Source organism: Rattus norvegicus, chromosome 20 (assembly GCF_036323735.1).
Source record: "Rattus norvegicus strain BN/NHsdMcwi chromosome 20, GRCr8, whole genome shotgun sequence".
In the NCBI taxonomy this organism is placed as follows: Eukaryota; Metazoa; Chordata; class Mammalia; order Rodentia; family Muridae; genus Rattus; species Rattus norvegicus.
This window is the reverse complement of record NC_086038.1, coordinates 32,328,437-32,400,525: the sequence shown is the minus strand read 5'-3', so window position 1 is coordinate 32,400,525 and position 72,089 is coordinate 32,328,437. Positions and strand designations below refer to the sequence as shown.

Sequence of the window (72,089 nt, the reverse complement as noted above, 5' to 3'; positions counted from 1 at the left end):
CAACCAAGTAGAAACAAAAAGAACTATACAAAGAATCAAAAGAACCAGGAGCTGGTTCATTGAGAAAAATCAACAAAATACATAAACCCTTAGCCAGACCAACCAGAGGGCACAGAGACAGTATCCAAATTAACAAAATCAAAAATGAAAAGGGAGATATAACAACAGAATCTGAGAAAATCAAAAAATCATCACATCCTATTACAAAAGCCTATGTTCAACAAAACTGGAAATCTGGAGGAAATGGACAATTTTCTGGACAGATACCAGGTACCAAAGCTAAATTATTATCAGATAAACCATCTAAACAGTACTATAACTCCTAAAATATATAAGCAATTATTAAAAGTCTTCCACCAAAAGAAAATCCAGGACAAGATGGGTTTAGTGCAGAATTCTCTCACTTTCCAAACTATTCCACAAAATAAAAACAGAAGGAACACTACCCAATTCCCTCTAATAAGCCACAATTATACTTATGCCTAAACCACACAAAGAACCAGCAAAGAAAGAACTTCAGACCAATTTCCCTTATGAATATTGATGCAAAGATAATCAATAAAATTCTCTCAAACTGAATACAAGAACACTTCAAAACCATCATCGATCATGATCAAGGAGACTTCAACCCAGGGGTTCAGGGATGGTTCAATATAATCCACTATATAAACAAACTCAAAGAAAAAAAAAACACATGATCATCTCATTAGATGCTGAGAAAGCATTTGACAAAATTCAACACTCCTTCATGTTAAAAGTCTTTGAAAGATCAGGAATTCAAGGCTCATATCTAAACATAGTAAAAGCCATATACAGCAAACCAGTATCAAATAATATCAATAAAAATGGATCAATCAATATCAAATCAATCAATATCAATCAAATATCAATCAAATCAATATCAAACAAAATGGAGAGAAACTTGAAGCAATCCCACTAAAATAAGGGACTAGACAAGGCTGGCCACTCTCTCCTTACTTATTCAATATAGTACTCGAAGTCCTAGACAGAGCAATTAGACAACAAAAGGAGGACAAAGGGATACAAATTGGAAAGGAAGAAGTCAAAATATCACTATTTGCAGACGATATGATAGTATACTTAAGTGACCCCAAAAGTTCCAATAGAGAACTACTAAGCCTGATAAACAACTTCAGCAAAGTGGCTAGAAATAAAATTAACTCAAACGAATGAGTAGGCTTCCTCTACTCAAATGATAAACAGGTTGAGAATGAAATTAGGGAAATGACACCCTTCACAATAATCACAAATAACATGAATTACCTTGGTGTGATTCTAACCAAGCAAGTGAGAGATCTGTATGACAAGAACTTTAAGTCTCTGAAGAAAGAAATTGAAGATCTCAGAAGATGGGAATTTTTACCATGCTCACGGATTGGCAGGATTAATATTGTAAAAATGACCATCTTGTCAAAAGCAATCTCCAGATTCAATACAATCCCCATCAAAATTCCTACTCAATTCTTCATACAGTTAGAAATAGCAATTTGCAAATTCATCTGGAATAACAAAACAAAACAACAACAAAAAAAAAAAAACAGGATAGGAAAAGCTATCCTCAACTATAAAAGAACTTCTGTGGGAATCACTATCCCTGACTTCAAGCAGTACTACAGAGCAATAGTGATAAAAACTGTATGGTATTGGTACAGAGACAGGCAGGCAGACCAATGGAATAGAATTGAAGACCCAGAAATGAACCTACACACCTTGACAAAGGAGCTTGATCTTTGACAAAGGAGCTAAAACCATTCCGTGGGAAAAAAAGATAGCATTTTCAACAAATGGTGCTGGTTCAACTGGAGGTCAGTATGTAGAAGAATGCAAATCGATCCATTCTTCTTGACCTGTACAAAGCTCAAGTCCAAGAGGATCAAGGACCTACACATAAAACCAGATACACTCAAACTAATAGAAGAAAATGTAGGGAAGAGCCTCAAACACATGGGCACTGGGGAAATCTTCCTGAATAGAACACCAATGGATTTATGCTCTAAGATCAAGAATCAACAAGTGGCACCTCATAAAAGTGCAAAGTTTCTGTAAGGCAAAGGACACTGTCATTAGGTCAAAACAACAACCAACAGACTGGGAAAAGATCTTTACCAATCCTACATCCAACAGAGGGCTAATATCCAATATATACAAAGAACTCAAGAAGTTAGACTGGAGAGAGCCAAATAACCCTGTTAAAAATTTGGGTACAGAGCTAAACAAAGAATTCTCAGCTAAGGATTATCGAATGGCTGAGAAGAACCTAAAAAAATGTTCAACATCCTTAGTCATCAGGCAAATGCAAATCAACACAACCCTGAGATTCCACCTCACACCAGTCAGAATGGCTAAGATTAAAACCTCAGGTAACAACAGATGCTGGTGAGGATATGGAGAAATAGGAACACTTCTCTATTGTTGGTTTGATTGCAAGCTGGTACAACCATTCTGGAAGTCAGTCTAGAGATTCCTCAGAAAATTGGACATAGTACTACCTGAGGACCCAGCTATAATATCTTGGGCATATACCCAAATGATGCTCCAACATATAACAAGGACACATGCTCTACTATGTTCATAGCAGCCTTATTTATAATAGCCAGAAGCTGGAAAGAACCCAGATGCCCTTCAACAGAGGAATGGACACAGAAAATGTGGTACATCTACACAATGGAATATTACTCAGCTATCAAAAACAATGACTTTATGAAATTCATAGGCAAATGGATGGAACTGGAAAATATCATCCTGAGTGAGGTAACCCAATCACAGAAAAACACACATGGTATGCACTCATTGATAAATGGATATTAGCCCAAAAGCTTGAATTACCCAAGATAAAATCCACAGGCCACATGAACCTCAAGAAGAAGGACAACCAAAGTGTGGATTCTTCAGTCTTTCTTAAAAGAGGGAACCAAAATATTCATAGGATGGGATATGGAGACAAAGTTTGGAGCAGAGGCTGAAGGAAAGGCCATTCAGAGCCTGCCCCACCTGGGGATCCAGCCCATATACATACAGCCACCAAACCTAGACAATATTGCTGATGCCAAGAAGTGCATGATGGCAGGAGCCTGATATAGCTGTCTCCTGAGAGGCTCTGCCAGAGCATGACAAATACAGAGGTGAATGCTAGCTGTCAACCATTGACTGAGAACGGGGTCCCCATTGGAGGAGTTAGAGAAAGGATTGAAGGAGCTGAAGGGGCTTGCAATCCCATAAGAACAACAATACCAACCAACCAGAGCTCCCAGGGACTAAACCACCATCCAAAGAGTACACATGGACAGACCCATGGCTCCAGCTGCATATGTAGCACAGGATGGCCTTGCTGGGCACCAATGGGAGAAGCCCTTGGTCCTGCCAAGGCTGCACCCCCACCCCCCAGTATAGGAGATTGTCAGGGCTGGGAGGCAGGAAGGAGTGGGTAGTTGGGGAAGGGGAAACACCCTCATAGAAGAAGGGGGAGGGGCATGGAATAGGGAGTTTATGAAGGGGAAACTGGGAATGGGGATAACATTTGAAATGTAAATTTTTAAAAAAATCCAATTTAAAAAAAACAAATATAATAAGCAAAGGTAGAAGTAATTATATAAAAACAAAAATAATGTGAATGAAAATTTTGGCTCAAAAACATTAAGCAAGAAGAAGAAATGATTCACCAACCAGCCAATGAGTGACAGGCGGGGGGGAAGGGAGAACCAACCAGCCAATGAGTGACAGGCCGGGGAGAAGAGAGAACACAAACATTCAGAACACGAAACAAGAAGGAAATGGATGCCAATAATAAGTACTTTTTGATCTTTCAGATTAAAAAAACAAAAGAGTACCTACTTTGTCTCTTTGCAAACAAATTTTAAGTTAGGTAAAATAGGTCATTACCAGAAAAAAATCACACTTACCAGGTTTGACACTGGACAAATTACGATCAAAATTTTGAAACTCGCCAAAGGCCTAACCTAAACAAGCCAGGGCTATACAATTCCACCAGTCTTCAAGGATCGAATCATGCTAGGCTCCTTAAATAGTACAAGGAGAAAAACATTCACTTACTGTTATAAAAAAATGACATTAATTCACACACTCGAACTATATTTAAGAACAAAACTTTTCAAATGTAACTCATTTAAGAGCAAAATTCTAAAAAAAAAAAAAAAATCAAACCAGAACCTAGTGGCATATTGTAAAGTAATAAACATTAATAATGATAATATACCTACTGTCTGTGAATGTTTTTTAAGATTTATTTATTATATATAAGTACACTGCAGCTGTCTTCAGACACACCACAAGAGGGCATCAGATCCCATTACAGATGGTTGTGAGCCACCATGTGGTTGCTGTTATTTATTTATTTTTTAATCTTTTTTTTTTTCCAGAGCTGGGGACTGAACCCAGGGCCTTGCACTTGCTAGGCAAGTGCTCTACCACTGAGCTAAATCCCCAATCCTGTTATTTATTTATTATATATGAGTACACCACAGCTGTCCTCAGACACACCAGAAGAGGGCATCGGATCCCATTACAGATGGTTGTGAGCCACCATGTGGTTGCTGGGATTTGAACTCAGGACCTCTGGAACAGCAGTCGGTGCTCTTAACCGCTGAGCCATCTCTCCAGCCCCTGTCTGTGAATTCTTACGTAAATATAAAAAATGATCATTAAGAAATCCATGAATTCATATTAAAAGAACTGAGAAAAATCATATTCATGGCTGCATTGTCTTAGTGCGTGTGTGTGTGTGTGTGTGTGTGTGTGTGTGTGTGTGCGCGCGCGCGCGCGTGCGCAGAGGAATGTAGAGGGCAAAGGTCAACATCAGGTGTCTCCTCGATCATACTCCACTCTTCAATTAAGAATTTCTTCATGGGGGCTGGGGATTTAGCTCAGTGGTAGAGCGCTTGCCTAGGAAGCGCAAGGCCCTGGGTTCAGTCCCCAGCTCCGGAAAAAAGAACCAAAAAAAAAAAAAAGAATTTCTTCATGGAATCCACTTTTTTGTTTTCTCTCTTCTAACTCCTCTCAGATTCTTCCCCACCCACCTAACTACATATTCTTTTTCCCCACCCCCAACAAAACAACTACAACAACAAAACTGGAAGTCAAAAGAAAAAAGACAAAAAGTAATGCAAAAATGAAACAAAAAGCCCAAACACACACAAGCAAAGCAAACAAACAACAATGGAGCTCATTTTGTGTTGGCATGAGGCTTACCCTGAGTGTGTGATTGAAACACCCAAGTGACACTCCACAGAACTGATTCTTCCTCTGACAGCAAGTGTCCTTTACAAACAGCTTCTTGGTTGGGGTGGGTCTGAATGTTGACTAACCCCTCTCTCTGCTGGGACGCCGCCGTCTGGTTTGACGCTCTATCAGGCTTTGAGTGGGCGGCCACCGTTTCTGTGAGTTCCTCTGTGCCTTGGCCCTGTTATGGTTTGGAGAACACTTTCTCTGCAGTCAGTCATCGCCCCAGTCTTGCAGTCTTTCCGTTCTTCTTCTGAGCCCTGTGAGTTCAGTGTGCCTGGACTTAAGCAATAGGACCTTGAATGTACAGTTTAAGAATTTGCCTTGCTATAATGAAATAGAGGAAAAACTCCATAGGAAAGTGACACGAACAGACTTTTACAAAGCATTATATTATGCAAACAGGCACGAGTTTAATTTAAACATATTTCCCACACCATGTAAAATATTGTAAGAGTTAGAAACACCAAATTTCCTAGATAGATAGATAGATAGATAGATAGATAAATCCATAACGTGTAACTACTTAATTTTTTCAAAACCTCTTTTTAATGATGGTTCTTAAACACTTTAACCTCCCTTATAGCCCACCACCCATCAGAGGTAGTGGGAAAGAAAGGATACGGGGGAAGAGGACCTGTTTAGAAGGATTCTTTGGAGCCACTCCCATTGGTGTTTTCTGGGAATCGGCAGTTCAGCTCACAGGTCAGCAATGGCAGCTTGATCCACTAAAGAACAGTTCACGGATACAGCAGCAGTCCAGTTCAGCAGAATCGGGATAGAAAACATGGATGAGCGGCAGTGGCACTACCTAGCAGAGACAACCAGGCTTCAGGCTCTGCTTGAGTCAGCAGGAGGAACGTCAGAAGTCCTCGGCTGTGTCTCTCTCAGCGAAGCGAAGATCAGCAAAAAATTGAGATCCACAAGCATTGCGCAGCGAGCTGTACCAGCTCACCAGGCTCAGACTCCTGCGTTATCCATCCAGTCCTATTTATACCCCCAAACATCACGTGTCCACAGCACGTGTACCTGTCTCAGATGACATCACTCTGCCAATTGGCCTGAGTCCGCTGAAGTAGCAAAAAGGCTGTGGCTAACCACCAGAAGGTGAGAGAGTCTGACAGGCAGAAACGAAAGCACATCCCTAGGAAAGCACATCCAACAATTTGCACAAAGTTGCAGTATACCATAAACAAGAGCAAATGGTGCGTGACTACAGAAAAGCGAGGGCTATTTTGTGGGTGTTGTGTTGCTTTTGAGACAGGGTCCCTGGTAGCACGGGTTGCCTTTGAATTCTTGACCCTCCCAAGGGCTAGGATTACATACAGGTCAGAGACAACAAACCCAGCTACAAGTGAATGTTTTTAATAGGAAATATATTGGATGTGGAGGCTACAGTTACATAGAGTTCTTTCTTGCGTTACAGAGGCTGAACCTGCACCACAGAAGTTGGGAAGCTTTACATCAGGAATGAAGAGGGCGAAGCTGTGTTGTGGGCCATTTTTCTGCAATAGCTTGTAGAACATACAGAAGAGACGCAGGCGGTGTAGAGGTTACAGTGAGAATGTCCCCACATAGGCTCACATATCTGAATGTTTCTGGTTAGTGGATTGTTTAGGAAGAATTGGTGTGGCCTTGTTGGAGGAGGTGTGCCACTAGGAGTGCACTTTGGGGTTTCAAAAGCCTGTGCCACGCCCAGTCTCTCTCTCCCTCCCTCCCTCCCTCCCTCCCTCCCTCCCTCCCTCCCCTTTCCCTCCTTCCTTCCATTCTTCCTCCCACTGTCTCCAAGCTGTGGCTAAGGTGTAAGCTCTCATCTGCTGCTCCAGCACCCTGCCTGCCTGCCCACCTACCGCCATACTCCCCACTATGGTGGTCATAGACTCATCCTCCAAAACTATAAGGAAGACCTCAATTAAATGCTTTCTTCTATAAGCTTCCTTGGTCGTGGTGTCTCTTCACAACAATAGAACGGTTACTAAGCTGGCAGGATAAATGTTGAGGGGTGTATTAATCTCCTTGGGCTGCCACAACAAAATGCCATACATAAAGTGTATAAAAGAAAAAAATCAGGTTTCCTTTTCTGGAAACTGGGGCTCTCAGATCAAAGCAGCATCCGGCTGAGGGCCCTCTTCTTGATGTGCATCAGAGGGCTACCATCTTCAGTTCTGACTTACCTTCCCCTTCAGAGGATAGCAATTCGGTTGGACTTGAACCCCACCCTTTTAACCTACTTAACTTTCATTACCTCCCTACAGGCACTATTTCCACATAACACTCCTCAAGGAAGCCGGGGTGGAGGAACTGCTTCAGGATATGAGTTGGGAGAGAATCAATACAATGAACTAATTTAGTAATGCAGATAAAAAGTAGAAAAGGACAGCTCTGGAAATGAGAAATGTATTACAATCCAGCAACAAGGTACATCTGTGGGCCAGGGCATGTATAGTTCTAATAAAACTTAGACTTTTAAAGGCAGAAAGACTGGAGAATAAAAATAAAATTACGCTTCCTGGTTGCTGCCGCTGCAGAGAGCCCCTGGGCAGCACCCCACGAGCAAACCTGAGCCTCGGGACCACAGGTAAGACCAAATTTTCTGCTGCAAGAAAGCTGCCTGGTGAGCTTGGGACACACGGAAGCAGAATTTCTCTAGGACCGGGCACGTTCTGTGTTTACCGGAAGTCCCACACCCGCGGATCCCGGCCCGCAGCAGCTCTCTGCTCCCAGACCCGGTGAGAGAGAGACCCAACCGCCTGGTCAGGTGGGCACTCCTGAGGCTGCAGAGCAGAAGAGACCACCAACACTGCTCACCCCTGCCCACATCCCTGGCCCAAGAGGAAACTGTATAAGGCCTCTGGGCTCCCGTGGGGGAGGGCCCAGGAGTGGCAGGACCCCTGCCAGAGACACCGCCGGACCCTGAAGGAAACAGACCAGATAAACAGTTCTCTGCACCCAAATCCCGTGGGAGGGAGAGCTAAACCTTCAGAGAGGCAGACAAGCCTGGGAAACCAGAAGAGACTGCTCCCTGCACACACATCTCGGACGCCAGAGGAAAAAGCCAAAGACCATCTGGAACCCTGGTGCACTGAAGCTCCCGGAAGGGGCGGCACAGGTCTTCCTGGTTGCTGCCGCTGCGGAGAGCCCCTGGGCAGCACCCCACGAGCAAACCTGAGCCTCGGGACCACAGGTAAGACCAAATTTTCTGCTGCAAGAAAGCTGCCTGGTGAACTCAAGACACAGGCCCACAGGAACAGCTGAAGACCTGTAGAGAGGAAAAACTACACGCCCGAAAGCAGAACACTCTGTCCCCATAAATGACTGAAAGAGAGGAAAACAGGTCTACAGCACTCCTGACACACAGGCTTATAGGACAGTCTAGCCACTGTCAGAAATAGCAGAACAAAGTAACACTAGAGATAATCTGATGGCGAGAGGCAAGCGCAGGAACCCAAGCAACAGAAACCAAGACTACATGCCATCATCGGAGCCCAATTCTCCCACCAAAACAAACATGGAATATCCAAACACACCAGAAAAGCAAGATCTAGTTTCAAAATCATATTTGATCATGATGCTGGAGGACTTCAAGAAAGACATGAACACACTTAGGGAAGCACAGGAAAACATTAATAAACAAGTAAAAGCCTACAGAGAGGAATCGCAAAAATCCCTGAAAGAATTCCAGGAAAACACAATCAAACAGTTGAAGGAATTAAAAATGGAAATAGAAGCAATCAAGAAAGAACACATGGAAACAACCCTGGATATAGAAAACCAAAAGAAGAGACAAGGAGCTGTAGATACAAGCTTCACCAACAGAATACAAGAGATGGAAGAGAGAATCTCAGGAGCAGAAGATTCCATAGAAATCATTGACTCAACTGTCAAAGATAATGTAAAGCGGAAAAAGCTACTGGTCCAAAACATACAGGAAATCCAGGACTCAATGAGAAGATCAAACCTAAGGATAATAGGTATAGAAGAGAGTGAAGATTCCCAGCTCAAAGGACCAGTAAATATCTTCAACAAAATCATAGAAGAAAACTTCCCTAACCTAAAAAAAGAGATACCCATAGATATACAAGAAGCCTACAGAACTCCAAATAGATTGGACCAGAAAAGAAACACCTCCCGTCACATAATTGTCAAAACACCAAACGCACAAAATAAAGAAAGAATATTAAAAGCAGTAAGGGAAAAAGGTCAAGTAACATATAAAGGCAGACCTATCAGAATCACACCAGACTTCTCGCCAGAAACTATGAAGGCCAGAAGATCCTGGACTGATGTTATACAGACCCTAAGAGAACACAAATGCCAGCCCAGGTTACTGTATCCAGCAAAACTCTCAATTAACATTGATGGAGAAACCAAGATATTCCATGACAAAACCAAATTTACACAATATCTTTCTACAAATCCAGCACTACAAAGGATAATAAATGGTAAAGCCCAACATAAGGAGGCAAGCTATACCCTAGAAGAAGCAAGAAATTAATCGTCTTGGCAACAAAACAAAGAGAATGAAAGCACACAAACATAACCTCACATCCAAATATGAATATAACGGGAAGCAATAATCACTATTCCTTAATACCTCTCAATATCAATGGCCTCAACTCCCCAATAAAAAGACATAGATTAACAAACTGGATACGCAACGAGGACCCTGCTTTCTGCTGCCTACATGAAACACACCTCAGAGACAAAGACAGACACTACCTCAGAGTGAAAGGCTGGAAAACAACTTTCCAAGCAAATGGTCAGAAGAAGCAAGCTGGAGTAGCCATTCTAATATCAAATAAAATCAATTTCCAACTAAAAGTCATCAAAAAAGATAAGGAAGGACACTTCATATTCATCAAAGGAAAAATCAACCAAGATGAACTCTCAATCCTAAATATCTATGCCCCAAATACAAGGGCACCTACATACGTAAAAGAAACCTTACTAAAGCTCAAAACACACATTGCACCTCACACAATAATAGTGGGAGATTTCAACACCCCACTTTCATCAATGGACAGATCATGGAAACAGAAATTAAACAGTGATGTCGACAGACTAAGAGAAGTCATGAGCCAAATGGACTTAACGGATATTTATAGAACATTCTATCCTAAAGCAAAAGGATATACCTTCTTCTCAGCTCCTCATGGTACTTTCTCCAAAATTGACCATATAATTGGTCAAAAAACGGGCCTCAACAGGTACAGAAAGATAGAAATAATCCCATGCGTGCTATCGGACCACCACGGCCTAAAACTGGTCTTCAATAACAATAAGGGAAGAATGCCCACATATACGTGGAAATTGAACAATGCTCTACTCAATGATAACCTGGTCAAGGAAGAAATAAAGAAAGAAATTAAAAACTTTTTAGAATTTAATGAAAATGAAGATACAACATACTCAAACTTATGGGACACAATGAAAGCTGTGCTAAGAGGAAAACTCATAGCGCTGAGTGCCTGCAGAAAGAAACAGGAAAGAGCATATGTCAGCAGCTTGACAGCACACCTAAAAGCTCTAGAACAAAAAGAAGCAAATACACCCAGGAGGAGTAGAAGGCAGGAAATAATCACACTCAGAGCTGAAATCAACCAAGTAGAAACAAAAAGGGCCATAGAAAGAATCAACAGAACCAAAAGTTGGTTCTTTGAGAAAATCAACAAGATAGATAAACCCTTAGCCAGACTAACGAGAGGACACAGAGAGTGTGTCCAAATTAACAAAATCAGAAATGAAAAGGGAGACATAACTATAGATTCGGAGGAAATTCAAAAAATCATCAGATCTTACTATAAAAACCTATATTCAACAAAATTTGAAAATCTTCAGGAAATGGACAATTTCCTAGACAGATACCAGGTATCGAAGTTAAATCAGGAACAGATAAACCAGTTAAACAACCCCATAACTCCTAAGGAAATAGAAGCAGTCATTAAAGGTCTCCCAACCAAAAAGAGCCCAGGTCCAGACGGGTTTAGTGCAGAATTCTATCAAACCTTCATAGAAGACCTCATACCAATATTATCCAAACTATTCCACAAAATTGAAACAGATGGAGCACTACCGAATTCCTTCTACGAAGCCACAATTACTCTTATACCTAAACCACACAAAGACACAACAAAGAAAGAGAACTTCAGACCAATTTCCCTTATGAATATCGACGCAAAAATACTCAATAAAATTCTGGCAAACCGAATTCAAGAGCACATCAAAACAATCATCCACCATGATCAAGTAGGCTTCATCCCAGGCATGCAGGGATGGTTTAATATATGGAAAACCATAAACGTGATCCATTATATAAACAAACTGAAAGAACAGAACCACATGATCATTTCATTAGATGCTGAGAAAGCATTTGACAAAATTCAACACCCCTTCATGATAAAAGTCCTGGAAAGAATAGGAATTCAAGGCCCATACCTAAACATAGTAAAAGCCATATACAGCAAACCAGTTGCTAACATTAAACTAAATGGAGAGAAACTTGAAGCAATCCCACTAAAATCAGGGACTAGACAAGGCTGCCCACTCTCTCCCTACTTATTCAATATAGTTCTTGAAGTTCTAGCCAGAGCAATCAGACAACAAAAGGAGATCAAAGGGATACAGATTGGAAAAGAAGAGGTCAAAATATCACTATTTGCAGATGACATGATAGTATATTTAAGTGATCCTAAAAGTTCCACCAGAGAACTACTAAAGCTGATAAACAACTTCAGCAAAGTGGCTGGGTATAAAATTAACTCAAATAAATCAGTTGCCTTCCTCTATACAAAAGAGAAACAAGCTGAGAAAGAAATTAGGGAAACAACACCCTTCATAATAGACCCAAATAATATAAAGTACCTCGGTGTGACTTTAACCAAGCAAGTAAAAGATCTGTACAATAAGAACTTCAAGACACTGAGGAAAGAAATTGAAGAAGACCTCAGAAGATGGAAAGATCTCCCATGCTCATGGATTGGCAGGATTAATATAGTAAAAATGGCCATTTTACCAAAAGCAATCTACAGATTCAATGCAATCCCCATCAAAATACCAATCCAATTCTTCAAAGAGTTAGACAGAACAATTTGCAAATTCATCTGGAATAACAAAAAACCCAGGATAGCTAAAGCTATCCTCAACAATAAAAGGACTTCAGGGGGAATCACTATCCCTGAACTCAAGCAGTATTACAGAGCAATAGTGATAAAAACTGCATGGTATTGGTACAGAGACAGACAGATAGACCAATGGAATAGAATTGAAGACCCAGAAATGAACCCACACACCTATGGTCACTTGATTTTTGACAAAGGAGCCAAAACCATCCAATGGAAAAAAGATAGCATTTTCAGCAAATGGTGCTGGTTCAACTGGAGGGCAACATGTAGAAGAATGCAGATCGATCCATGCTTATCACCCTGTACAAAGCTTAAGTCCAAGTGGATCAAGGACCTCCACATCAAACCAGACACACTCAAACTAATAGAAGAAAAACTAGGGAAGCATCTGGAACACATGGGCACTGGAAAAAATTTCCTGAACAAAACACCAATGGCTTATGCTCTAAGATCAAGAATCGACAAATGGGATCTCATAAAACTGCAAAGCTTCTGTAAGGCAAAGGACACTGTGGTTAGGACAAAACGGCAACCAACAGATTGGGAAAAGATCTTTACCAATCCTACAACAGATAGAGGCCTTATATCCAAAATATACAAAGAACTCAAGAAGTTAGACCGCAGGGAAACAAATAACCCTATTAAAAAATGGGGTTCAGAGCTAAACAAAGAATTCACAGCTGAGGAATGCCGAATGGCTGAGAAACACCTAAAGAAATGTTCAACATCTTTAGTCATAAGGGAAATGCAAATCAAAACAACCCTGAGATTTCACCTCACACCAGTGCGATTGGCTAAGATCAAAAACTCAGGTGACAGCAGATGCTGGCGAGGATGTGGAGAAAGAGGAACACTCCTCCATTGTTGGTGGGATTGCAGACTGGTAAAACCATTCTGGAAATCAGTCTGGAGGTTCCTCAGAAAATTGGACATTGAACTGCCTGAGGATCCAGCTATACCTCTCTTGGGCATATACCCAAAAGATGCCTCAACATATAAAAGAGACACGTGCTCCACTATGTTCATCGCAGCCTTATTTATAATAGCCAGAAAATGGAAAGAACCCAGATGCCCTTCAACAGAGGAATGGATACAGAAAATGTGGTACATCTACACAATGGAATATTACTCAGCTATCAAAAACAACGAGTTTATGAAATTCGTAGGCAAATGGTTGGAACTGGAAAATATCATCCTGAGTGAGCTAACCCAATCACAGAAAGACATACATGGTATGCACTCATTGATAAGTGGCTATTAGCCCAAATGCTTGAATTACCCTAGATCCCTAGAACAAACGAAACTCAAGACAGATGATCAAAATGTGAATGCTTCACTCCTTCTTTAAATGAGGAAAAAGAATACCCTTGGCAGGGAAGGGAGAGGCAAAGATTAAAACAGAGACTGAAGGAACACCCATTCAGAGCCTGCCCCACATGTGGCCCATACATATACAGCCACCCAATTAGACAAGATGGATGAAGCAAAGAAGTGCAGACCGACAGGAGCCGGATGTAGATCGCTCCTGAGAGACACAGCCAGAATACAGCAAATATAGAGGCGAATGCCAGCAGCAAACCACTGAACTGAGAATAGGTCCCCTATTGAAGGAATCAGAGAAAGAACTGGAAGAGCTTGAAGGGGCTCGAGACCCCAAAAGTACAACAATGCCAAGCAACCAGAGCTTCCAGGGACTAAGCCACTACCTAAAGACTATACATGGACTGACCCTGGACTCTGACCCCATAGGTAGCAATGAATATCCTAGTAAGAGCACCAGTGGAAGGGGAAGCCCTGGGTCCTGCTAAGACTGAACCCCCAGTGAACTAGACTATGGGGGGAGGGCGGCAATGGGGGGAGGGTTGGGAAGGGAACACCCATAAGGAAGGGGAGGGGGGAGGGGGATGTTTGCCCGGAAACCGGGAAAGGGAATAACACTCGAAATGTATATAAGAAATACTCAAGTTAATAAAAAAAAATAAAATAAAAAAAATTAAAAAAAAAAATAAAAAAATAAAATTACAGAAAGACAGTATCTTGAAAATGGTGATGCTATTTTGAGTTAGGTGAGTCTGCTGGCTAGTTTTTACGTTAACTCTACACAAGCTAGAGTCATCTGAGAGAGAGCCTCAGTTGAGAAAATGCCTCCATGAAAGAGTCTCTAGGCAAGCCCCTAAAGCATTTTCTCAGTGGGCGCAGATCATCGTGGGCGTTGTCACCCCTGGCTCGGTGGTTCTGAGTTCTACAGGCTGTCCAAGAATGGGGCAGCCCAGAAAGCAGCAGTCCTCCGTGACCTCTGATCAGCCGCTGCCTTCAAGTTCCTGCTCTGACAGCTTTCATTGGTGAACTGTGAATATGGAGTGCAAACAAAATAAATGCCTTCTTAATTCAACCACAACACGACGAGGTTAAAGACAATCCCGGTGGTTCCCTGGAGCTCTATTTTTTGGAAAGCAAGTGAATAATAAATTCCAATAAACGTACGTATAGAAACTAAGAATTATTTAAGAACTTAAAGGCACAGAGAAGTATAAAATGGAGCAAGAAGCTGACAGAGACAGGCATAGTGCCCATGCCTTTAACCCCAGCACTTGAGAGGCACAGGCAATCAGATCTCTGTGAGAGGCATGGCCAGCCAGCCAGGGACAGATCCATCATGAGACCCTATTCCAAAAGGACAAACAAAAGTATAGATTTGACTTTAGCAACATCCAGGCTAACGTTGTAAGTTTGCAAATTAGATTTCAAAGAGTCCTTACACTTTCATTAATTAAGCAAATACCAAGCACTTGATATCGGAACAAGACACGTCCCTGTCCTGTATATATAAAAGTTAGCATAAAAGCATTTAATGATGTTTCCATACACCAACAACTGGCTCTTGTAGTGAGAAAACAATCTCACTATAAGACTACAAGAAATAAATACCTGAAAAACGCTCAACCAAGGAGATAAAAGATATGCACATTAAAACTGCAAAGACATTTATGAAAGGAATAAAAAGGGATACAAACAGACAGGATGGAAAGACACTCTGTTCACAGACTGGAGTAATAATTAACACTGCTAAAATGTCCCCATTACCTGGTTGGGGGGTGCAGACAGGGAGAGACAGAGACAGGAAAGGAGAGAGGGAGAGACAGAGAGACAGAGACAGAGATAGACGGAGAGAGGGAGAGTGGGAAAAGAGATAGAAAGACAAAAATAGGGAGGGAAGGAGGGAGAAAAGGAGGAGGAAGGAGGGAGAGAAAACGAAACGAGTTGAAAATGAAAGTCTTGCATGTTGGTGGTAGAACAAGTTACTAGAACCGTGGTGAAAAGTGTTGTGTAATGATATAGCAATCCCACCACTGGGCTTGTATCAAAGGAAGTAAGTACATTGCAACGCCTGTGTGTCCAGATCCACAAGCCACCCATGTGGTATAAACGCATAATTCACGATGTTCTTGTCTAAAGGTCATAGTGGGGTGTGTGTGTGTGTGTGTGTGTGTGTGTGTGTGTGTGTGTGTGTGTGTGTGTTTTCTTGTCTAAAGGTTATAGTGTGTGTGTGTTTTCTTGTCTAAAGTTTATACTGTATGTGTGTTTTCTTGTCTAAAGGCCATAGTGTGTGTGTGTGTGTGTGTGTGTGTGTGTGTGTGTGTGTGTGTGTGTGCATGAGCTAAAGTGTTAACATAGGAGCATTATGTTAAACAGGCCCCAAAACACATATGTGGCATGAGCTTGCTTCTGTGTAGTATACACAAAGTTGAGCTCAAAGCTGTAGGAAGTGAGGTTATGCTTAGACAGGGGCAGTGGGAGGTGGGGTAGGAAAGAGATTGGTTGGGCCTGAGGTGGCTTAAGCTGTTAAGAGCACTCACTGGCTGCTCTTTCAGAGAACCTAGAGTCCATTCCCAGCACCCATATGGTAGATAGCTCACATGGGGGATGCGCTTTCCTGGCCTCCTGGGGTGTTAGGCATCCATATGGTCCACAAATACACACATACAAGCAAAACATTCATAGTTTAAAAAAAACAATAAACTCATCATTTGTCTGACATGGTGACTAGAATTAAGAGGAATCTATTCTTGAAAATTACTAGTACTACTACTACTATACTACTACTATTACAGACACACGCGCACACACACACACACACACACACACACACGGAGGAAAAGAGGGAGGGAGAGAGGGAAGGAGGGAGGGAGGGAAGGAGGGAGGGAGAGAGAGGGAATGTCAATCCAATCAGCTTCATTCAGCCATTCCAGTGTACACACGTATCAAATCACTGTGTTGTTACAATCTACAAACAAGCAGGCCATATGAACAGCTCCATAATTAACTGAATCACACTGAACTGAATTAGTGGATTCCATACAATATTGGGACGAGTTAATGGATCAAGAATTGTTAGGCAGTATGTAAGGAAGTTTTGGGGGTGTTGTGCCAATGAAAGGTGACAGAGAAAAGCCACAGCTTGAAGAAATCACAAACACTAAAAGCCCAAGCTCCTTTGTAGCTGAGGGTAAGAATTTAACAGACAAGAAAACAGGAAAAAATTCCTAACAAAAGGATCAGATCACATTAGAAGTCATTCGTTGTAAAAGAATTCAGGGCCAGCAGGATGGCTCAATGTGTAACAGCGACTATCACCAAGCATAAGGAATTGAGCTCTATCCCTGGGACCCACACGGTGGAAGGAAGAGAAGTGGCTTCTCCACACTGCCCTCTGACTTGCACGTGTGTGATGCGGCACCCACGAACATGCAGACACACAGATGTAAAACAATGCATTTTTACAAGAAACCCTTTGTTCCCACAAAGGAGGAGACTTAGATTTAGAAGTGAGGCCTAACTACCAAGTGTGTTTCATCTTTTTAAAATACAGTTTGGTATAAACAAAACCACTTGATAGATAATTTTGGGCGACATCCAGAATCGCTTCTCCCCAAACTAGGGGAAAAAGAAAAGACAAAACTCTAGAAATCATAATTACAACAAAGATTCTGAAACGCCATACTACTCATCCCTAAGGGTGGATGATTCTCCTCGGAGGACTGCCCCGAGCGTGCTTAAACCCTTTGCTGTCTTCTAATAAAGACAGTCATGGCCTCCTTGACAAACTGACAAAGGTCTCCACTGACATGCAAAACACTGGACAAACCCTATATCTAACATCCAGACAGTTTTCTGGATGTTCCCATGTTCTTTCAGATGATCTGAAACCGATTGCACAAACACTGTTATTATTACCAAACCCCACTTTCACCATTAAATAAATTTATTACAACCCTGGGTAGCCTAAGGATTAACTAGTACTGCGAGTAGTTACAACACGCTCCTAGAACCAGATCCATACAGGACACAGCTACTGAAATACATCAACCGCCACACTGGGCATACTCCTTGGCAGACCACAAACTTGAGCTGACACTTACCCATCTCCTACAGACTTGAGCTGACACCCATTTTCTTAGTTATGGTTTCTATTGCTGTGAAGAGACATGAGCACAGCAACTCCTATAACAGAAAGCATTTCACTGGGGCTGGCTTATGGTTTCAGGAGTTTAGCCCATTTCATCATGGTGGGAAATATAGCAGTGTCCAGGCAGACATGGTGCTGGAGGAGCTGAGAGGTCTACATCTTGATCCGAAGGCCGGGCTTGAGCATCTAAGACCTCAAAGCCCAACCCCACAGTGATGCATTTCCTCCCACAAGGCCACACCTCCTAATAATGCCACATTCATACACAAGTCTATTCCTATTTCAACCACCTTCTCCTAGTCCTGGGCAGACGATCGCCCATCTTGCTTCTTCACTTTCTTCTTTCAAGCTCAAGTTTCTTGTCTTCCTAACAGAAACTTAAGTTACTATTCCTAAAGAAAAGGAATGGTCAACAATAAAAAAACCAAAGATTATCTTTCATTCTTTTGCACTCCTTTATATTTAAAGCTAAAATTAATTTCTAGTCCCTAATATGCTATAGGGTGAAAAGAATTTGGACAAAGATTATTCATTAAAATGAATGCAGATGGTCCTTTTTTCCATGAGGCTAATGGGCTGACATTACTGTCTATATCCACAAAATTACCAAATACCAAACAGAAAACTCAAATTCTAGGTGTACAGCTTAAAAGAATATCTTTATTAAGCCTGATATGGTATTGCATTTTAAAATAAAAGAGAGTCCTGAAAGGATCATCATCAAAAATACAACCCAGGGCTCTTCCTCTTTGTTCCCTGAATCCTTTTAGTTTCTTAGTTATTAGTCTGCATCACGAATGCTATGCCTTGAGCAAATTCTTCTCACACCCTCCTCAGCAGATCTTATTACTTTACAGATACGGGTTAGAATCTTGGGCAACTGCTAACACTGGCCCTGGCTCTGCCTTCAAATTAATCTGCAGTCACTCTCGGGAGTCAGATGCACCTACTGTAGGAAGTCACCTACAGTCACTGTTAAAGGCACTTCCTATAACGAGTTATTGGAGTTAGATGAGTCCTAGATACAGATGAACGCCATACGTATAAAACTGTCTTACAATGAGGTCTTCAGGAAAAAAAAAAAACCCACTATCCTGCATAAGACATCAACATTCTTATCTTTCAATTAAAGTACTTCTTAAGAAGCTACACACTTGTTTTTAGCTTAACATTCCTATGATCATTGAAAATTCAGTTTGTAATTGCTGTGGAACTTGGAAATCCCAGGAAGACCAAGTTGAATCTCACTCTGGCATTAAATAAAAAGCAAATGCTTAAGCAGGTTAAAGGTGGGAATGTGCTCCAATCAAATGCATCCCGTCTAAAAGCAGGACTGCTACCTGGTCATACACTTCTCCTTAGACCTCAGAACCCCTGGCTGTTGAAACCAAATGTAACATTCACACACCACTACAGTCCGTGAAAAGAGTATATTCTTTTATTGATTTTTTTTGTTCATACATCTTATTTCAACTTTCAATAATAAAATTCAATAAATTTGATTCCTTAATCATAAAAACTCGCTATACACATTATTTACAAGTTGCCAAAATCTACAAGCATAACAAACGTTACAAGGACCTCACTGACTCTAAGCATAGGACCGTCACACAGAAGGGAGTAACTAATCAACATACATCCGGATGGAAACTCATGGATATGCACAGTGTGTTTGGCACTGTTCGTTAATATTGGAACATTTTGTCAGAACGGGCATTCTCGAGCCTTAGTCACAACACGCCAGAATCTGCTATTCACATTATGATCAGCATTTCACCGTCAAACAATAACTGTTCAGTTTTAGGGAGCAATCTACAGTCGGACTTTAGAAGGAAGGTAATCCCTCCATTTCTTCACATGCCCCATGCCATCTGCTGAGTGAGTTTGACTTGGTGTCTTTGTCACTGTGGAGCATGTCAAGGGAAACGATTTAAAGGGAACGCCCTTTGAAACACATGGACACGAAGTTTTTGGGAGCACAAAGAGTTTTGATGATAGCTAACTTGGGGTGATTTGGCAGGAACTGAAGACTGATCAGTGCTTTTCAAAGTGTAGAGACTGCGTTAGTAGTTGGCCTCCTGTGAGAGGATCTGGAAGGCCTATATATAAGTTCAGAACACTTGACTTGCTTAAACAACTGTCCCTAAGGCCACAGTCTTGGGTCATAGGCTATGAATCTGTTTTGTTGTGTGGAAGGAAGTATAAAAACTCAACTCTAGGATTTTGGCTCTATTCCAAAGGGTAATTTGACACACTTCATTATAACAAACCTTGAGTCCTCTTATTTCAATTGAGTCCAGTAAATTTAATTTATTAAAGCTGTGCATACCCCAGAAGGTCTATAAAGGACATTTATACCTATTGTATTTATAAAAGGCCTTAAATTGCCTTAAATACACACCACTCTGCCCCATCCCCCATCCCCAGAGGAATAAAACCAGAGGAACACAGACCACACACAGCACAGAGGAACAGAACTGGGGAGTTCTCTAACAACCTTTAGATTACACACTGTAAATTTACACAGCATTTTGGCAATAAATTAAGTCTTTAAAATTTTGTACAAAAGAAAAGAAGTGCAAAGTAATGTCACTGGACCAAAATTCATTTTAATCGTTTTATTTCAAGTATATTTAAAAATCATAAATGGGGTTTGTAATCCAAAGCTGAAACACATCTTCTTTAGAGTCTGACAAGCAATTCCAGACCATACATTCCAAACCCATTTCCTTTGATATCTTTTTTTCAGAAGTCTGAGGCCTAGTATTGAAATTGCTTTATTCTAAATGTTCATGACTCTTGTATACCTGTTGGTAAAAGTTTTCTGAAAACTGTCCATCCATAAAGAATGGTTTCCATCCAGAGATTAGCAGTGTAAGAAAAAAACATTAACCATTTATCAAGAATTCAATCCTGTCAGGGCCAGTGCTGTTCTCTAGAACACAGAAGACCAGGTTCAATTATGCTTCCAGTTTGGCGATGCAGGCCTCCATCCTTTAACCATCACAGTGTTGTCGCTGAGACTCACTGGGAGGAGAGAACCCCAGGTGCCGCTCAAGAGGAGCCGGTTACTTCAGAATGCGAGCTGCCGTGGTAACTTCTCTCAAGTGTTCATTTTTAAATAAAAAGCTAATGGAAACGCTTCTTAAATGCTTTGGGTACTATCCAGCACACTACTCTTTACACAAAGGAGGAAATCAAAACTGTCCTTTAAGAGATTTTCCATCTTTTAGATGATTGTTTATTCACTTTGTTGGTTTTTGAGTGTCTAATTCAATATTTAAATGTCTTATATTCTGTACATCAAATATTGCAAGATTTTTTTTTTCAAATGATCCCTATAGCCCAGAACAGACACCACAGCAATCCTCTCAAGTCACACTGTTTACTCGAACAAAGAAATGAAATGGACGGAAATCTGAGGAAATCTTTGCTCAGCGGGTAAGCAAATGTTCAGCATGTGAACATCCAGAGCCTCTGAATGCCACTCAAGATTAGAGTACTTCCCCTTAGTAAGCCAATCAATATATTATTCTTAAAAATTAAAGTTTGGTCACTAAAAAAGACTGAACAAAAAGTATCCCCACCCACCACAGACAACTAAATCAGTCCTACTTACTCCCCCTACTCCCCAGACAAACAGGGAAGTAGCAGGAACGGAAGCCTCTATGCGTGAAATCTCAGTTCCTAAGACACGCACCGCAGCTCTCGCTTGAACCCCAGACTGTGTACTCCATTCGCCAATGTGCCCCATTTATAAATTTATTCCATACACACGCACGCGCACACACACACGCACGCGCACACACATACACACACACACACACACACACGCATACACACACACACACACGCACGCGCACACACACACGCTCGCGCGCACACATACACACACACACACACACACACACGCATACACACACACGCACACTCATTTGCTCTCAAGTAAGACACTTTTTTGTGTTTGTTGATAAATTATGAGGAATATGAACTAGGTGTGTACAGAGTTTTATAGGTACTTTGTAAACATCAGTCACTTGGGTCCTTTTCTCCAAAAGCCTGAAGTCAAATTATGCAAGCAGGGACCATTACTTCCCCAGACGCTGTTCACAAGCTGCATACTGCCGGAGGGCGGAGAAAAGGTCCTCATAGCTGATGTTTGAGTGAGAAGGCAAAGAGCTGAGAAGAGAACACAGGGGAAAGATTATATGGCACACTGTAATATCGGGGTGGGGCAGGGGGTCCAAAAGGAAGTCAAAGGCAGGAAAAAGTGAATTGTACAGAGGCTAATCTTGCCAAATGCAGTGCAAAACTGCTCAAGCCAAAGTAACCTGCCGGTATTTTACAAAAGAAAATTCGCACACTTAACACAAAAACCTATGTAAAAGCTGGAAATCTGTGTATTAACAATGTACCCAAATTCACTGTAAGAGCTCTGCATGTTCCCAGTAAAACCGGCAAAGGCAGGTTTAGCCCTGGCCAGGTCCTACACAGTGACATAGTGAGCGAGCACTAAGTGACTGTGTAAGTCACGCCCACCGACACTGCGGGCACACTGTCCTGTGAAGACTAACACTGGAGAGGCATGAACACAGGATGAGACGGTTCTAAGAACTTTAAATACATGAAATCACTTTCAAAAGTCAGTATGAAAAAGCCCTGTATTTTGTACAGCTTCAGAATGCGGTTTGGAAACTCAAACCTGGAAAAGCCACACACAGGATCAGACTACGAAAGCCACATTCAGAGCTCATCACATTACACACCTACACTTTTACACAAACACACCCCACGCCTTACTATTAAAAAACTCCTGCCTGACCTCTAACCTTATGATTCTCTTCCGCTACGGCTATTTACTAACCTTCCTGCAACTGCCATGAATCCTGAAAGTGGCCGGCCTTCCATCCATGAAAAGAACCATGTCTGCTGCCAACCTTGCCTTACTACCTCCATTCGAACTGTGTCTGAGGGCACTGTTCCTTAAATCTGCACCATGCTCCTCTGGATGAACCATGCACGAGGTTTCCAACAGCCTCTGTCTTCCACATTTTAGCAACTGCCCTGTCTACCAGTGTGTGTCTACTCTGTGACGACCCTCAGTGTCTGATGCTGCGGATGCTTCCCCTTGGATGACCTGCATCGTGGTCCTAAGTCTTCTGACTTACAGCATACAATACAGACAGACCTCAAGCAAATACAAACATTAGGAGAAATGTACAGACACAAGACAGTGGGCAACCCGTTGTGTGATAGGTGCCCATCACCTCTTCTATACAAACCCTCAACTCTACACTAAAATGCCTACTTAAAAGATAACAGTAGGGGTTGGGGATTTAGCTCAGTGGTAGAGCGCTTGCCTAGGAAGCGCAAGGCCCTGGGTTCGGTCCCCAGCTCCGAAAAAAAGAACCAAAAAAAAAAAAAAAAAAAAGATAACAGTAGCCAGGCCTGGTGGTACAAGCCTTTAATTCTAGTACTTGGGAGGCAGACAGATCTCAAGTCGAGTTTAAGGCCAGCCTGGTCTACAAAGAAAGTGCCAAGACTAGAGAGACCCTGTCTCAATAATAATGATAACAATAACAATGGTAACAGTAATAACAGATTAGTCCAACTTTCCCAAGTTGCCTTACTGAGCAGCATAGCTGAGACTCGAAACCTAACAGTCTTTTCTCCACTCTCCAGCTAACTTCTTGGCACTGACCTGAGAAGTTCCTAAAAAGGCTTGGCAAACCTTGGGGCAAACAGACACAGGCTTCTCAGAAGGACAACCAGGCCTGGAGAGCCAAGCTGCACGGGGTCTGCTTCCCCTCTGCTCCCTGCTGTGACCCACACTCTCATGTGACCCACACTCTCATGTGGCCCTCAAGCCTTTCATTTCACGGTTTCTTCTCTTCTTCCCTAAAACCTGCAGTTCTTAAGAGGTACTTTGGAGAGCTCCTCTGTTCGGACCAGGTCGACCCCGTCTAGGGCACAGGTGGTCTTTTTCTTTTCTACCCTTCTTATCCCTATTCTATGTATGAGTGTGTCCTACTAAGTGTTTCCATTAAAAACTGTAGAGCCTGGAGGTCATCTGCATCTCCCCTTTCTAGTGAGGATTCTCTTTATCCTTAGACTTCCTCTCAAAAAAACTCTTCTGCTCAATTCAGCGTAAAACCTCGTGAGGCCTCTCACTTCCTCTCCTAAGTTTTACTACAGTTAGTAAGTGCTATGGTATAGCCACATTCAGTGAATAATTCTCACGGACAGATGATCTGGAGTGTTTTTCCACTCATACTGGAGAAGTTGAATATATTTAAGTCTATTAAATCTGCACTCTGGTTGGCCATGGTAACACACACCTTTAATACCAACACTTGAGGCAGAGACAGATCCCTTGAGTTTGAGGTCTAGGACATTGCTACATAGAGAAACCCTGTCTTGGAAAAAAAAAATTCTCTTTTACTCTAAATCAGGGGTCAACAAATAACAGTCTGTCTGTGTTTGCTTACTTGCTTTGTTTGTTAGACAAGGTTTCAGGTTTGTCCAGAACTCAATTTTATAGCCTAGGCTAGCTTTGACCTGTTCCTCCTGTGTTAGCCTCCTGAGTACAGGAATTATCATCATATCCGACAGCAGTACACTTTTATAAGGAACAGTCATACTTAGTCATGAGTGTCTGTGAGTTGCTGGCACGCTGAGTCAGGCACATCTAATTGGCTAAGCAGAAGTTACATGACCTGAAACTCTAAGATACTCATGCTCTGGCTACTTTAGAAATCTGCCAACCCTGTTCTAATGAGTAATCTCATTCCCTTCGATGTACACAGGTAGAGCCCTTCACCTGTCTTCTCATCTGCTTCCTCCAGTCACACTCTAGCCAAATGGACAAACAAACCTTCCGAAATCACCATTCCATTCACAATACTGCTAATGCTTCACGCTGTCTCCACTCCTAGTCTACTCCTCACTGTGTTATCCAAACCATCTTCACTCCACTCCACCACTGCTCCAACGGAGCCAGCTCCGTGCACCCCTGTGCACCACAGTCTTCTGCTGCTTCTCCTCCCACTCGATATGCTTCCGGCTGTTACTATGACACAAAATTTCTGAGTCTCATGCATGGGCATACTCCTATTTTTCTGTGGAACAACAACTCCAACACTCAGACAGCAGTCACTCACGATCCACTAAGATAACTTGTCAATGCCAGGTATCTGCGCCATCGTGTGCTTTACTGTCTGAGCCGTCTACAGACCTCACTTTGCCACTCATGCTTAAGCACCCGAGATTAAGGAGGAGGCATCAGCATTGGTCTAGTACAGTGCTGGGACCAGAGAACAAAGCCAACATACTTTAGGTACTTACATGATCTCAGTCAATCTGATTTGCCAGGGAAGAAAGCCTAACGTGCTGTCCACAGGACCAAACTTCAACACTAAGTCAGGATCAGGGAAGCCATGTGAACCTTGGGAATAAAGACACACATGAAATTAACATGTACCATGTACACACAAACACTCAAAGGCTTCTTCGGTTTCCTTGCCAGTTCTCTTCAGAAGCCTCCTCATCTGAGTATCTCTAGCCCCACCCTACAAACAAATAGTGACATAACTTTGTTCACTCCAAATGTGCAAACCCTGGAAAGTCCATCCAACTACACTGATTCCCTTATGAAGTAGCTCAACTCTCACCCTCCCATGCCCCCTCTGTCTTAGCATCTTGGGAAAACATTGCTCTGGGGACTTCATTGCTTATATGGTTCCAGAACTGAGTAACTTTAAAAAGAAAAGGTTTTGTCGAGAAGTAGCCAGCTCTGGGCTGGGCAAGTGGCTCAGACCATAAGGCTTCAGTTCCCAGCACCCACAACCGCAGCTCTAGGGGACCTGACGCCTCTTCTCCATTCCCAGGGTACCCACACTTTTGTGCTTAAAAGCTTAAGTAAATAAATAAATCTTTTTTAAATGACAAAAGAGATCGCAGGAAGAAGGGGCAAGTAAATCTCTGTGAGTTTGAGGTCAGCATGGTCGACATAGTGAGACCCATCTCAAACAAACAAACAAAAACACAACAATGACAAAAAAGAAAAAGAAAAAATTATCTCCTTTTATTCCACACCCATTTCTTAGCTAAAAAACCTAAAAGACCAACTCCTACCTACACCTTATAAACTGTCTTCAGTGTTCCCCCGAGAAACGAGGGGCCAGACACCAGTGACATAAAAGAACATCTGAAATCGTGTGTCTTTTACTTTTATAAAAGTCAAAATGGACCAAATCTAGCCTATACAACTTGTAAAAGAAGAAAGCACAAGGGGAAATAACTGAGACTCTGGGTTAGGCAAAGAGCTCCTGCATCTGAAAACAATGTATATATGATATCCACACAATCAAAAATTGAGCTCATAAAAATTAAGGCATTATAAAGAAATCACTTTTAACAATGAGAAAGTAAAACCAAAAAGTAGGTATTTGTCCACCTTGTAATTTTATCACTACTCTTTTACGCGTGCATCCAGAGTATCAAAGAGTATCATCCTAGAACTCAACATGAGGAGAACGGGTGCCTGACCTCACGGATTGACGCAGGGATGCAGGTGTGGAAAGACAGAAACGAGTGCTGCAAGCTGTGCCCCTGCCTCTAGAAATGTGCAACACGCACACTGTAAGTCAGCATATAATAAAACACACACACTGTAAGTCAGCGTATAATAAAACACGCACACTGTAAGTCAGCGTATAATAAAAATAGGCAAACTATTTACCACTTTACCAAATAAATTGGAGGTGGCAAGTGACTTCATAAAGATACTCAACATGATTACCCATGAGAACTGTGAGTTAAACACCATCACATTCTTCAGCAAGAATGGGGAGCTAGAGCGGCCTACCTTTCTGACAAGGATAGGAACCATGGATAGGAAGGATACAAGGATAGGAAACTCAGTCACCACAAGACAGCAGGTCTATTATTAGGTCCTACCTTAGAGAAAGAAAACATACCCTCCCACACAAAGACATGTGTGCAGCTGATCAGAGCAATATTAACTATCAAAAACTATCAACAACTGCTGAGTGGATAAAGTGATCTCTATCCACAGAACAATACACTCCATGAAGAATCCGGAGTAATGACCTACTTACTAACACTAAGCAGACAAACCTCCGTATGCCCGTTGGGTATCGTATCTCATGCCTTTAATCCCGCACTCAGGAGGGTAAGGCAGGTGGATCTCTATGAGTTTGACGTCAACCTGTTCTAAACAGTGAATTTCAGACCAGTCCTGGTATTATAGTGAGACTCACTTTTAAAAGAAAAAAAAAAATTATGTTGAGTGCATATATGCTCAGTATTGGGCAGGATATGGAAATCTATATCCTGTATATGATTTCTAATAAATACAAAATTTAGTCAAAAAGCAAACCAGTGGTTGTCTGGTTTTGGTGAAGTGGACACCCATGAGTAGTCTGAACACAGTCATAAAAAACTATCAGTTAACTAAGTTTAAAAGATCAAGAGAATCAGGGCTTGTGCTGTCAGAGTGGGTCTCCTAGTAATCAGAGAAGCTATACCCACAAACTATTATCAGTATTACTGCCTAGACATGAGCCAACAGGGGCAACGGCAAAGCCATGCTAAAGTGCACAGGAAGAAAGCCCATGAGACCTCAACCCTGCACAAAGAAGTGCAGGCAACCAAGAACGCTAAGAGGAGAAATAGTCTTCCCAAGGAAGAGCATACCAACACCAAATGGTCAGTCCCCAAACATACATACAAGTAACACTATACAGACTGAGCAGACTATGTTTAGGGGAGGGAGCATAGAAGGGGAGGGAGAGGGAGATAGAGGGAGCGATTGATGCAAAAAAAAAAACAAAAAAAACAAAAAAAACAAAAAAACAAACAACAAAAAAAACCAACAACAACAACAAAAAAAAAAAAAAAACAAAAACATAAATTTCAAAGAAAATGTGGAGGGATAATATGAGAGGATCTGACCAGTGGAAGGGGAAGCCCTTGGTCCTGCTAAGACTGAACCCCCAGTGAACGTGACTGTTGGGGGGAGGGCGGCAATGGGGGGAGGGTGGGGAGGGGAACACCCATAAAGAAGGGGAGGGGGAGGGATTAGGGGGATGTTTGCCCGGAAACTGGGAAAGGGAGTAACATTCGAAATGTAAATAAGAAATACTCAAGTTAATAAAGAAAAAAAAAAAATATGAGAGGATCTGGAAGAAAGCAAGGAAGAGATATTAATCTCAAAAAAATAAGAGAAAGCCGGGCAGTAGCAGCACACACCTTTTAATCCCAGTACTAGGGAGACAGAGGGAGGCAGATCTCTTGAGTTTGAGACCAGACTGGTCTACAGAGGGAGTTCCAGGACAGCCAGGGCTAAGCAGAGAAACTCTGCCTAGAAACTATCTATCTGTCTGTCTGTCTGTCTATCTGTCTGTCTGTCTGTCTATCTATCTACCTACCTATGTATATGTATATGTATGAGACATATATAATATATATGATAAGAATAATTTTTAAGAATCTGTATACATTTTCATTATAAATTAACAAACCCTGAAGCGCCCAGGCTCTACACTACATACTTCCCTATGGGCTATCTGAAGGCCATCTATGGGGCCACCCCAGACTATCACTTACGACGTATTCAAAAACTCCTCTCTGATTAAGCTTCAAACTGTCAAGAAATGGTCACTGTCTCAGTAACTCTGATGAAACAGCTCTACGATGGTCTCTGCTCACTGAGCTCACAGAGCACACAGTTAACCAATGACAGAAAGAAGACCACAGAAGGAGCTAGCAAGGAGGGCAAAGGACGGGAATGAAGAGACAGAAAATGCATGGTTAGTAAATAAGGTACGTGGTATCCTATGGGAATGGATAAAAAAAACGAACATCCTGGTATTACAAGCCATCAATGGACATCCATTTGTTGGGAATATTCTTTTTTGAAAACATTAAAGATAACCCTAGGAAGAAGAACCACTGAGTTAGGGCAAAAGGTTCCTAAAGGGACCCCAGCGAGTGAGAAACAGCACAGCAAAGACTGTCATAGGCAGTGCAGGGTAACGTGGGGGATGCACATACGTATTTATATGAGCGTTTATATGTAATGCTGTGTTTTAGCAAACTGTAGCATATACAGTGGTTTGACTGCATTGCAAATTGAATGACTGCAAAAAGGAGAGAAGAGCAGGCTGCACTGGGGAGATGATCTCACAGGAAGTTGTTTATGATAACAAGGGAGCAGCAGAGGAAGAGGATAGAGAGGGGAGACAGCCCACTTAAATCCCAACTTCCAAGAATATTCAATTAAAAAAAAATCCTCAAAAACCCTTCCCTTGAACCACGAAGATAGGGGAAGGGAGCTCCACCCAGCCTAGTGAACTAATTCCCATTCACACAGTGGAGGAACAGACACAATTCCAGAAAGCTATCTTTGGTTGCTTCCCATGTGCCTACACACAAACTCAAAGTGAAATACCTAAATAAATCTTTTCTTTTATTAAATCCTTCCATTGTGCGCAAGGCTAAGCTCTGTATCTTGAAATCGTTTCCACTTGTGGGTCATTAACTGTCAGCATTGCAAGAGTACAGCAAGAAAAGCCTCCCCGAATCCCCACCCCAAGACGGTGGTTTCACTGTGTAGCCCTGGCTAGCTCTGGTAAAGAATAAAAAGAACTTAAATATGCCTTCATCTGTGTGTCTGGAAGACACAACGGGAAAAGTTCTGGACTTACTCAGTAAGCTGTCGAGCAGCTCTACACCCAGCTCCGTCGGCCTCCTCTGCTGCTGGGCTACTGACTGGCAAAAGTCCTGGGCGGCTCGCACAATGTCGGCTTTTCCGTCTTCTGGGGACAGCACCTTCACCGCCGATGGGCAATTTAAAACTAGAGAAGAGAACACACAAGGTAAAATTTAAAACTCTGCCACATTTGTTTCAAAATCAGGTTTATGACATACACTTATACCAAAACAAAGATACAATGGTGATAACTAGGAACCACTCAAGCTCCTCCGGGTCAGTATTTTAACATACTCGCTTTTCCCCTCTGAAAGGAGCCATGTACCTCAGGTCTATAAGAAATGGGGCCTAGTTTTATAAACAGCTTTTCCAAATCCTAAATAAAAGTAACATTATATAGTGAGTAAACACTCTATAAAAGAGGCTACCTACAATTTTTGTTTATTTAAAAATGGCATCTACACTCAGAGTCAATTCAGTAGTGACATAAAAGAAAACGAGAGACGAAAAGAAAACTGTTTCCGTAGGCATGCCTGTCTGAAGCTAACCTATAAATGTTAGGACTCTAGCTAACTGATAACAAGGCAAAAATATTACTTCTAAACTTTAAACATTCATACTGCCCTACAGGAAAGCCAGGTTTGCATAATTCATACACTCACTAACTCACGAATACAAATTATCCATTCCTGGGCTTCTCTGCTCATGGACTATAAAATCTGCCTGGTTAAACGACGTCTTTAACGTTGATTCATTTCTATAATGTCAATTGTTATTCTATCATTTTTCTGAACATTATCTTCTAGCAAGATATTAAGAATAAAGACTAGCAAAGCAAGATAAATGAAAAATGTTACAAAATCTGCTCTTCTCATGTCAAGTGTCCAACCATCCACGCACCTACCTTGATCGTCTTTGTCGTTACTATTTGCAAACTCTGCTGAGTATTTGGAACAATCTTGGCCCAAAAGTTCCTGCTGTTGTTTTAAAATTTCATCCATCAATCTGGAATTATTTCTCTTGAAAATACCTTAAAAATAAAATTATGAACAAATAAATCACAGCCAGATGAGGTGATGCTCTGCAGTGACTAATGGATTTCTGCTCTGGGTACACACTAGAGCCAAAGCTGCGTTTCGAGTAAAGCAGAAATGATATCTCAAACTGGAATCTAAAAGGAAACCCGACAGCAGAGCTGATTAATACCAGAGTCATAAAAAGGGCCAGGGCTACCTACCTGGAAGCAAGTGATCATGTGAGTAGGAAGGAATTAAGAGGTTCCTCACTTGAAGCTTTTATTTACAGAGTAACAAACTGAAATACGGAAATACAGTGTAAGGAAGGAGCTGGACGTCGCTCCTGATTACCAGTCTAACATCTTTTCTTTGCAGATTTATTATACATATTAAATGCTACTGCTTCATTTTAATTTGTTTTGTAATAAAAGTAGTATAAATTATGCACAAAATAAAAGATAAAATAAGAGCAAAATTAAGAGAATTTAAATTGAAGTACAGAAGTGCAAAAGTAAAATGTGATCTTGCAGCCATCTACAGAAGCTAACGTTTGTTACCACTACACCCCTAAGAAAGAAAACAAAACTAGGCATACGCTTAATGACCCAACTTTTAAAAAAGGAAAAAGAAGTGTGGAAAATGATGGGGCAAGAAAAGAAAGAGAATCAGCAGTATGCACAGCAGTATGTACATGTAAAGTGGGCTCAACCCTAAAACAGCAGTGGTCTCCCAGAAAGTGGCCCCCCAGGCTCCCAGGGAGTGGCATTATTTGAAAGTGGGATGTGTGGCCTTGTGGAACAGGTATGCCTTCTTAGAGGAAGTGTGTCACCAGGGTGGGCTCAGTGCTTATTCCCTCCCGCCGCTGCTGCCCGCTGATTCAGATGAACTCTCAGCTCTCTCCAGCGCCATGTCTGCCTGTGTGCTCCATGCTTCCCGCCATGACCATAACGGACTAAATCTCCGAAACATGAACCAGCCCAATTAAATGTTTGCCTTCATAAGAAATGCTAGGATGTTTCCTCACAGGGAGAGAAAACCAAGACAAGAAGTAATCAAAAGCAATGTCTTCCAATGGAAGGTTTATTATAAGAAGCAAGACATGGAGACCCACATGGTGTCTCAGCAGGTGAATGAAAGCGCTTGCTGTGAGTTCAAATTCAAAGCCTATGGTGAAAAGAGCCAACTCCCCATGTGTCTGCTGACCTCCACACACATGCCCTGGCACATATTCACCACCACCACACACACACACACACACACACACACACACACACACAAAATAAAGGTAAAAACAGTTTCTTAAAGCAAGACTTAAGCTGAACTGCATCGAGGAAATTAAAAGCTACATAGAGAGAGAGAGCATTAGGTAGGCGCACGCTCAGGATAAAGTAGCATCTGGAATGTGCTTCACACACGAAGGCTGCTGCTGAAATGGTACGTATGAGAAGAGGAGTGAGGGAGGCCCCGAGCCTCACGCCTCACACTGCTTGCCAACAGGTACCCAACAGTTTACAAGCAATGTACAGACAGGCGGCAGACTACTACAGGACTCCTCAGAGAATTCAGTTATGCCAAGGACGGCTATAGCAGCCGGAGTTTGGGCAAGGCTACCTGTCTGCCATGGGTGCACAGGCACCACAGCACGCACGAGATGTCAGAACAGGACAACTTTAAAGGAGCTGGCTCTATCTGTCTACCAAAGGTAGGCTGGGCCTAGGATGGCTCACGGTTAGGACTGACTCACTGTTCTTGAAGCAGACCCCAGTTTGGTTCCTAGAACCCACACCAGGCAGCTCAAGCGGAACTCTAGCTGCAGTGGAGCCTGTCTTCTGGCCTCCAGGACTGACTGCATTCACACCCACGCACTCCTTCACGCACACGTACAGAATAAAAGTAAATTGTTTTCTTTACTTTCCCTCTTACTTGGCCATTTCCTCTGAGAGACTAAACTAGGACACACACGAGTGAACGGAGAGAGAGCTGAGAGTGTGGAGCACCCTCAACCCCAGAGCTTGGAAGGTGGAGGCAGGAACACCAAGAAGTCGGGTCAGCCTTCCTACAAGGTAAGGTCAGAACTACGTAAGAGGGACAACACCACACACACGCCCAAAGACTGTTGTCTGGACTACCCATATCCAAGCAAGTTTGAATTAAAAAATACATAGGCACAATCATTTCAGATGAAAGTGGTTAACCTCAGGAACTATGAGTAGCAATATTCATAGGTATACTTGTGCAAAGATAGTTACAGATGTTGTTGAGCTCAAGTCAAAACCCCACATGTACAACACAAAGATGTCTGTACCATGTCAAACGGCAGATAAATATTAGATATAGACATACAAGTATTACAAGTCTCAAATGCCTACTAGAATGAAGTCCAGGGCAGCCAGGGCCACAGAGTGAGGCCCTGTCTCAAAGAAAAACAAAACAAAACAAATAAAAAATCAGACGACAACTTAGATTTATAAAAACTTTCTGGGGCTGAAGAAATGGCTCAGTGGTTAAGAGCACTGACTGCTCTTCCAGAGGTCCTGAGTTCAATTCCCAACAACCACACAAATATCTGTAATGAGATCCGATGCCCTTTTCTGGTGTGCCTGATACACTACAGTGTACTTATATATAATTAATAAATCTTTAGAGGAAAAACAACTTTCTTGATTTAAAGAACAATGTAAAAATCTCAGTAACATTCCAGCCAGGACATATGAATTTATTTTAAGAGATGGCTGAGTGAGTCTGAGAGTTTGTTGGATAAGCATGAGGACCTGCTCAAATCCTAGAGCTTGCTTAAAACCAGGTACAGTTGATGTATGCCTGTAACCCTAGTTAGGCAGGCACACGGAAGAACTGCTGGGGCTTGCTGGCTGCCAGTCTGCTGCAGGTGCAGTCAGAGGCCCACGGTAAAGAGAAACAACAGGATCCCTGAGAGCCTTCCCTGGCCTGCGCAGCACACACAGCCCCATGCACACACACTTGCGCTCACATGCACTTCTGTCTCACTTCTCCCTATTACGATCACAGCAACCCCCCCTTACCACTTCTTTAAGACTTGCATGCTAGTCTGCACCAATTTCTCGGCTTTACTTTAGCTTGCAGATTAAAGTGGGACACCTCAGCAACTCTTTAAGGCACCCCAGAGCCTCCTGCACTTCCGGGAAGCTAAGGCCTGCCCACAACTCAAGTTTCTTGCCTCTGGCTCCCACGGTGCTGCAATCCCAGTACCAACAGTATACTTAGTCACCAAGTGGCTCCCAATCTTTAATCTTCCCTCCTCGACGTCCCTGAAGCACTGACATGAGCATCTGTTTCCTTCTCACATTCTCCATTGAAGGCAGGCCATCATAGAATGTTCCTTCAACATCCTCCTCTTCCTTTCCACTGAACCTTTGTCCTCCTACCTCCCCAAATGGAGAGAACTCAGTCCTCTCTCACTGCCCACGTGCTTCTCCTTGAGTCCAATCATTCAGAGACCTTTAAAGCCACTAGGGGACAGGACAAGGGTAAGATAAGTATGGCAAAATTTAGGATGCACATTTAAAGGTATGCCAAGAAACCCAGTACGAAAATAGCGCAGCTTCTCTATAAAATTCATGTAAAGACATAAGGCGTTTACATTTTAAGTAAGACGCTCTTGTTCTGTTCCTAACATGTCCAGTTCATCCCAACACCCACTTCTACCTTGAAGTTTTGTAAACAATCAGATGTGAGCAGAGTGAAGCATTGTGGTATATCATAAAAGGCTAGCTCTCAAAACAATCAGGGCAAGTTGGGGGATGGCACAGCAGCTCACATCAGTAAACCCAACACTTAGGAAACTAAAACAAGCAAGGTTACTACTGTGGATCTGGGGCTAGCCTAGGCTACATCCAAAATTCCAAGGCATCCTGGAATACATACAGCTTGGAAGAAATGGAAGAGGGCTGTAAAAGTTATAAGCGTTTAGGGTTAAGGACGGAAGAAAACAGGCACAGTGAAAACTGTAAACGGATGAGGTGAGCTTCCGGGTTCTATTTCTAAAGGCAGCATGGCCTGCCCAGCCGTGCCACTAAGCTAAGCTCTGGCTCTACAGCATGGCTTGTACACCTCCATTCCTTCAGTCCACTGCCACTGTAGTTTCCAGTCACCGCAGCCCTCCTCATGACCTCCCAGAATGCTTCACTAGGCTACCAACCACTCAGCTTTGGGTGCCGTCCTGGCACCTTCCAACTGTCACCTTCAATATTTCACAATGTACTAACCACTCAACACAAACACTGTTGTCTGCGTCCACAGCAAATGGGTAGAAATAATCATGATAAGGAAACAGGTCAACCTATTCCTTTGTGGTTCTATAATCAGCAAAATAAGGACTGCCTCATGTTTCTCACACAGATGGGGTTGCCCCAACCCCTATCGTTCATGTGCCCTTCACTGACCCTGTAGAATTCCCCCAATTCTTTTCGGGGCAACAAAAGGGTCACTCCATTCTTCCTCCAACACACATGGATTCTGTTCAAATCCCTTAATAAACTTAACACTGAACTTCTAAGTAGCACTAACTTATGTCACCACTGCCACCATTGAAATGCCATTTCTTACCTGTAAGTTCCTAACTTATGAATCTCTCTCTCCAAGTCATTCCCCATATAAAAGAAACTCAATGTTTATTTAACAAATAATCCGTGCACACCAAAACCTAAACGGACAGACTCCTGAATGGGAACTTTGGTTTTCAGGAACCTCTCACAATCCAAGCAGCCGTTTCCTGACTGCAGGCAGAATTTAAAGAAAAGAACGGTAGAGCCATTATCAAGTATCTCTAGATAGCCTGGCAGAAAGTTAGAGAGAACCTTGCTGTAGGCTGAGTTGGACAAACAATCGGCTAAAATATAACCTGTAGTTTCTGTCTGAGACTTATGTGAATTGGATTATGAGGAAAATTATTCTTTTTTTTTTGCATTTCTGAGAAATTTTTATTGACCTTTTGAATAAAATTTATTTGCCAGGAAGGATGACCCCATTACACTTCTGCCGGAACCAGTGCATGGCCTCCTCTTTGCTGATTCTGTGTTTGGCCCCAATGCAGCCTGTTCTGCAATTCTTGTCTGCGATGCTGAAACCTGGCCTACCCAGCACCACCTAGAAATTCAGGTCATAGATGCCAATGCTTGGGTCATATTTGATGCCCAGGTCAATGCGTTCCTGAATCCCAAAGCCGAAGTTGCCAGTATCAGAGAAGTTCTTCCTCCCTAATTCGTACTCTCGCACCTTCAGGCCTTTCTCAGAATCTCCTCTGCCTTGGCTCCACGGACTGTGCAGTGAACAGCAGCCTCCTCATTTCTCCAGATGCCAAAGGACCTGACAGGGTCTGGCCTGTGAGCTGCTCCAACACCTTGGCTGCCTGGGTCAGCCTATCTCCGCTCTCCCGCACACAAATATTGAGCAGAGCTCGCAGGATGCCAAGTTCCTGCATGGGGAACTTTTCACCCTGATCTTGTGCCATGGTAGAGAACAGGAAGAGAGAATGAGACTCTCTCTTAATGATTCTTAATGACACACAGCTTGACCACAATAGCTGATCATACTCTATGGCATTTCCTTCATCCATGAAGTGTGTAAGTATTGCTAGTGTACATTTCTCTGTAGCAGTCTACATACACTTCATGTGTGTGTGTGTGTGTGTGTGTGTGTGTGTGTGTGTGTGTGAGAGAGAGAGAGAGAGAGAGAGAGAGAGAGAGAGAGAGAGAGAGAGTCATAGCGCCCTGTGTTGGGGCTTTTCCACTTTGACATGGATTCTGGACATGCAGCTCAGGTTGTCAGGTACACACGTATTCTTGCAATAACCTGAAAATCTAATGTAAGTTTTGTAACAACGTAAGACATTTCCATTTTGTTGCTCTATAACCAGCTTTCCCAAAGGAGAGTAATCACAAATAAAGGACTGTGAGTCACCTTTGAAAACACACCTGCATGTACGCAGGGGCACACTCCAATTGCCATGAAAGAACAAACTTAGGCTAGGAAATCTGCATCTCAGAAAAAAAAACACGATTTTAATGTTTCTTGATAAACATGAGCTATGTGTGTGGAGAGCCAAACATGAGTTTCTTTTTATAGTCAAAGAAATATTTGTAGGTGTGGTACTAAAAACTGAGTGCAAAGTTTGGACAAGAGAATGCTCTTGACCGTGCATGGTAGCACACTAGAACGCTATACCCCATCACACTGGCATAGCTGCTGCTTCTGAGGCTGCCGCTGGTGCATTTCTGCACAGCACTCATGGAATCAGTGGCAGTGCAGTGTGTCTGCTGTCCCTGATACAACACCGATCCTTCCCTGTTCCGCTGTCCTGCATATCTCAATCCTGGCATTCTACCAAACGCTTTGGCTGATGCTGTTCAAGTCTGAAAATGGAAAGGCTGGTAGTTCTTGAACCGAATACTGTAGTTGGGAGTAGAGCTACAACTTAGCTTTGAGACCCTGGGTTTGAATCTCAGTCACCACACATTAGCCAACCAAGAAATCAGGATTCCCTCAGCGGCAGGCTATTAGAGAGATAGCTCTGATGCGTGTCCTCTCAGCATTCAGAGCTCACCTTTTTAAGGAAGGAAGAGCACCATTGTGAGCACTACAAGGAAGTGGGAAGAGGAATTGTCCCAGGTGACTTCATTATCATTTTGACACATCCAAGAGTCACCAGCAAAGTCTCAATGAAGGATCACCCAGATCGCAGTGACCTGAGGACAAATCTTCGGGAGGCGATCTCAATTGTTAACAGACAGAGGAAAGTCCAGCACACTGTGGGTGGCATCATTCCCTAAGAAGGCAGTTAAGCATGAACCTGTAATAGAACCAGCAAGCAGTGTTCTCCTTGGTTTCAGTTTGAGTTTCTGACTGACTTCCCTCAGTGATGGACTGTAAATTGTTTTACGTATAAACCAAGTAAACCTTTTCCTACCCTGAGTTGCTTTTGGTCATAGTACTTTATTACAACAAAAGGGATAAAACTGGAACTGGGATATTATGTGAGACCGGAGACATTGCAAAACACAACTGCAGGAGGTCCCTTAGTCCTGGTAGTGAATATAGCATTCTAAGTACAACAGGAATCTACTAGAGGGTTTTAATCAGCGTTTGAATGATGTTATTTTAAAATAAAATGGATCATAGCCAGGTTTGATTGTGTTAACCTGTGCTAGGAATGAGATGCTGAAAGATGTTGAGTTCAAGACCAGCCTAGGCAACAAGTGAGTTCCAATCTAGCCTGAGTGAGAGTGAGATGCCTTCTCAGAAAAGCCAAGAGCTAACACTGGCTTGGTTGGTGGCAGGGTATTCACAGGCTCTGGATTGAATTCCAAATCCATGCCATCCCCAGAAAATTACTTTGCTGATAGGTGAAGAATGGATTATAGAGGGGTCAGAATCTAAATAAAGACCAATGGGGGAAGGGGGACAGTTAGTGTAGTGACACAAGAGAAAGGCAATGTCACTGAAATTTGGGTGGGACAGACACCAAAAGAAGGGAGACATACTCCACACAAGGCTACAACTTCCACAGAATGTAAGAAGATACTCAGCTGAGCTTTCAACATCGACCACTTGATGAGAGTAACTCCTGTTTCCTAGCATGGAGGAAAATATGCAGGCAGATTGGAGGGGTTTTCAAGAGTACTGTTTTAGACATGTAATATTGGAGATACAGTCTCGAGTTATGAAGCAATGGGACTATAGGTCAACACACAGCGCTACGTAAAGTCACAGGAGCCACCTGAGACAGCACTAAACTGCCCATACCCACTCAGTTCATGGCTAAGTTGAGCAGAAAGATAAGGACTCATACATCTCACATTTAGAAGAAACAAAAGAGAAGCCAGCATGAGACTCAGTAGGTACAGATGTAAATCAAGACATCCAAGCAAACGTGGTGTTACAGAAACCCGAATACCTACATTTCAAACAGAAATAAATCCACCAGTCTACATCTAAGATACAAACTGATCTCAGACTCCATATTGGAGTCTTTTAAACTCTCTGCTCTGACCTGGCAGCAGCAGCAACACCAAAACAGTGGTGGTGGTGGTGGTGGTGGTGGTGGTGGTGGTGGTGGTGGTGGTGGTGGTGGTGAATGAATGCCTTTAATCTCACCACTAACTCAGGAGCCAGAGGCAAGCAGATCTCTATGTGAGGCCAGCCTGATCTACAGAGCAAACTCCAGGACATCCAGGGCTACACACAGAGAAAAGAAAAACCTCTGCTCTGAACAGCAAATGACAATCTGAGATCGTATAGAGGTCTCCACATTCAGCCCACCCTCACGCCCAAGCATGTGCACACTAACCAGGCAATAAGACATGGCATGACCTTGACGAATTAAGAGAACCAGGAAACAAGAAGTTTAAACAAGTATTCTTTCAACAAATCTTGCGTGTATTTCTTAAAGATTCTTCAAAACTCATGTGAAATGTATAATCAATCTAATAAAGTGGCTTTTTAAATATATATTTAACATAGCTTTTGATATAAGGATTTTTACAAGTGTTCCTTTTATAAAGCGAGCCTTTAAGAAACTTCTAGGAAAAAAGAATTTAGAGGACAAAGAAAAGAAAAATAAACTGAAAGTCTCCTACTTATCAAGCTCCTCTAAGCTACGCAATTGAAGCAGTATTTCCTTATACACAATGCCTCGAGACCTAAGTAAGCTCCCTGTTGGCTACCTTAACCTCTGTAACTCACAGCTATCACACTACCGGAGCGGAATCTCTGGAGAAGAAAACATATACTTAATACTACAAGTATTTTAAATAAAAAATATATTAAAATTTTACATGACTACCGCAGTCATAAACACAAACCCTTATAAGTCATTGGACTATTTCATTTTAGTGGAGAGCCTCATCTTACCTCACAGACCAACCATTATGCTAGAATGTGAACATGCTACAGCAAAGAAGTAAACATGCTGTGGCTGTGGCTTCACAGAATGGCTTTAAGCACCTCAAACATAAGAAGTACGTAAGTGAGGAAGACATACAGGTTTTCTCAGCTCCGGCTGCAGTTTACGTGTCTATCTATTTCGTCACCATCCAGAAGCAGGCACAGAGCCTCACAAATAAGGCAAGCGCACCCCATGGCACCCCCGCTGCACACCAGCAACAGCTCCAGCCACGCTGCACATTCTGAGACAAGAACGTCCAGAACCCTGCTTATGTGACACCTGGCTCACGGAGAGCAGAAGCGCTCTCAAGTTAAGCTGCAGTAATTAAACAGGGATCCTAAAGCTCGGGGTGACTGCTTAGATCCGCAAGGTACGATAAGGAAAACCCTCTGCCTGAAATGCCTTTTATAAAGTCTCTGTCACCTGTGTCAGTACCACGACCTGAGGCTGATGCAATGACAGCCCACAAAGGGACTACTGTCTGCATTCTAATGGTGAAGATCAACACAGGCTGTAAGAACAAAAGCTTTTTTATAAAACTGGTTCAATTCCAAACCTGGTTCCTTGGCTTTCTGATTCTGTCTCTTGAGGTGGAATTCATTCAGACTGACTACATTTTGGCATAGCTCACAGTAGGAATCAGCAAAGGGGATGGCGAGATGGCTCAGCAAGTCCAGGCTCTCCTTGTCTTTGAGCCGGGAGACCTGAGCCACACGTGGTGGGAGAGGAGGGCCAACTCTTTCAAGTTGTTCTCTGTCCTCCATAGTGTGCTGTGATACTCACACCTTTGAACCAAAGAACTGAGTGGCTTTTAAAAGAGTTTAACAAAAAATAATTGTTTCTGTTAAGATTTAACACACGGGGCTGAGGAGATGGCTCAGTGGTTACAGTATGCACGGCTCTTGCAGGAGACCCAAGATCACTTCCCGTAGCCAACACAGATGCCTGTAACCCTGGCTTCCGGGTGCACTGCCCTCTTCTGGCCTCCACTTCCAGCCTCCAAGAATACCAGCACTTAAGGAGCACACACACGAATTAAAATAAATCTTTGTTTAAAGGCTTAATGCATAGATCTAGCACTGGTTTAACGGAAGAGCATTAAGAACAAAATTATTCCTTACATCAAAAACAAACAAACAAACAAACAACAACAACAACAAAAACCAAAGCAGGAGAGAACCTTTCAGAGATGAGGCAGGACTGGGATGAGACAACTGCAGAGCCGACCGACCAACTGGGCTGGGCTCGACTCTGGCTTTGGGTAGAGTCCTCTGTGGGAACAAGGCAGTGGGGAGATAAAATGCAAGTCCTAGGAAAGAGAGAGAGGCTCCCTTCCTAGTTTCTAATTATGGAAAAGCAAAGGCCTCAGGTACACTGTTCAGTAAACCAAATACAATCCTGAGTGTATGGAGACTTTCAATACCTCTGGCAGCTCTCTAATCAACACAAGGAGAACAATCACATTAAGAGTTATACCTCGGGGCTGGGGATTTAGCTCAGTGGTAGAGCGCTTGCCTAGGAAGCGCAAGGCCCTGGGTTCGGTCCCCAGCTCCGAAAAAAAAGAACCAAAAAAAAAAAAAAAGAGTTATACCTCCTGCTCGTATCTATGTCATGGGTCAAACTAGAACAGACTCATTTACTTTCCTGAAGGAGTCTAAGGTTCCACTCTTGGGAAACAAGAGCTGCAACTCAGTTCCTTATGCCTGGGTACCAGAAGCACAGCCCTCTCTGGAGTCAGAGTGTGCACTGCCCGACCACAGCAGGCATTTAACACCAAGCACACCCTGGAAGAAACCAAAAGGAGAGCAGAGAGGACACCTATGGAGCTTCTGATGTATGACCATCAAGTGCAGACACACAGGAAAAAAACGCAAGTATCTTTAGAGATGCCGAGGTTCTTAGGGGATCCAGGAACAAAGTGGGGCAGAGCAAGACTGACTGACAAAGGACAGGAGACACTAGTGCAAGGTGAAGGCAGACTCACAAGGATCAGAGACAGTCACATGTCAACCAGAAAGCGAATACTCCAGCAAAAGGTGGTAGCCAACAGCCTAAATGTGGATATGATGTGGGGTACAGAGGTGGGGGAGAACGAGGTTGTAAAGGCTGAGATTAGGGCTAGTGAGAAATAATTACCCAAAATCTACCCCGCGGCACAGATCTACGAATAGAGAGATAAAAGCAGAAAGAACAACAGAACACTTTTGCTGTCTCGTTCCTGAATCTCACACAGAAAATAATACCTTGCTGACTCAGTTCTACTTATAATAAGTAATGCTACCCCCAAACTGTCCTCACACGTGAGTAAGAATGTACAAGCCGAAGCATGGTGTGTGCGTGCGTGCGTGCGTGCGCACACACGTGCATGGAGGTCTCAGTACCATACCCACTGAGCTCCATCCGCAGCCCATGATTATTCTTACTGAAGGCGAGTGGCAGAAGCTTTTGTTCTATGCTAAGGTCAAACTCCAGTGTGCAGAAGCACCACGTAAGTAGCCTGACGAAAACAGAGATGCCGGGTTGGACTACCTTAATCCAGCTGATCAGGAAGTGTGATGATTCAGTGTTTCCCATGAACATTCGAGGACTCAAACAAACCTACCGTGAGCATGGTACCAACACAACTGGGCAATAAGGGGGTACCCATCCGGACTATCTGGAGCACTGTGCACCTCAAGTGAATACAAAAAAGCACAGGAGCCCCAAGGCTGTAATGCCAAATACAGTTAAGAAACACTTTTTTTAACACAATTCCTATCGTAATCATTTTCTAATTCATAATCACACAGACAACATAGTCAATTCTCCTTATGAGAACCGTGAGCTCTGGGTTACAGTGCTCAACTTGCTAAAGGTCCAGAGTTTGATCCCCTGAACGACCACCCAAAAACCAAGAAACTCCAGGTATTCGGAAGAACGAATTGATTGATTGATTGATAGATAATTAGATGGATGGATGCCAAGTTTGGGCACATGCCTGTAACTCCAGTACCAGAGAAGCTGAGGTAAGAAAATCTTAAATTGAAGGCCAGCCCACCAAGACCTTTCAACGACAAAAGCAAACAAACTTGGTCATCAGTTCACAGGAAGAGACAAATGAAAGTAAATGTCAATGGGTATTTTAGTCTAAGGATTAAAAGCAACCTATAGCCCATCATAATTGGAATGAACGGTATTTAAATACAGATTCGAGGTTGAAGAAATGTAGGCTAGGGGGAAATTAAATCATAGGCTTGTCTCCACAGTGGCTGCTACCAACTCCCCTCAGCTCTACCTTGCGGCATAAGGCAGTTTCCCACTGAGAAGTAAAATCTACTTCCTTCCTTCCAGACAGACAGATCTGTGACTGCTTGCTTAAACTAAGTCCTAAGTCCTGGCAGCTTTGGTCTGATTCTGGGAACCTGGGAATCTGGAGGCAAGTGGATCATTGTGAAGCCTCCATTACATAAGAAAGCCCATGGCAGCCTTATGGAAACAGACGACCATCTCTCTCCCATCCCAGCCATTATGAGCCAGACATAAAGTGGATGACACATGGCAATCTTTATGTCCCTGCCAGTTAACTGACTGCAATATAAGTATAGAGGTAACTCCAAGGAAAACTGCCCCACTGTACTGAGTCAACACTTAATTATTTTAAAACACTGAACTCTGGAGTAAATTTCTATAAAACAACATACGAGCAAAATAGCCACCTGAGCGTGCATTCGCCTTACCTTGTTCCCAGCATTCTGCTACTGAAACCTTCCTGTCATATTCACTGTTCCCAATGCCATTCACCTTACCTTGTTCCCAGCATTGTTACTGAAGCCTCCCTGTCATATTCACTGTTCCCAATGCCATCCACCTTACCTTGTTTCCAGCATTCTGCTACTGAAACCTTCCTGTCATATTCACTGTTCTCAATGCCATTCACCTTACCTTGTTCCCAGCATTCTGTTACTGAAGCCTTCCTGTCATATTCACTGTTCCCAATGCCCCCTTCAACGCTATTGTTTATCTAGTGGGAATGCCACCAAAGAGGTGCACTTCCAATTCACACACAGGGAGGGACAGGGTAGTGTTTGAACTCCAAACCCTATGTACCTTTGGTAGTTTCCAGTGCAAACATCACTTTCCCTTCTTCCTAGAGCCACCAGGGGACAACAGCACTTCTAAGGGACTTCCCCTCTTGTCTCCCTGGTCTTTCATACTCATTTGCTGTGACTGCATTAATGTAGACATACACATATGTCAATACACAAAAAGTCTTCCAAATACCTATAGCGAAACAATCTTAAGTAGGGGCGTACTAGAGGAAACAGGATGAAGTTGAAGCACCTTTATCAAAGGTCTCTGACCTTGGTCACCCACTTTAAAACCTGAGCTTTTCCTTCCGGCTACCATCTCCTCTCCCCTCCATTGTGCATCTAAAACTCCAACACATTTACATTAGATGTCAGACTTTTTTCCTCTAAGAGCATATGACACAGGACCTGAGTCACATCAGAAATTCAGTAACAGGAATTGCAGGAAGAAGGAAGTGTGGCTGTACTGTGAGCTCCTGCTTGCAGTCTTGTCAACAGCTCAGTTCTACCTTTCCCTTCCTACTGGATGTGTGTCCATCCACATTACTTAATGCCTTGGTTTTCACTGTTCTACTGCCTTATTATATCCCACACTGCTGGCTGCACACTGCTGGCTGCACTGGTTCAGGCGAGAGCCATGTCACCTCCTAGACTTCTCCTGGTCTCACGAGTCCTTCAGGAAACCCTGCATTGTCAGTCTCTGAATGTACTGCCCTTTACCCTACAGGGCAAATCCTCATTCAGATCGCAGGCTCCCTCCCGGAGAGCCACACTCCTTACTAGCTGTAAAAGAGAGGGTGAAGCAGTCAGAGGTTACTATTGCCCCAATCAAACCCCGAACTCAAATATGTGAAGATTTAAAGGTAAAACTCAAATTGCTTCTCCACAGCATGCAGGCCATTTACTGGAGAATAAAGCAGTCATTTTTCTTTCCTGCAGACCAACCCTCCTGACTCATCCTTCTCACCACAGCTCTAGCTTTAAGGAAACACCAATGCATTTAGGATTGATGGAAATCCAAGGCTGACATTTAGGGCCTCCACTTTATCTCACTCCCATTCTTCAATGCCCTACTCACATTTCAACTCCTCTACCCCAACTCTCAAGTTCCTACCTTCAGAATCTCTCTCCTTTCTAGTAAAAACTTCACTCCCCAAATCACCTATACATGTGTCCCTTTCTCCCCCCCAGTCAGAGACGAGGGCAAAATTCCAAGAAATATATTTGGCATTGTGCTTTAGGCTTGTTGTCATGCGGTGTTGAATACCGTACTTAACAAAAACCATGGTGAAACCCATTGCCTTGATTAGAACTTGCAGGAAGACAAGTTTATCAAGTACTACTGTACCCGCCACTAAGGAGAAATGGTAACACGTGATTTCAGGCCTTGTTCCAGGCTTATCTAAACTCTTACATACTTTTCAGAGGTCCAATTCAAATGTCACCTAACTTTAAGATGTCATTTGGAAAACCCACGATGCGGTTCTCGTATAAATTCTCCACTGCCTAGTCGCCCTTAAGAGGAGTTCATTGAATCCCCTTTCAAGAACACACAGACTGGTTACAATTATTTACCCGTTACTTTTGTGACCTTGGGCAAATCAGTTAATGTTTTGAACCTCAGCTCCCTCTTTGGCGAAACAACGCCACAGAAAACCATCTCCCTTAACGGACTACAATAAATCTTTCAAATGTTACAAACACTAATCAAATTAAAAGACTTAGTCGGTGTTCAATAAAACAGATCTCTCTTCCTCGAAAGCACCGGCACCGTGATTTTTCCTTAAGGACCAAGGGCTACTGAAATCACAGGGCCTGGAGAGGGCGGCGGCCTCGCACAGCAACCAGGAACAAACTAGCTAGAAACGTAGTCCTCAGACTCGGACGCGCCTCTGACACCCTACCTCCCACCAGCCTCACCTTGGTGGTCGTAGACGCTAATGTAGGAGATCCCCACGGCCATACACCACACCACCAGGCTGGCGATGTCTGAGAAGCTGGGTTCTTGCACTTCCTCGGTGATCACCAGGCCCATGTGCACCGGCAGCTTCTGCAGGGACCGGCCGTCCGCGCGCCAGCGCAGCCGGGGGTGGGTGGCGGCCGGTCCCGGTCCCCGGTGCGGGTGCCGGTGATGACGCCGGTTCCTGCCGACGGCCGGGAGCTTGCGGAGCGTGAAGCCGAGCGGCGCTAGGACCGCGGCGGAGGCGGCGCGACAGCAGCGCCGCCAGATCCAGTTCCATGTGCCGAAGCGAACGCGGAGCCAGGAGGTGAGCGTGCGGTACAGGCAGAACAGCAAGTGCAGCACCCGCCACACCAGCTCGTACAGCCCCGTCATACTCCTGTGGCGCTCGGGCACAGTCTCCTCCCTCCGGCCCTCACCCGCGGCGCGACGGGGTTTTATCCGCCCCAGCGGCCGGCGCGGGCCATCGCTCCGCGTCCCCCCACCCCCCGCGCCCGAGCCCCTCGCCACTGCCAACACCTCACCTAGCCCCTGCCGCCATCTTCCTCCGCCCTCGGCAGCCCCGCCCCTGCTAGTACATGGACAGTTCTGATTGGCTGCCGGGGAACTCTGACGCGGCTGGGAGTCGTGGCTGGAGCCGCCACGACACGGCTAAAGAGAGCGTGAGCTTGAGAATGAGGCCGGCTCCCGGCCCCTGGCGCCCCCTGGGGGTGAGGAGGGCGACGCGCCAACGCCTCTACCCTTTCTCTGGTGGAAGGATTGGGCTGTTCCTCAGACTGAGAGGAGGATCTGCATCCTCAGATGTGTTGTCTGTCTCCTCTCATGGTCATGACAGAAAGGATTCCCAAGGAGTTAAAAGTAATCCTAAGGGACTGGAAGTTACACAGAGAGAGCAAGTGCAGATGCTAGAAATCAACCAGAGTCCCCAAACAGAAGGTGTCCCCAAAAGCTTGAGTGTTCTTAGAGAGGTCTCATCACAGTTCTTTGTCCAATCTTCCGACGAGAATAAAACTTCCCAGAGTGGGAATGAGGTCCTACATCCTACGACCTGGAAACAGACTACTGAGACTCTTAACCTAATCCTCAAGGTCGCTCAGAACTTCCCCTGCAGCAGTACTGGATGGATAATTATAGCAGGAAATGCATGTAGAGGAATTTTAATCAGGCAACGTGACTCCTCTCAAAAAACGGTAGCCAAAGATATGATCTGATCTGGCTGGAATACAGACACTCCCTTTAATCCCTGATAATGAAAGTAAGGTTAGTTTGTAGAAGGAAGCAACCGGGTTTGAAAATGATGTTTAATTGAAGGGCAGACAAAGTGATGAATCAGAGAAAGATTTGACAGAATAAATCAGATAGGATATACCCAACTCACAGAAAAACAGACAAGAAAGAGAGTCTACTTAAAGGCAGAGAAGAGAAGAGAAGAGAAGAGAAGAGAAGAGAAGAGAAGAGAAGAGAAGAGAGGAGAGGAGAGGAGAGGAGAGGAGAGGAGAGGAAGAGAGGAGAGGAGAGGAGAGGAGAGGAAGAGAAGAGAAGAGAAGAGAAGAGAAGAGAAGAGAAGAGAAGAGAAGAGAAGAAAGAGAAGACAAAAAAGACAAGAGAACGGGGAGAGGTGTGTGGTGGGTGGGTGGTATACATGTATGGCAGTTTTTCAAGGATAGTTTTATTAAAACCAGTTACAGAGAGAACAAACTAGATACAAATGAAGACAGAATGAGCCAGCGAATGAGAAAGAGACAGATGAAGCCAGACAGAACAATTCAGTCAGAAGCCGGACTGAAACAGTCAGCTTGGAAGATTAGATTGTTTGGAGGCTAGAAGCTTCCAGGCATACGGAGGTCTAGGGCTATTTAGAACAGAGAAGGAAAACACTCTGTGCTCAGTCCAAGCCATGTAGTCATATAGCCTGGGTACAGCTCCCTTCTCATCCCTTCCTCTGAGGAAATGAAAGACATTTACTGGTGTCAGCCAGGGCTGAGGCACACCCTACATACTTCTCATCTCTCCCTCTTGGTCTGCTAGTCACAGCTCTTCTGAGAGTAGATGAAGTGGTGGGAGAGCGGAAAGACCATGAACAGCAAAATGCAGTCTCCTGCACTGGCTACAGCTTAGTGTTCTAAGCCCAGATGATATCCTAAGGAAGCTGCTGGACACCCGGAGACCTGGCTAGCTGTCCCAGGGGCAGCAAACACGACCAATCCAGCTGCCACCCTAGTCTGTTCTCTGATGTGCTCAGTTCTTTGCCTCCGTGCACCTTACTCTGGCAAGATTAAAGCCATTGATCTCATGGGGTTTTGGCCAATTCTCAGATCTGCCTATGAACTGCACCTATGTACTGCTTTGGATTACAAACTCAAAGCAAGAGGTTTCTGGCCCCATCTCCATCTGACATTGCCCTCTGATATGTGGGTCCTTCGTCTCTAAGCAACTGTTTTCCTCCTAGAATAGCTGAAGCAGGTAGACAATTCCCTTATATTAAGGACGCTCAGGTTCCTAATGGGATAGAGCAGCAGAGGACCACCATTCTGCTTTTGTGGCTCTCAGTAGACTAGGGACAGAATTGTCTTATGCGGGACAGTCCTCTGTGTCACTTTGGACCAGCATAGTTCTCCCACTCACTCCCGTAGTGTTCTTAGAAATAACTGTAAGTGTGTTTGAAATGTAACATACTGGGGTTCTAATGCACCAGTAGAAATGATTCTTTAGCACTATAACCTAGCAAGTGTCCCGGTTATAAAACCCTGCACAGACCATCTTCTGTGGTGCCTTGTCCACAGTGGACGTGAGATATTTGAAAATGAGATTCCATCCTCTCTGGACAGCTTTTTAGGACAGATACATCATGAGTCCTAGACCTCTGCTGTCCCATCCTGCTTACCTATAATAAAAGCACCTTGTCTAACTAAATGTGTCCGTACACTTTTTCCTCCTTAGATGGGGCAAGAGTAAAAGTGCATGCAAGATGCAGTGGTGTATCATTTCCACTGGGAATGTACACCTGGTAGTGGTTTCCAAACCTCAGCCAATCTCCCCACTCAAAGAATGTCTCTCATGCTCAGCGGCCATTGGGAAATAACAGAAAAGCCACAATGGACGTCTCATGCTGCATCTTGGTTTTTTTTTTTTTTAAGATTTTTTTTAACATTTATTTATTTATTATGTATACATCATACAGCTTTCTGCCTGCATGTATGTCTGCAGGCCAGAAGAGGGCACCAGACCTGATTATAGATGGTTGTGAGCCACCATGTGGTTGCTAGGAATTGAACTCAGGACCTCTGGAAGAGCAGACAGTGCTCTTAACCTCTGAGCCATCTCTCCAGCCCATGCTGCAACTTCTTATTTTGTTATTTCCTCCCAAAAGGCAGCAATGTCGCCTTTTAAGGGAATCTGAATGTCAGAAAAATAAAGTCTTGATTTAACCTAATACACCCTAAATCTGACCAGATACAAACACTAATGTAGAGTTATGCAGCCTCAGATAAGCACGAAATTCCAAATATTGCGGATTCAATTTTTTCTTTACTTTTCATATATAAAATGTATTATTTAACTCAATTATTGCATTGAACACATAATCTTTGTACGCCACATGAAACCATTTTGCTTTGACAAAAAAAAATAACAGTTATATAGATAATTAAGAAGACTGAACAAAAGAACTGGAGAGATGGGGTTGGGGATTTAGCTCAGTGGTAGAGCGCTTGCCTAGCAAGCGCAGGGCCCTGGGTTCGGTCCCCAGCTCCGAAAAAAAAGAAAAGAAAAAAAAAAAAAAAGGAACTGGAGAGATGAGAGATGGTTTGTTAGTTAAACGCACTGGCTGCTCTTCCAGAGGACACAGGTTCCATTCACACCCACATAGCGGCTCACAAGCTTCTGTAACTCCAGTCCCAGGGGATCTGAGGCCATATTCTGACCCTCTGTGGGCACAGCATAAGTGTGGTACATGCAATCAAAGCACCCATCGACGATGACGACGACGACGACGACGACGACGGCGACAGCGACGACGATGATGAATAAAATGTTGAAAATAATTTTAAAACATAAGAAGCCAGACTCTGACTCAGACCTGATTAAGCCCACCCAGGCCCTTCTTGCTCTCATTCCTGCAACCTCATCAAAGTGGAGATAGCACAGCGATGTCCCTAGTGATGTTCATGATTCCTGGTTCCTGGTAAAAGTTGTCCCTGGCTTCTGATTGTTATAAGAGCTGAACCAATGGTGTGCTCGGGATGCTTCCTGTGTTTGGTCTGGGTTGAGTTCTCAGTAATTTAATTGGCTGGAGAAGGGGGGAAGGGGAGAGGAGAGAGGGAAGGAGAATGAGAGAGAGAATTTCAATCCGTGTAATTTCTATTATTGAGAATTGTAACCTTATGGCTGAACTACAAATAATCTTTAACAATTTTTGTTTACCACCCACTAAGTGGTAAAACCCTCTCAGAAAAAATAAAGAGGCGCGAGTAGAAAGAGGCAGGGCGTGGTCTTCAGCTCCCTAGGTCCACCAACAATCTGTCGGAGCAGACCCGGGAGGCCCATCAAAGTTGTGCAAACAAAGCCAAGCCAAGCAGCACGTTGAGCTCCCTTGGCCCGCCCCACTGCATGAGTCTTATTGTGTGAGGCCTGATACTCAAGCCGAAGTGGTGTGCTTGGGCGGTCCTGTTCTGTTCCTTCATTAGCTCTGCCGATCCCTGGAACTTGGAGGACACTGAATATATACCGAGTGGCTTCATGCTCTCAATCTCTGCCATGGTGGTGTCCTTTCTGCAGAATCCTCAGTCCAGGACGCCCCCACAGTGATGCACCATGACAGGTTGGTTCCTGGACGCCTATCCACCTAGTCTCTGATCTAGCCTTTGACTGCCTCCACCCTCAGCTGCTGTCCTAACTTGCCAGAGTGTGGTCTCTGGGCTCCCAGCTGAAAGGAAGGAAGTTGGCCCTTTTGAGGGGGGACCTGCTTCTGCTTTGACAAAGGGGTAAAACCCACAGATTTCCCTTTAAACTCCCTCCCCTCACCACCAGAAACACTGTTCATGTTTCTAAGTAGTCACTTGTTTTCTTGCTGAAACTAATTGATATAAAGATTTTCCCTCAGGAAAAAGTAAAATGGAGAGGTCTTTGTTGACAATTTACGTTTCCAAGTTCTTTCCTAAGGTGGTGACTGAATTATTAATCTGCCCCAGCAGCAATGCCTGAAAGAGATCAAGCGCTGTTATTGCAAGTGCCGCTGATATCACCCAGTGAGGGGCTTGAAGGCCCCTTAAAGTTTCCATATAATTAGATTAGGAGGGATGTGAAGGCAACAAGCAGAGCAGAACTCCACAACAGCATGACATCCTCAGGACGCGTGCTTCTCAGGGTCATGCCTCACTGAAACATGTTGTTGTAAAAATATAAAAATAAAAAAAGGTATTGGTTGTCTTTTATCCCGCTAGGTCCTGCACCGAGGTGCCCCAAGATGTCTGCTAGATAGCTTGGCAGAATCACATCCCAACTCTGAGGCGGCCCAGGGTCTCCTGCCGCCACACACTTTCCTACACTCAAACCGTCACATGAAAGAACACACAACACAGAAATCTTTGACCCAATTGGTAAGATATAATTGCCCACTTAAACATACAAAACCTGGTGCCATCCATCCCTTAAGAACATTGATAACCTGAAAATACACAGAGCCTCCACTGTCCTGCCATCGCTTCTCTCTCCTCTCCCTCCTGTCTCTTCTCCTCCTTTCCAGTCCCCTCCTCTTCCTTCAAACTCCTCTCCCACTCATCCTTCCTTCTCCTCCAGTGACAGGCTTCCTTCTATCCTGTACCTGCCCCTCATCTGTATTTTACAAATTCAATGGGGAGAAGGTTCGGGTGAAGTCACCTGATTCCTGAGTAGGCAGCTGTCCTTGGGGCAGCGGAATTAGCGTCAAAATACAGATAACTCCAGGGCAAACCACAACAGAGACACACCCATCACAGCTGCGCTAACCAGTGGGCTGCATTCTGTGAGTTCTCCAACCGTTTGCAGTTCCTCCCGCATGGCCCTCGGTACATCATCACACCAGGCACATTAGTTCATTTTTGAATTCTAAACAAGTTGCTTCCCTAGAATAAGTCTTATATGATCAAGATATATGATTCTTATATTTGACTTGGTAATATTAATATTTTACATCTGTGTTAATGAGAGATATTAGCCAATAATTGTTTTATTATATTATGTATGGAAGTTTTACCTGCATGCTTGTCTGTACACCATATGTGTCTATGGTGCCTACAAAGGCCAGAAGTGGGCATCATATTCCTAGAGCTAGAATTTCACGTGGTTGTGAGCCAACATATGGGTGCTGGTAATTGAATCTAGGTGCTCTGTAAGAGTAGCCAATGCTCTCAACTGATAAGCCATTAGCCCCCCCCCCAAACTATAATCTTACAATGTCCTATTTGGTTCTAGGTTGAGGGAAATTCTGATTTCATAGGATGAGTTAGGAAAGCTTATTTCTGCTGTCTGCTGAATAATATTGTAAAAAATTAATATAACTTTTTTTTAAACATTTGGTAAAAATCTCCACTAGTAGATATGGAATAAATATTGTGGTTCAGGTCAATTCTCAGCCACTCCTTAGGTTTGTTCCAAGGGTAAGCTGCTCCTTTGGACAGAAAGATTTTTATTAATCATTTGCCCTTTCTGACTAACTGTAGGAGAGAATGGCTTGGGAGGCAAACAATGAAAGAGCAAACAGTGCCAGGGTGGCTAAGGATGTAACTGGGCTGGTAGGCTGCCCAGCATGCATGAACCCCTCCTCTGATACCACAGTCCATTAACAAGGTACGACAGACACACTTGTAATCCAAGCACTCAGGAGAGAGAAATAGGTGGATCAAAGTCCCCTTAACTACATAGCAAGGTTGAGTTAAAGGCCAGCCTGGGATACATGAGACACTGCCTCAAAAAGGAGGCAAAGCAAGAACATGTGTAGGTCCAGAGAAGGACAAATGGAGTCATCTCCCTCTCCTTCATCCAAGACACATGTGTGCAGCTCTAGTGAGTTCATGTGTGCAATTTCACTGTCATGGCTGGAAAATATCATTGAGCAACTATCTACTCCCTCTGGCCCTTACTGTCTTTCTGGTCCCCTCTTCTGCTACAGTTCCTGAGCCTTGTGGAAGAGGGTGTGACACAGATGTTCCCTTAAAAGCTGAACACTCCATGGTCTCCCAGTCTTTGCACAATGAAGAGTCATGGCTCTCTGTATCCGTTGTCATCTACTGTGTAAGAAAACATCTCTTCTATGGTTGAGAGATGCACTTGTCTAGATATAAAGATAAGAACTTAGGGGGTGGGGATTTAGCTCACTGGTAGAGCACTTGCCTAGCAAGCACAAGGCCCTGAGTTCCGTTCCCAGCTCCAAAAAAAGAAAAAGAAAAAAAAAAAAAAGAACTTAGAGGCTAAGCTAGTACTGTGTCCATCTAGCAGTACATATTGATCAAAGTTTTTTTTATTGCTTTTAAGTGTCATACAAAGTAATGAGTTCCATTGTGAAGTTTTCATCCACATCTGTACTATACTTTGTTGCAGTTTCTACCTCTCTCCCAGCCCCTCTACTCCTCTTGTTGGACCTAGTCTTCCCTTAAAGTCCCCCCGCCACACTTCCGTGTTACTTGTATTTTGTCACCTTCTCTGTCATCTCTTTTCTTTTAGACCTTTCCTTGCTCTCCATGGTTCCCTATGGTAACATTTCACAAGAAAATTCCCTTCTCCCACTGCTGTATTCATTCCTAAGGAGTGAACGTTAGGCTGCTTCCCCAACCTTTCCTTTGTTTAGGGACCTTTAAAAATGTGAAGACTGTGAGTTCTCACTGTGATCCTATCATGCTTTGTGGCTTACGCATTTAGCACATGTCATTGTGATCAAATATAATTTAAGAGTTTGCATGAACTTATCTTCCCAGCAACTACATTTCTGGGACTGTATCCTATTAGTATACTCATCTGCATAAGAAACAAGCTATACATGGAGATATTCATGTGATATTTGCAATAAAATAAAAATAGAATTTATTGATAGAAAACTAAATAAATTTGTATACAGTGGGATTGATTTTAAAAAGTTGTAAGGTGTGTAAATGATGGTTCTGTTACATACACAGACAACATACAGTCATATATACACACAGAGACACAAGGCACACAGAGACACATACTACACACACACACAGACACACACACAGTCACATACACACAGAGACACAAGACACACAGACATACACATACACACAGACACACACAGTCACATACACACAGAGACACAAGACACACAGACATACACATACACACAGACACACACAGTCACATACACACAGAGACACAAGACACACAGACATACCACACACACACAGTCATGCATATACAGACACAAAGACACAGAACACACACACATACACATACACATATACACACATACACACAGAGAGACACATATATAAACACACACACACACACACTTCTTTAAGTAGCTTCTACATTTTCAAAGATGTTTAGTGTTAATTACTCTTTCTTTTTCTGCCCTCCTAACTCACCCTATTTAACCTTTCCTGTTCCGTTCTCCTTCTTCATCCTTTCATATCTCCTGTTGGTATCTCAGTAGATTCTTGGGTCCTATGGGTTTAAATGGCGTTCCCTATAATTGGAGGAATAATGCCACCCCCAGATACAATAGGTTATTGTATTGGTTTGAATGAGAGATGCTCTCTACAGGGTCAATAGTCTATTTGACTATTTGGTCCCCAGTTGATGGACCTGTTTGGAGAACTGGTACATTCTTTCTGGACAAAGTACATCACTTGGGGTGGCCTTTGAGGGTTCATAGCCTCAACTCATTTTCAGTTCTTGCCCCACGTCCTGTTTGTGGCTGAAGATGTGGTAGCTTTTCATGCCATGCCGCTGTGCCACAATGGACTCTTCTCTCTCTGGAACCATAAGACATGATAAGCTCTTTCTTCCATAAAGTCGCAGTGGGGGGTCAAACTTAATTAATACAGCTCTTAAATCAAAAGCTCAATATCTGGAATGGATTACCTTTTCTCAAGTTATTGATCCATAGGGTTTCCCCACTCCCATTACATGTCGCTGCTGTTATTCTTGGTTACCGATCAGAACTCAAAGGTAAGACCCCATTGCTGAGGACACCACATACCTGAGCCACAGGACGTACGGATCACAGACCCTAGGGGAGACCCTAGTACTCACAGTCTTTACATTTTTAAAGGTCCCTAAACAAAGGAAAGGTTGGGGAAGCAGCCTAACGTTCACTCCTTAGGAATGAATACAGCAGTGGGAGAAGGGAATTTTCTTGTGAAATGTTACCATAGGGAACCATGGAGAGCAAGGAAAGGTCTAAAAGAAAAGAGATGACAGAGAAGGTGACAAAATACAAGTAACACGGAAGTGTGGCGGGGGGGACTTTAAGGGAAGACTAGGTCCAACAAGAGGAGTAGAGGGGCTGGGAGAGAGGTAGAAACTGCAACAAAGTATAGTACAGATGTGGATGAAAACTTCACAATGGAACTCACAATGGAACTTTGTATAACAGGTAAAAACAATTAATAAAAAAAAACCTTTGATCAATCAATGTTAGCAATACACAGCCTGTAAGGTAGAGAGCCTACTGTGGAATTTCACTATATTTCCAGTGAGTCATTATTAGCATGGACCACATTTGAAACAGCTCTCAGACACAGTCTTCAAGTACTTTGCAGTGACTTTTGTGATTATTAAAAGAAGTCGGTGCTGGGAGGTCAGCTCAGATATGGAGCACCTGCCCAGTATACACAAGGCCTTGAGCTCAATCCCCAACACCAAAACATGCACAACAAAAGTGGCCAAGAAGAAATGAGTAGCATGGGCTGTACAAACCACGACCCAGCCCAGGCTTGGAGTGGGAGGGTCTTGGGAAGGAAATGGTTGCATCTGAACGGCCATAAAGCATTTTCTGAATCCGCATTAGATCAGGGATAAACACCCACCTTGTAAAGATATTTGTCCGTGACAGTCTTAGTTACTTCTCTTGTCTCTGTCACTGATTACCTGATAAGAAACAACTTACGTATGAATATATGAAAAGGTTTACTTCAGCCGTGGCTGTGTTTCCTCATGGTGGGGAAGGCACCACAGCAGGCACAAGAAGGATGCCTGACTTGATCTCTTTGGGGTCTTAGTCCAAGCCTTCAAGATGCCATGGCCCACATTCAGCGCGAAGCTCTCTCCACTTAATCCTTCTTGGAAATGCCCACAGACATGCCTGGGATTTAATCTCCTGTACAGTTTTAAATCCACTGAAGCTGACACTTAAACACTAGCCATCAAGCTGACTACTTGGGAATTTGAATAATGACTATTATATCAAATATAGAGGTATATTGAGTTCTGAAGAACAGTGTTTGGTGGAAACTTACAGAGTATATCAAAATAATACTTTGCCTTAGATGTAAAAATAGGGAAATCTAATGTATGGGTTATTCCTTGTCAAAAACAGATACACCTAGAATAAGGGTAAACCTAGGGCTCAGATGTAGTATGGAAATCTGTGTATCAAACTGTCGTGATAATCCATTATTAGAACTGGGTTGTCGGCTGGGGATTTAGCTCAGTGGTAGAGTGCTTACCTAGGAAGCACAAGGCCCTGGGTTCGGTCCCCAGCTCCAAAAAAAAGAACCAAAAAAAGAAAAAGAAAAAAAAAAAAAGAACTGGGTTGTCACCAGTCACATAAAATTTACTGTCATAAATCGTGCTTCGGGCACTTGTACCATCCCCTATGGTTTTGAGTTGCTCTGGCAACAATTCAGTTTTTAATATTCATCAAACAACTGCCAGTATATGATGGAAAATAATAGAATTACTGGGTCACTGATAAGCACAGTAATTAATTCATTGATGTATGTGTGTGTTTATGATTAAGCAAATTTAGCTGAGCAAATTATCTAATTAGCTAATGTTAGACATAACAAAGTGTATATATACATACATACACATAGACATATGTTGGGCGAGCCTGTGATCCCTACTCAAGAAACTAAGGCAAGACGACACAAGTTCAAACTCTGGGTTACATAGTGAGTTCCAAGCTAATTTGGTCAATATAATGAGATATTGTCTCCAAATAAAACATTTTTAAAAGATCTGGGGAAATTGATAAATGGTAGAGAACTTGCCTAATATGTGCAAGGCTCTAAGTTCAATTCCTACACACACACACACACACACACACACACACACACACACACACACACACACACACACACAGGAATGAATGCTATAGTGGAAGGCTGTGCACTGAGACAAAAACAGATGCAGGGATGAGGTGCATCTCATAGCAATGCTCTTACTCAGTGACCCCTGGGTTCAGTGCTGAGGGAGCCAAGTGTGAGGAGACCCCAACTGCTCATTTCCCTGTCAGTGTGCACCTCTGGGACAGCTTCCTCATGTGCAAAAGACCAGAGTCATTCTCAAGGCCTTGCAGCTTGGGAGCTGAGAATAAATATACAGAAGGTGTTAGAGCACGTAAATCACTAATCACACATAACTATTTTTTTAGAACTATAAAAAAAAGGCACACTGTGGGGACTTGGAGAAAGTGAATGCTTGTAATAGCAAAAAATTGTGTATAAATTCTCTTATTTATGTATTTCTGTGTGGGACAAGGAAATGGCGGTGTGCTAGGAAGTCTGAGAAACCAAAAGGCACGTGGGTGTCTTCTCAAAGGATTTCAATTTTCATAAATGTCTTGAAGATAGAAAATATAAGCATAAATTAAATAATGTGTAACTCTGTGAGAAATTTTAATTTAAAACACACACCACTAAAGTAAGTTCTGTCCCTGGTGGCTTCCTTACTCAACTTAATAATCCCCACTATTTATTTTCTCTGCCATGAGGGGTATTTGATGAAAAGCTTCCTTAACTATTGTCCAGGAATTTTTATTAAGGAGAACAAAGACTAACATTTGAACAGGGCTTCAAATGTATTTTCAGATACATTGTACCCAGAAATGAACCGATGGAAGAGTACTATTCCACCACCTCTGTGCTCCTATACACAGACACGCGAACGTCAACAACATCACATCTGTGTTACCACAGCGCTAATTACACTTCCTCTCCTGCTTGTCTTCTGGTTTTGGTAAGGCAAACAGATAACTAGGCCAAATGTCTTTCCTCCCCACCACCACCACCAAGGGTAGAAATCTTGAGGTGAGGAACACAGACTCTAAAAATGCTAGAAAGCACTTTATTCTCCAGAGAGGAGAGCCCTGGAGGAGCCAGGTGTCTCCATTGCATACACTGCGTGGTGTGAGGCCCTGGAGTAGGCTCCTACCTCTGAACCAGAAATGGCTCCTGAACCCCCCAGCTACCCCCACCCACGCCCCTGTTGAAATGATGGAATGTCAACGCTGTAGAGTCTAGTCAGAGGGAGTTAGATGACGGGGGCTTAGTTAAAAGCTATGTCAAGTTAGTCGGCTCCCTTCTCTCTAATTCCTTTCTGGTCACCATGAGGTGAACAAGGCCTCCACTGTATGCTGTCACCAAACAACTCTCACTGATGCCCCCAAAACCCGTGAACCAGAAGAAGCCTCATCGGCCGATCGTTTAGGAAGGGAACACAGTTTTCTCACCGACTCTCCAGTTTTTCCTTGGGTTCGGTGAGAATTGTTCTAGCGAGTTGTTTCACACCTGCTCAGTCTGTTCTTGTTGGTTATAGAGGTTTGTAAGAAGAGCTTTGTATAAAAATGTCAACAATTGTTTGGTTAAATGAAATGCTCTATTTGGGTGAAGTTGATTCAAATGATAATTTTATTTCACATTGTTATTTGCCTCAGATTCAGACTAAAACACAGATTATTTCAAGCCAGGAAACACGTCTACCTTTTTTCCCCTCACACATTTTAACGAATCCTTAACCCTTATTTTATCTTCAAAAAATAACAAGAACCATGTAAAAATAAAAAGAAGGCTCGCAGGATCTAAATGATAGCGTGTTTCTGCTTAAGACAGAGAACATTAAAAATCATTGTCTAAACGGGAAACAAAGCTCATCTCTAATCTATTTCATAATCGTCGTCGTCGTCATCCATGCTGGGTCTAATGCTGGAAGAGTCTTCTGGTTTGGGTTTCTTCTTGGTCTCTTTCCCTCTCTCATTCTGCTCTAAGTGATGCTCACATTGCTTCAGGATCTTCTTGGAGGACATCCAGCTCTCCCCCTGTCGCTCTGCCGGGGCTGCACACTGTCCCCCTTTCACGTCCGTGCCCTTGGCCTTCAGGACTTCCCTGGCTCGCAGGAGACTGCAGGTGCAGTTCCAGGGGTTTCCATCTAGGTACAGATGCCGGAGCCGAGGCAGGCCCTCCAGTGCCTTGAGGTCTAAGGCCGAGATCTTGTTGTTCCTCAGGTTGAGGACCTGGAGCTGTTTGAGGTCCCTGAGCTCCCTTTCAGCCATGTCCTGGATGGCATTGCCCTTGAGGTCCAGCCTGGCCAGGGTCTTAGGGAGCCTACAAAGTTAAGAAACAGCATGAAAGGGAGCCATCGTTCAAAACCCCCTATGCGGCACGCTGCGGCTGCTTCTCTGTGGAGCCTTCTTCCCTCCCAAGGTGGGAAAGAAGCTGTGTGTTTCGATGTATGAAGTTACAAAATGATTTGGTTTTAAGTTTTAAAGTGTTGCTTTCCCAGAGGTATAAAGAAAATGTTGAATAATCATCAGTTGGTCCTATTTCAGAAACAATGGAGTGATATGTAACAAATTTAAATAAAGCCATGACTCCAGTGGGAAATAATATGAAAAATAAATAAAGACTTATCTGCAAATGTTTGTAATGTGTTGAATTACAAATGCAAAAAGCAATACAACACTAATGTCCAATATTTTATAAATTATAAAACAATGAGCTATTATATGATTATAAAAATATTATCAAAAATTAAAATACTAATTGAAAAAAGCTCCCATGACTCAAAAGTCTAGAAGCTATTAAAAACTGATAAATCAATAAATTTAAACTTTTTTGCATAGGGATAGTGAGAAGCCTCAGTGGTTAATAGCACTATTCAGCCTGAATAGAAGGTCCTGAATTCAATTCCCAGCACCTACATGGAGGCTCACAAACATCTATGACTGTAGCCTCACGGGACCATATGACTGCTCCTGGTGTGCAGGTGTACATGCAGACCAAACATTCATATTCATAAAATGAAGTTTTTAAAATATGTATAGCAAAAGGCATGTTCAAAGTCAAAACACAGAAAGGCAGCTACACCATGGCCAGCAATGTCCCTAACACAGGAGTCTCAAATCTGAGACAAGATGGTTTTAAAACAACATGGAAAATGGACAGGAAAGAATAAGTAAAAGTTCACTTCTCAAATCACTATCTATATATTTTAAATGTCAGCCTCCCTTGTGTGTGGGGGGGATCACTTTTCGGTGTTTTGGACTGAATATACATGTCATGCTACACAATAAAAAGTTCCTTCCCAGTTAGGAAAAAAATCTGTACCTATTAGAGATAATCCTTCCTTTCTGACTGTCCCCTCCACTACTCTGACTGTAACTGACAATGGATTAGGTAATGTGAGGACCCTTGCGAATGTATGGAAGCCAGAAGCAAATGTATAAATTAAAGATTCTAAGGACATGATAGCGCCTTTTTTTTTCTTTTTTCTTTTTCTTTTTCTTTTTTTTTTTTTTTTTTGGAGCTGGGGACCGAATGATATCTCTTAAAAGCTAAACAATGGGGAGCCGGAAAGATGGCTCGGCCAGTGAGGGTGACTGCTGTGAAGCCTGGCAACTTGAAGTCAATCCCCACGACTCGCACGATGGAAGGGGAGAGCCAACACTAGCAACTGACTCTCTGCCCTCATGCATGTCTGTCATGAATGTGTGTCATGTGCCCTAGACAAACATGCACACGGATGTGAGTTTATGACGAGATAACAAGTAGTTAAGGGGATGACTGAGTAGTTCAGGGGAGAGGTGGGTAGTTAAGGGGACGGTTGAGTAGCAATGGGGACAATTGAGTAGTTAAGGGGATGATTGAGTAGTTAATAAATAAATAAAGGGACAGTTGAGTAGTTAAGGGGACAGCTGAATAGTTAAGGGGATGACTGAGTAGTTAAGGGGACTGGTGAGTAGTTAAGGGGACTGGTGAGTAGTTAAGAGAATGATTAAATAGTTAAGGAGATGACTGAGTAGTTAAGGATCAGGTGAGTAGTTAAGAGTTGAGTAGTTAAGGGGGTTGACTGAGTAGTTACGGGGACAGTTGAGTAGTTAAGGGGATGACTGAGTAGTTATGGGGATAGTTGAGTAGTTAAGGGGATGACTGAGTAGTTAAGGGGATAGGTGAGTAGTTAAGGGAATGATTGAGTAGTTACAGGGACAGTTGAGTAGTTAAGGGGACAGTTGAGTAGTTAAGGGGACAGCTGAATAGTTAAGGGCATGACTGAGTAGTTAAGGAAACAGGTGAGTAGTTAAGGGCATGACTGAGTAGTTAAGAGGATAGGTGAGTAGTTAAGGGGATGACTGAGTAGTTAAGGATCAGGTGAGTAGTTAAGAGTTGAGTAGTTAAGGGGATGACTGAGTAGTTGCGGAGACAGTTGAGTAGTTAAGGGGATAACTGAGTAGTTACGGAGACAGTTGAGTAGTTAAGGGGATGACTGAGTAGTTAAGGGGATAGGTGAGTAGTTAAGGGAATGATTGAGTAGTTGCAGGAACAGTTGAGTAGTTAAGGGGACAGATGAGTAGTTAGGAAAACAGTTGAAGTGCATTGTGCATGGAGGGAAGAATATTTGTAAAAGGAAACTTGTGGAGTGTGAGTGGTGAGTGGAGAGGAAGAGAAAGACAAAAATAGGAGGGGAAGGAAGAGATAAAGAGGGGGGAAAGGATGGGGAAGAAGGGGAAGGGCCAGAAGAAGAGGAGAGGACAAAATAATGAGAAAAGCAGATACTTAGCTGAAAACTGGGGGTGAGACCAAGGCTGATGATGGACTCACCCACTCATACAGACATAGATGGATTCGCAGAGCCTGCTTAAGCCCTTAGATCATAGCTCTGGGAAGAATATGAGGCTCCCTAATAAATAATTATATTATATATTCAATTTTTTATATAACTACAACTTTGAAACTTTTTTTTTGTTTGTTTTTTTGTTTTCTTTTTTTCAGAGCTGGGGACCGAACCCAGGGCCTTGCTCTTGCTAGGCAAGCGCTCTACCACTGAGCTAAATCTCCAACCCTTTTTAAAATGGTTTTTTTTGTTGTTGTTGTTGTTGTTGTTGTTGTTAACTTTGAAACTTTTAAAAATAAAAATATCTTACCGAATAGTCCTCACTGATGTTTCCTCCTGTCCTTGCTAGTGGCTACCCATGCCCAGTCAGTCAGTTTTGCATACTTAAATCAAGACATACTTTTTACCGTGTGTTCATATTGTGCTTGTCAGTGTAGACATTATATGCATGTATTGTTCCATCAGCAAAATTCACTCCCTGTGGATTTGGTTTGCAGGCTGGGGATTCTAAACCACTGTTTAAAGCTTCTGTCCCTAACCCCTAGTTTTATTTTCTGCTTGACAATTCCATATGAGCAGCTGATGTGTCTCAGAGCCTGGCAGATACTTCTGATAAATAACAGTGCTCACTCACCTCAGAGGGATGGACAACAGCAGATTCTGCTCCAGGGCCAGGTTGGACAGCTGAGAACACTTCTGAAGGGCCCCAGCCTCAAACAAGCTGACAACATTGTTGTCTAGAAACAAATGTTTCAGGTCTCTGAGGTCCTGGAATTCTGGTGCTGTCACTCTCTGAATGAAGTTACTGCTACAGTCAAGCTTCTGTAACCTTGATGGTAGCCTGGGAGGCAACATTTGAAGCCGGTTTTGAGAAGCCTCCAGAGTTGTTAAATTGGTCAGCAGTTGTGCCCCATCTATGGAAGACAGGAGGTTCTCCGACAGGTAAAGATGGGACAGGTTCTCCAAGTGTCTCATATCTCGAAACCTAACCACTTTGAGCTGGTTTCTCTCCATCTTTAAAGACAGCAAGGATTTGGGGAGATTTATAGGAATTTTAGTCAGAAAATTACCACTGAAACTGAGGAACTGCAAATTCTGCAGAGACGTGAAGACGTTCCCAGATATAAGATGGAGCTTGTTTTTCTCCATGCTCATGTACTTGAGATTCGGGAGGCTCAGAGGTCCAGTCACAGACTCTATGTTATTACCATCCACCAGCAAACTTTGCAAACTGACGAGCGAGGAGAGCATGCTGGGAGACAGGGAGGAGATCAAGTTGTTTTTGAGTTCAAGGACTTTCAAGTTGCTCAGTCCTTCAAAATCTGATCCATGTAGAGCACATATAGAATTATCATTCAATTTTAACACCTCAAGGTTGGCTGGGAGAGCACTGGGGACTCGTCTCAATTTGTTTTTCCAAAGTTCTAGGGTCTTCAATGTAGTCAGAGTTTTGAAGGTGTCGTTTTCAATAGACTCTGTTCCACTGGCCAGCAGAATAAAATCTTCCAGAGCCAACAGCTGGGTGAGGTTAGATAGCTACAAAATAGCAAGGACAACGACAGAGATGACATGATGACAACCAGGAGGGAACAAGAAAAGAGAAAGAAACTAAGATTCTGTTAAAAGATACATTATCATTACTATACTAATGATATTTCAGACCTCCTTCCAGACTCTTTTTAAAGTTACCTTTTTGAATAATACTTTAAAATCAAATCTAGATAATTTTTAAGTTTCTTTGGTAATTCTATACATGTTTATAATGTATTGAGATCATCAACCCCTATTTCCTCCCTCCCCAACTCTTCATGGCTTTCCCCTTCACATCTGCCTCCCAATTCAGGACATGAGAAACCTGACGCACACAGCCTCCATCAGTGCAGGAAATTAACACTACTCTTTCACACACTACTGGCAGATATATGACATTAGTCAACTCTTACCACATATTTTTTTCCTGACCTAGAAACTTCTTGTCTAGGCAGAAGGCTTACACATTGCACAATGTTACATACCCTAGAGTGCTCTTTTGTTGCATTACAACAGCCAGGAATTAAACAATCTACAAATGTCTCGCTACACTGTGAAACGTCTCTAGCCCTAAAAACAAAGATTCCAAGAGGAAAAACATGAAAAGTGAAGGCTTGAATGTCATAGATTCTTCAGGCATTGGAATATTGCTCGAGACATTTTCAATTGTGCCAGAGTTTGGAAAATAAGCCTAACTAATTTTACCCGTGATTTACATTGTACTGACGAGAAAGATTCCCCAAGACGCAAATGCATACTTGTGTCCTCACAGTACACACTGGCCCTGAGGTGGACATTGCTGCTGGTACTCAGCACTTTCTCAATGGTTTATCAGCTACATTAATAAGTCCTTTTTTTTTTTTTTTTTTTTTTTTTTTTGAGCTGAGGACCGAACCCAGGGCCTTGTGCTTGCTAGGCAAGCGCTCTACCACTGAGCTAAATCCCCAACCCTACATTAATAAGTCCTAATCCCGCCAGAATGTTTTTTGTTGCATTTGCTCAGTATTTAAAACTACCACACACTTTCTTAAATATTCCCAGGAGCCTCCCAACAACACTTCAAGTTTGTGATACCAGTATTAGCAAGGTGAGAAAACTGGGACCTAGAAAGTGAAAGTTCACCAAGGTCTATGGCCTCAAAAGCCTGCCCTTCCTCGCTACCTCATTTTTCCCCCATGTTTGACGTATAAGCAATGGGTTTCAAAAAGGACTCAAGATGTGGACACATAATGACACTACACACTTTTAGAAAAAAATGGGTATTTTATAAATGATCTTGTCCAGGTCTCCCATTTCAGTGGTGAATTTTAGTATCCCTTCCCCCAAAAAGGGAAACAATCCATTTTATTTGTATGTGATATATTTATCTTCTATACAGAGTTGGAAATAGGCACGGACCTTCACTTCTTGACTTGTTAAAGAAGTCAAGAATCCCCCGAAGAAGAACTTGATGTCACTAAAACTTTCACTTATCCAAAATGGCCACAAACCCTGATAACTGTGTAAGAGTCGTCTAAAAGATGGCATGGATCCAGATGGCATGGTGATTCATTTTGGGACGAGACAAAGCACATCGTCAAAGATTCTATTTGTTTTCATTTCTACTTACAAAGTGCAGAGAGTGGTCTACGTAAGAGAGAGATGCTGTTATATCCTAACTGAATCTAGCAGTTAACCTTTTCCCCTTTATTAAGCATGGAAAATATTTTCTTATTCTTTTTTTGGTCAGAGTTAGCATTGATTGGGTTTGATGGCTAGTAATTAAAATCACCACAATTTTCTAAAAATTTACTGCTCGATTTTTTTTTTTTTTACAAAGTATGGTTATTGACTCTTCAGTGAGGAGGGTCAGACTTAAGAAATTGAAATTTCTGGGGCTGGGGATTTAGCTCAGTGGTAGAGCGCTTACCTAGGAAGCGCAAGGCCCTGGGTTCGGTCCCCAGCTCCGGGAAAAAAAAAAAAAAAAAAAAGAAATTGAAATTTCCAGGCGGTGGTGGTGCGTGTCTTTAATCCCGGCACCAGGGTGGCAGAGGCAGATGGATCTCTGGGAATTTGAGGCCAGCCTTGTCAACAGACTGAGTTCCAGGACAGCCAGGGCTACACAGAGAAAATGTCTCAAAATAAACTAATGAATAGAATAAGAAAAGACTTGATAAGATTAGATGAGGTGAGATGAGATAAAATTGCCCACCCAAGCATATGTTGCCAGCAAGTAGAAAAGTTACCAACACAGGTTTCCCACTCAAGCATCTATTTCATGAACCTGATGGCTGTAACATACATTTAAGTAGAGAATGAAGAATTCTACTGACACCTACAGTGAAGATGCTCACTGATTTTGAACATGGGATGGGATTGCTGAGCTGACAATGGAGAAACCGAATTTGCCAGACTGGATTACCCTGTCCATGACCTCAGCAAGGATGTGCTTACAAAGAGGAAAGATGCTTCTGCCCTAGAGGTAACCTTGGCACGGCAGGCAGCTCAGTCAGGTTTCGTCCTGAGACAGAGTGGTGTGATGTGCGGCAGCTTTGCTCCCACTGCCTTCCCTGGAGGCTTTGCTTCTGGTTTCTGTCTGGCTGAGGTCCAAATGTCAGTGACCCACACACAACTCTTCTAGGACTCTTGATAGGTTCAGCAGCCAAGACAAAACGGCCAACCTCAGAAAGAGATGGCTCCTGACCCATATGAAGCAACCGTCAAGTAGTTTCTAACACAATCGTGGCATTCCTCTCTGATTAGGAAAGGAACATTCAGTCTCTATAAGCTATCTTAACGCTCCAGGGAAATATGGAAAGATAATGAAAATAGCCTGTAATCCCACTGTACAGTTACCCATTAAAAATCAATATAACTTCTCTTAACACACACAAACACACACATATGCACTAATGTGCCTTAGAATAATTTTAATTTACTCCACAACTGTATTCACATTTGACCTCTGACATAGAAGAAAATAGATTACTTGGGCTTGTAGACTTGCATTGAATGGCAATAGTGGAGTGAATTTAGCTCTGTTTTGCAGATGGGGACACAGAGAACTGAACTGAATCTTCACCCACTGAAACAGGAATGAACTTGGTTGGTGCCCTGGCAATGTCCCCATGGTACTTTGGCATGGACTTTCATGTCCTTTGTTCAGTACAGTCAAGTACTTTATTGTAGCTTGAAAGTAAAGGTGAGTTGCTGAATCGTGATAGAAAAAGATGAAGGATACAAAGAAACTCCTTCCTCATACCATGTGTAAAAATTAATACCATCCCTAATCAAAACTAGTGATTAGGATTATAGACCAAAATGTAAAAGCCACAACTTTAAACTCCCAGAGAAAATTAGAGGCATAAGTACTCATGACCTTGATTTAGGTGATTTATCTTAGATATGAGGCTGGAGGCACAAATGAATCACACACACACACACACACACACACACACACACACACACACACGCACACCAAAGAAACCGGACTCATTTAAAGCTAAAAATTTCTGTGCGTTGAAAGGATACTATCAAAAAAATTAATCCCACATACTGGTAGAAAACATTTGCAAGTAATATCTCTATTAGGAGACCTGTGTTTGGAATGTGTAAAGAATGCTTACAATGTGATAATTAAGATACAAGTAACCCAAATTAAAAATAAGCAACGCACCTGCATTTATGCCTCTCTAAAAACAATATAGAAATGACCAGCAAGTGAATTAAAAAAAAAAAAGTTCAATGTCACAGCCAACGGGGAAGCACAAATCAAAACTGAAGTGAGATGCTGCCTGAAATCCATTAAGATAGCTACAAGCGAGCGAGACAGCGAGAGTGAGAGAGGGAGAGGGAGGGGAGGAAATGAATGAATGTTGATATGGAGAAGTTGAAAGTGTCAAATTTGCTAAAGGAATGCAAAATTGTGTATCCACTATGGAAGGTAGGACAACATTTCTTCAAAATGCGGGTAGAGGCCCCACCTCAAGAAAAAGAACATTCTTCCTATATAGATTCCAAAGAAAAGGGACAATCAGGCTGGAGAGATGGCTCAGTGGTTGGGAGCACTGATTGCTCTTCCAGAGGTCCTGAGTTCAATTCCCAGCAACCACATGGTGGCTCACAGCTATCTGTAATGGGATCTGATGCCCTCTTCTGGTGTGTCTGAAGACAGTGACAGTGTACTTATATAAAAGAGAGAGAGAGAGAGAGAGAGAGAGAGAGAGAGAGAGAGAGAGAGAGAGAGAGAGGAGACAATCTAGGCCCATATAAAAACTCCTGTGCTCACAATAGACAAAATAAAGAAACAATACAACTGTCTAATGAATACAGTGGATAACAACCTATCATATATATGTATATATGTGTGTGTGAGAGAGAGATATGATGTGTGTGTGTGTGTGTGTGTGTGTGTATTGTATATACCATATATACAGTAAAATCCAGACAGATTTTAAAGGAAGAAAACTATGACATAGGGGTTGAACCTTGGGGATGTTCTCTTAAGTGAGAGAAGCCAGTCACAGAAGACTGTGAGCATAGGGAGGAGGACTGAATTCACTGTGAAGCCTATTGTTCTGAGATCCTTCTTTGTATTGAAGTGAAGAAACCTAATGGCAACGGACTAAATCTAAACTGTAGGGGGAGCACTGTATTACAAACTTGGGCAGAGGAGCCATCCTCACTGAGATACACTTACATTGTTTAGGACTTATTGAGAAACTCCAAAAAAGATGAAGGGGAGGGAGAACTGTGGAGAAAAATAAATGAACAAAAGGATAAAAGGGAGAGTCGAGTGTGCGTGGGTGCGTGGGTGCGTGGGTGCGTGCGTGCGTGCGTGCGTGCGTGCGTGCGTGCGTAGAGTCAAGTGTGGGTTCACAGAGAGCCAGAGAGCACAAATTTCTGGAAACTATGTGCAGACAGGACTTAGAATTTTAGTTATAGGGAGTGGGAAGGAGTCAGACAGCAGTGAATTAAACAATAAACAAGAGGCAAGATCTGAAACAGGCAGAGTCTAGAAAAATCACAGGGGGTCAGAGGGAGAAGAGGAGCAGAAATACGGGAACTTGACTATTGAAACAAAAGGAGCAAGTGTGTGGCTTAGAACAAAGAGCTAGGGAGGAATGGCTCCTGCTGCTGTGGGGGTGGAGAACACCAAAGCAAGGCCTGGGGAGGGGTGAGAAGGGTGCAGTGTTAGCAGCCACTGAGCAGGAATGAAGAAAGAGTTTTGTCCTGATCTGTCAGCACAACCCAAGACCAGCCATCTGTGGAGAACGAGATAGCAGAATGACTAGCAAGCCCAAAACTGCACTAGAGCTGTAGAAGAATGAGGGCAGGGGACCTGAGCAGAGAGAAGAAAAGGATGAGCAAGACGCAGACGAGGCTGGAGACCTAGTGACCACGGTGGCTCCAAGCCATCCAGTTGTGTGACCGCAGCACCCACCTGTCTAGGTATAGTAGAAACAGAGGAGAATTAGCACTGTCCTTTAACACTAAGGCTTTTACGGAAGGGTGTTTAGATAAATTAATGTGGGATAGGGAGGGAAGGGGTAGGAAAGAGGGGAGACAGGAAATAAACTGCATATCTGGGAAAGCATACTTTGTAAATTAGGGCTCCATGTCTCTACGAGTTAAAAAGAGAGGCAGCTAAATGAAGAAGTGGTCAAGGTTTTCTGAGTGGCAAAGGTCACAGGATGGTATGAGGCATGATTTTCAGAGACCCCAGGGATATAACTAAGAAGGCTGAGGAATTGAAGAGAGATCCGTTTTTGAGAACAAGGAGACATGAGACTGGGACATTAGACTATGCATCCACCTATGACCAAAGACATCCAAGAAGACACAGGACTTAGGATGGCGGGGGTGGGGGTGGGGGTGGGGGGGTGGCGGCAATGAGCTAGTAGGGAAGAGGCTAGACATAGCGTTAAGTGGAGAAAAGGAAAAGGAAGACTATTATGGGCCAAAACCATGAATCTCAGAGATGTAGGAATTTTTACAGGTAAATCTGACTTTTAAAAAAAATCTCTTGGGGTTGGGGATTTAGCTCAGTGGTAGAGCGCTTGCCTAGCAAGTGCAAAGCCCTGTGGGTTCGGTCCCCAGCTCCGGAAAAAAAAAAAAAAATCTCTTATACTAAAGGCAGTAGCAGAAATTTTAGGCTTTTATCCCAAATCTCAAACATGATATTCAATGACATTAGTAATCCTAAACACTTAAATTTTTATGAACAAGTCATAAATCCATTAACGTGCTGCTTATGTTAGTGTTCATCATTAAGTCATATAAAATTTGTGTTACTAATAATCCGAGGCTTTACTCAAAGATAGTTTTCTTTACATATGGGCAGTAGTTCTCTGTTAAGTCCAAACTAAAACACAGAGTATACATTGTAGAATATATATTGTATTCACTGTATAATATACATTGTATCCACTCTAGACAAGTGAAATATGGGCCCCTAGAGCTTTTTGTTCCTTCAACAAAACAACCCCTTTCCCCAATCTTTCTGATGTGACCTGCCCTTCTAAGAGACAGCTGACAGAGTTAAAGTCATGGAAATTGCAATAAACCCAAACAGGTGACAAATTGACTCATTCAATAACTGAATTTGACAAGTCATCAATTCACAACAAAGTGGCAGGATGGGATTATTACCAGAGTCTGCAGGCAGCTTAGGTCCCAGAACAAATATTTAAGTGTCTCCCATTTACCCAGCTGCCTTGTTTAAATGCTAAGACTGAACAGGCAAGGTCAGATTTGCTCTCTGGCATTAGGTACCATTAGTGTAGAAGGGGAAAACAGAGGGGAGGATTGTACTTGTCGAGCCTCGAGAGTAACACCACGCCATTTATGTTAAACTAAGACACTTCGGTGAAAAGTTATCAACCAAATGAAAGTGTGTGGGTGCCTCATTTTGGAAGGGAAATAGCATCTCAGAGAGAGGCTAGCTCTCTAGTTTTCGGAGAGCTACTTTCTTATGTTGGGGCTTGGAGCTCTGAGCCAATAGCAGTGAATACTGAAGGGGAAATGGAGCCCCCTTAGACTCTGACTTAGCAGCCTTCCCACATCACCAAGGATATAAGAAACGAGACAGAGATCTGCTAGTAGCTTGCCTAAGGTGGCTGGTTGTCTATCTAGAGCCTTCCAAAACATCAGAGATCAAAAGTCAATTTCTTTTAACTTTTTTTTCTATTCTTTTTTTTTTTTTTTTTTTTTTTTTTGGAGCTGGGGACCGAACCCAGAGCCTTGTGTTTGCTAGGCAAGCGCTCTACCCCTGAGCCAAATCCCCAACCCCTCTTTTAACTTTTAAAAGTCAGAAAAATCTGCTTCTGGTACTGTTTCTCGTGTCCTCTGGATATGGAAGCAATGACGACTGGATTCAAGGCATATCTCAAGTTCTGAGAACTGCCAGTAATTTGACAATTTTAAATCCTCGTGTCTCCATCTAGGTTCTCACAACGATCAGGCACCTGACTGAATGTGGATTTGAATGAATGAGTCTGCTCTGCCAGTCTTCTGACACTCTGTTCTGCCACCAATGGGGTAAAATAAAAACTTTTCTTTTGGTATGACCTGTTCTCCATGCAGGGCGATTGTGCCCCTTAAGAAAAAGCTGATCCTTCTTGTGTGCTTTGCCACAGCTTAGTTTTTAAATTGTTGAAGAAAAATCAAAACAAAATCCTGACCTTCAGGGCAAGGTATATGTGGCTAGTTCCCTGAAAAGACATATTCAGAGGCATAGAGCATCTCACTGACGCCCAGTAACAGGGAGTACAACAGCTTAACTCAAGAACTAGCACTTTTCAAATAGGATGATTCATGTTCAAAATCTCCACACTCGTCCCACACCCTGCCCCAGGAATAAAACTGTAGCCACTTCAACAGGGAATGGCATGGTTACCTGAAGGTGCTGGATTCTGCTGTGGCTAATGTAGAGCCTCCTGGTGGTGGAGGGGATGCCCGACGGGACTTCCAGGAGCCTGTAGCACTGTACAGATTGCAGAGAATCACAGCTGCATCGTCCCGGACAGTTTGCACCGAGGACATTGCTAAGAGAGAGCCAAAGAAGAAAAGCCCAAAGCAGGTGCATCGTCCAACCCAGAGGTTTGGAGGTAGCAAGCAACTGTTTAGGTGACGCCTCACTTTTTATACCATGGACTCTGATAACAGAATCTTTCGAATGTGTACTCTGTCCATGTGAGAGGACCGGGAGGGAAAAAACTCCATTTGCTCCATTTGTCTGGGTTAGCAATCATTACAAAGAGGAAGGGCGTAAACATTGATAAGCTGCCTTAATATCTCCAGGGGAACAAAACCCTATGTTATTTATGGCTTGCAAGTCTAAACTGCAAACACTTCTATTATCTGCAGTTTCCTCAGTTTTGTTAAATGTGACACTAAGGAATTAGTGGGAAAAGACAAAGAGCTGTTTTATAGTGGGCCATAAAACCTTTGCATTTTCTGTGACCCTATATTAAAACCATTTTTGTAGGACCTAAGCAAGCAGGTGTTTTCTTCTCACATTAATTATTAAGGGAGATAGGCAGGTTCTCTATTTGTTACTGTTTCGGTGACATTTTATTGCTAGATGAGACAATGGGTTGCAATGAGAAATATTTAGAGCCACAGATAAGAAGCTTAGTTTGTCTCTTAATTCACCCCCAAAAAAATCTTTAGGAAAATATCTTTCTCGTTCAAAAATATTAAGTCTATTAAAAAAGCAAAACACTAAATGATTCTATTTGATGTCTCATAACAATGGTACAAAGGTCCTTTATTTTCTTCCCAGAGATTTGCTGATTGTGAAGTCTTGTAAAGATGTCAATGGACAGGATCACTTTATAAAGGGTGGTTGTCTGCCAAGGCTTTTTGTCCTGCACAGGGCATCTGTGCTGAGGCCTTTGGAAGTGTTTAATGGAAAACTGAGCTCTGTTACACCGCGAAGCCTCTATAAGGGCCCCAAAGCAAGCCTTTGCTGTAGAAAAGCTCCTCTAGCACC

General features: G+C 42.9%; 2 protein-coding genes across 2 annotated transcripts; both read right to left on the bottom strand.

Moving 5' to 3' along the window:
* Positions 1 to 19,260: 19,260 nt before the first annotated feature.
* Nus1 (NUS1 dehydrodolichyl diphosphate synthase subunit) lies at positions 19,261 to 46,007 on the bottom strand. Its single transcript, NM_001164157.1, is given in 5 exon segments — positions 19,261 to 22,023; positions 25,189 to 25,288; positions 29,574 to 29,723; positions 30,483 to 30,608; positions 45,502 to 46,007. Coding segments are annotated over 5 exon segments (882 nt in total). The 5' UTR covers positions 45,917 to 46,007; the 3' UTR covers positions 19,261 to 21,932.
* A 12,356-nt stretch (positions 46,008 to 58,363) lies between these two features.
* Positions 58,364 to 71,212, bottom strand: Nepn (nephrocan). Its single transcript, NM_001414970.1, has 3 exons — positions 70,992 to 71,212; positions 62,220 to 63,121; positions 58,364 to 59,079 (listed from the first exon to the last, which is right to left on the bottom strand). Exons 1-3 carry the CDS (start codon positions 71,178 to 71,180, stop codon positions 58,632 to 58,634), a joined length of 1,539 nt encoding a protein of 512 aa, NP_001401899.1. The 5' UTR covers positions 71,181 to 71,212; the 3' UTR covers positions 58,364 to 58,631.
* Between the last annotated feature and the right edge of the window lie 877 nt (positions 71,213 to 72,089).

Coding starts and splice junctions, on each gene's coding strand:
- Nepn (NM_001414970.1), bottom strand. CDS start 71,180: ATGCACCTGCTTTGGGCTTTTCTTCTTTGGCTCTCTCTTAGCAATGTC. Junction 63,122..70,991: donor GCAGAATCCAGCACCTTCAG/GTAACCATGCCA, acceptor GCTATTTTGTAG/CTATCTAACCTCACCCAGCT. Junction 59,080..62,219: donor CTGTTGTCCATCCCTCTGAG/GTGAGTGAGCAC, acceptor TTAACTTTGTAG/GCTCCCTAAGACCCTGGCCA.